At 38.1% G+C, this 60,948-nt stretch overlaps 1 protein-coding gene and 1 pseudogene across 2 annotated transcripts; both read left to right on the top strand.

Annotated features, from left to right (window-relative positions):
* Window positions 1–3,224: 3,224 nt before the first annotated feature.
* On the top strand, window positions 3,225–38,800 carry LOC306863366 (forkhead box protein K2-like). The gene is made up of 9 exons (XM_079406658.1): window positions 3,225–3,642; window positions 20,688–20,879; window positions 24,311–24,455; window positions 25,342–25,488; window positions 31,884–32,077; window positions 32,351–32,559; window positions 33,469–33,708; window positions 33,816–34,028; window positions 37,361–38,800. Exons 1-9 carry the CDS (start codon window positions 3,371–3,373, stop codon window positions 37,552–37,554), a joined length of 1,806 nt encoding a protein of 601 aa, XP_079262784.1. The 5' UTR covers window positions 3,225–3,370; the 3' UTR covers window positions 37,555–38,800.
* Window positions 38,801–39,227: 427 nt separating this feature from the next.
* On the top strand, window positions 39,228–41,390 carry LOC306868627 (enoyl-CoA delta isomerase 1, mitochondrial-like; annotated as a pseudogene). The gene is made up of 7 exons (XR_013785810.1): window positions 39,228–39,347; window positions 39,732–39,854; window positions 39,967–40,094; window positions 40,171–40,317; window positions 40,420–40,541; window positions 40,959–41,137; window positions 41,228–41,390. The product of XR_013785810.1 is annotated as an enoyl-CoA delta isomerase 1, mitochondrial-like (transcript).
* The last annotated feature ends 19,558 nt before the right edge of the window (window positions 41,391–60,948 follow it).

Here is a 60,948-nt window from a genome sequence, read left to right as displayed (position 1 = left end):
GAATGACCCATCTTTTTTACAGGGCGTATACCAATTTGTTTGTATCAAATGTTCTCTAGAATGAGCATGTCTCTCTCACAGTCCATTTACTGTATTAATCTTATATATATATATATTTGTGTTTGCATGACGGATATTTCCCCATTTTTACAGAATCTCAGATTAAGGAATAGTTCACCCTAAAATGAAAATGATCTGATAATTAGCTGAAAAAGCCATGCAAGATGCAGATGAGTTTGTTTTTTAATCACAACAGATTTGGAGAAATGTATCATTCCATCACTTGTTCACCAATGGATCCTCTGCAGTGAATGGGTGCCGTCAGAATAAGAGTGCAAACAGCTGATAAAGACATCACAATAATCCATGTCTTGTAAAGAGGAAAAACTTTATTAGTTAGAAACAAATCCATCATTAAAACATTTTCAAATTCAAACTGTTGCTTCTGGCTAATACAAGTCCATAATTCATAATAATGCTTCCTTCGGTGAAGAAGTTGTCTCGTCTGAATCAGGAGAGAAACATTAGTTATGGACTTTTATTTTAGCCAGAAGAGAAATGCGCCTCCATTTTTTTGAGCATCATATGTGTGTTTGGGGTCAATTAATGAAGGTCTTTCCATAACCAGACACCCTTGTGTAGTTTTGCACATCTGGATAATTAAACAAAGCATCTTGTCCTGTTGTTCGGATGTGTATTAGGTTAGGTGGCCTATAATGAGAATTGTTTTAAACATGTACAATAATCAATTTCCACTTACATAACACAGGAAGCACCAGATTTGAGTGCAACACTCAGAATGTTCCTCATTTGTAAGTCACTTTAGATAAAAGCGTCTCCTGAATGAATTAACATAAATGTAGCATTATAATAACCAATAAGCACTTTACCCTTTATAAGAAACCATGTCTTTTCAATGATGTACAACCTGTTTTTATCATGTGTTTTAGGATTTGAATTGTCAGTCAAATAGCCATTATAAACAATAAACATCTACTTGAATTTTATTTGTGAAAATGTCACCACGCTCCCTCCTAAAACAAATGGCAACAGCTTAACATCTCCCTCTGGTGGGTAAAGTAGAATGAACTAGTCCTGGCTGTATAATACTCGTGCTGAACATAAAAAGTAGCCTAAGTGCAAATATCTAACGTTTTGGCAAGGAGTATTTCCGCACACCACTGCTCAGATAATTTACCTTTAATACAAATAACGTTCGCGTATATTTTCACTTTACATGAGGTGCACTTATCACTTAATAATAAGTTGGACAATAAAGTACAACTAACTAACTAATAGAGAGCAGGGCGATTTGAGCATGTGGGGAAGTTGAGCCACCCCTTGTTTTTACCTTAATGTTTATATATATATATCTTTAGCCAAGCATTCACATAATGCATCTTATAATCTTGTACTGCAGTTATATCTGATCAAATGGACATTATTATTATTCTTTAGCTTGGGTTGAACAAATCATTTTTGCTTAGATGGAACAGCAGCGACGCTAATTATGTCTCTATTTGTTTCTCTGTTTCTGATTAACATCCCGTGGTAACTAGGAATAAATCTCAGAGGATCTCAGAGGATGCCAACACTCAGACAACACACAGAATTACCAAATTTTGCCATAAGTTAAACATATTAAGGTTCTGCAATATATAAATATACTGTAGAGCTGCTTTGCAACGATTTGTATCGTAAAAAGCACTATACAAATAAACTTGAATATGTATAGTGCTAATATCAGTAATAAATTATTCTAATATGGTTATTTTATTGGCATATAAGTTATCTGTATAAATTATAAAACACTATGACAAGGTAATGTTTAATTTATTATATTATATATACTTATTACATTTTATATTATCATCTCACACATGGACTGGCATTTTCTATAATGTATCTCTATAATAAAAATACATATCTGATATGACTTAATATATAATTAGCATCAAACTAAAAATATAAGTCATATTCTCAAGGATTAAAGATTAAACGGGATTTTTTTTTAATTACACAACCATCAATTAGGTGGCGATATGCACTAAGCATGTAAACGACCATTGAATAAAAGAAGAAGAAAGAAACAGCATGGTGTGCTTTTTCTTAGCGCCCGTTTCCATAGTGACTCGTCGATTCGTCACTCTGTTGAGAATGTCTCGAGTCTTAACCAGGAACATACTCTGTGTTGAATGAACTTACTCCCGGACGCGTTTTTGGAACCACATACCTCGAGTAAGCAAGGTTTGGGGTTAATCAACCCGAGGTTCAGGATTTAGCTGAAGGTAAGTTAACCGTGCTTTCTGGAATACACCCCGGGTGTGAACACACCCAGCAGCACTGTTTACAAACACCAGGAAGAGATGACGTCACCCTGCAGGAGCACATGTTCTTCACGTACATGCTCCCAGCTCCCTGTGCGCGTTCACGCTTCTACAGAAATGGCCTCTGCTTAACGTTTATAAGACAGAGTGCATGTTGTTCAAGGGAAGGGTCATTATCGCGCTCAGAGCGCTTGAATAAACGCGTTTGTTTTCATGACCTCCATAACCAAAACACACGCTGACGGCGCAGAGGATTATGGGGGAATCTGCGACTGCAGACGTGGCGAGGCGTAAAACGCGGAGTGGATTTCAAGGGGACTTTACTCTAGACTTACTCAAAATCAGTAGGGGTTCAGAGATACACTTTCTAGTTTCTAAAGACACATTATGATACGCTTTTATGAAGATAGATGCATGTCGGGTGAAAATGTGAACTATATATAAAATGGACGATGAGCTCACTTTATTAATTATATTAAATCACATCTATGAATTATGAACTTTCGTTTTTGGCGACATTTTAAACATAGTACTTTAGTATTATGCGTTAGAGGCTGTTTTAAAAGAAAACAATCAGTTAGAAAACAAATAGAGTAAAGGGTAAAGTCAAAGTGTTGTTGTTTTTTAAATAAAATAAAAATATATCCACCGTAATATTATAAAGCCGTTTCACGTCCAGGACAAATCTCCAGTCCAGGGTTTGTTAATCTCCACACACATGCGTGTTGAGGCACAGCGCAACCGACCTTCAATCCGTCAAGTCTTCCATATTCCTTATTTCATTGGTTGCGATTGATTTACCGCATCCACTTGCGTGTCTCTGATTGGCTCTCCTGCCTGTCAATCACAGAGCCCCCTCCACCAGCGCGCTTTGATTGGCTGAGGCCCCCTTCCCTTTCTCTTAACGGTGAATCGCGGCGGTGGGTCGAGTCGCCGCCGCTGATGCTGGTGTCTCCGGTCGGGCACGTTTAACGTTTCACCACCCCTTCATATTTTCCATTCATATTGATCGTGCCCCGTCCCGTGTGTGCGGAAAGATAAAGATGGCAGCGGTGGCCCGCCTGGAGGGCCGCGAGTTTGAGTATGTGATGAAGAAGCGGTCGGTGACGGTGGGTCGGAACTCGTCGCAGGGCTCGGTGGACGTGAGCATGGGCCACTCGAGCTTCATCTCCCGCCGGCATCTGGAGATCTTCTCCGCCGCCGCGGAGGACACGGGCTCCGGAGAGTTTTATCTGCGCTGTCTGGGCAAAAACGGGGTGTTCGTGGACGGGGTGTTTCTGCGGCGGGGGGCGCCACCCCTCCAGCTGCCGCGAGTGTGAGTTATTATAACCTTCATCTTTTCCAAGCTCATTGTCTTCATCGTCTTCGCTGTTATTGTTGTTGTGATGCAGGAGCACGTGCTAGTGTCCTTATGTTGCACTTTGTTTTATCGTTTCGCTTTCAGAGCGCGCTGTGGCCGTGTCTCAAACCCTAGTGAGCTGCCTAGCTAGAGAGCATTCGCAGGCGTCATGTTGATGGTCATTGTGTGCAGCTTCGTTTTTATGCGTGTGGTCAGTGCAACCTTACGAGTGCATGGAACGTTTTTGGGGCGTGACAGACGTGGCGAGCATTTTTTCATCAACAGGGGGCGAGTGCGGCGTTTTTGGAACCCATACGTGTATGCAATATTTTGGGGGGTGTCATAGGTGCATGTTGCAGCAGATTGGAGTGTTGCTGTGCGTGTAGCAGCATTTTTGGGGGCATCATGGCTATGCAGATTTTTTTTCAGGACATTGCTTGTAACAGTTTGGGGTGTTATTGATATGTGCAACACTTTTTTTTTTTTTTTTTTTAGCCATTTGAAGCTGCATTTTTTGAGCAACAATAGGTGCATGCGGCATTTTGGGAGTCAGCACGTTGCAGCAATTTTGGGGCATAGTAGGTATGTGCAATAGCATTTTGGGGGGCATCATAGGCGCTTGCAGCACATAATGGTTTGTTATACAGTTGGGCAAAAAAGTATTTAGTCAGCCACCAATTGTGCAAGTTCTCCCAATTAAAAAGATGAGAGAGGCATGTAATTTTCATCACACTTCAAGTATGAGAGACAGAATGGGGGGAAAGAATCCAGGAAATCACATTGTAGGATTTTTAATGAATTAATTCCTCGGTAAAATAAGTATTTGGTCACCTACAAACAAGCAAGATTTCTGGCTCTCACAAACCTGTAACTTCTTCTTTAAGAGGCTCCTCTGTCCTCCACTCGTTACCTGTATTAATGGCACCTGTTTGAACTCGTTATCAGTATAAAAGACACCTGTCCACAACCTCAAACAGTCACACTCCAAACTCCACTATGGCCAAGACCAAAGAGCTGTCGAAGGACACCAGAAACAAGATTGTAGACCTGCACCAGGCTGGGAAGACTGAATCTGCAATAGGCAAGCAGCTTGGTGTGAAGAAATCAACTGTGGGAGCAATTATTAGAAAATGGAAGACATACAAGACCACTGATAATCTCCCTCGATCTGGGGCTCCACGCAAGATCTCACCCCTTGGGGTCAAAATGATCACAAGAACGGTGAGCAAAAATCCCAGAACCACACGGGGGGACCTAGTGAATGACCTGCAGAGAGCTGGGACCAAAGCAACAAAGGCTACCATCAGTAACACACTACGCCGCCAGGGACTCAAATCCTGCTTAAGCCAGTACGTGTCCGGGCCCGTCTGAAGTTTGCTAGAGAGCATTTGGATGATCCAAAAGAGGATTGGGAGAATGTCGTATTGTCAGATGAAACCAAAATAGAACTTTTTGGTAAAAACTCAACTCTTTGTGTTTGGAGGAGAAAGAATGCTGAGTTGACATACCTACTGTGAAGCATGGGGGTGGAAACATCATGCTTTGGGGCTGTTTTTCTGCAAAGGGACCAGGACGACTGATCCGTGTAAAGGAAAGAATGAATGGGGCCATGTATCGTGAGATTTTGAGTGAAAACCTCCTTCCATCAGCAAGGGCATTGAAGATGAAACGTGTCTGGGTCTTTCAGCATGACAATGATCCTAAACACACCGCCCGGACAACGAAGGAGTGGCTTCGTAAGAAGCATTTCAAGGTCCTGGAGTGGCCTAGCCAGTCTCCAGATCTCAACCCCATAGAAAATCTTTGGAGGGAGTTGTAAGTCTGTGTTGCCCAGCGACAGCCCCAAAACATCACTGCTCTAGAGGAGATCTGCATGGAGGAATGGGCCAAAATACCAGCAACAGTGTGTGAAAGCCTTGTGAAGACTTACAGAAAACGTTTGACCTCTGTCATTGCCAACAAAGGGTATATAACAAAGTATTGAGATGAACTTTTGTTATTGACCAAATACTTATTTTCCACCATAATTTGCAAATAAATTCTTTAAACATCAGACAGTGTGATTTCCTGGATTCTTTCCCCCCATTCTGTCTCTCATAGTTGAAGTGTACCTATGATGAAAATTACAGGCCTCTCTCATCTTTTTAAGTGGGAGAACTTGCACAATTGGTGGCTGACTAAATACTTTTTTGCCCAAATGTAGGTGCATGTAGTGTATGTGCGTCACCACAGATGGATGCAACTACATTTTTGGACATCACAGGCATGTGTAGCGACATTTTTGAGCAACAGTGGGTGCATGCAGCATTTTGGGAGTCATAGACACATGTAGCATTTTGGGGTCTCATATTGTAGGTGCATGCAATATGTTTTGGCATCACAGATGCGGGAAGCAGCATTTTATGCACCATAGGTGCATTCAGTATTTTGTGGGTGTCATAGGTGTATGCTGCAGCAGGTTAGAGCATCACATGCACGTGAAGCAACATTTTTGGGGGCATCATGGGTATGCAGATTTCTTGGGAAGGTAAAGGTGGTTGCGGCAGTTTGGGTTGTTATAGTTACATGCAGTGTTTTTGGGCATGTGTAGCAACATTTTAGGGACAACAGTAGAACTATTGCAGAATTTTGGGAGTCACAGGCACATTCTGCAGTAGTTTGGGGCAACATAGGTGTATGCAGCAGCATTTTTGGCTATGATAGGTGTGTGCAGCATGTTGGGGGTTAATGCAGCCGTTTTGGGCATTGTGGGTGCATACAGCACTATTTTTAAGCATTATAGATGTATACAGCAGTTTTAGGCATCATGGGCAATGCCACAAAGATGTTGTCAAAGGTAGGCAGGTCCCTTGGTTTTTAATTGACGTGCATATTCAGACATATGCATGCAAATATCACCTCAAACTCAAAATTGTTTATTTGAATAAAGGTTTTTCTGGTTATTTTAAACTCAATAAATTTTATTGATCAGAAATTAAAATACTTTTTTAAATACACAACTTAATTTTCAGTTTTCTAACAATAAACAATTATTTTCATTAAAATAAATAAAAAAAACTATTGCCTCAACATTAATATTAGCAAAATTTGATTTCTTAAACACTTGGAAAGAAGACAATTTCAAACTCCATATGCAAAAATACATTTTATTTTGCAAAACAAATAACCATTCAAACCTGATGCATTGAAATCCATGCATAACTGACATTAACTTTTTGAGAATAAATCAATATAAACGTTAGCACATTTCAAAAAGGACTTTCAGAAGTGTTTACACTGTCTTTTAAAAGAAATCAAAGTCATTGCACAAAGGGCACAGTTTTCTGAGCTCTGCATTATAACCTGAGCTCTGTAGAATGTAACTAGTGTGCACTAGTGGCTTTCAGTAATGCAATCACATTAAATAACAAGTGAACAAAATCTGTGTTCTGGAAAGTTGTAACATTTAAGAAGTATTACAACAGACTATGACATAAATAAATATCAATAATTTCTTTTGCATCCATAGATGCAGAATATCTTTTAAGTAAACAAACAATTTTTAGACCGCAATCTAGGTCCTAGTGTTTTTCAGGAATGCAATCCCAATGAATAATGAAATGAACGTAAAAATCTGTACGTCACTTGACAATTTTCAAATTTTCAGCTCAGTGTTTAAATAGTGTAACGACATTAGTCACAAAAACTGAAAAGAACAGAAAATACATAGTACTGAGCCCATACATCCATTCCTCTTACTCCTTAATCAGGAGATCATTTCTTAGACTCAGCAACCTGGGTGCAAGTGGCTTTGAGTCTACCGAGCCTAGTAGGACTTTTTGGATGAAGTTGAAGGTGTGGGTCAGCTCTTTTGGATAGTCGAGATGTAATGCATATATCAAACCAAACATCAAAAGAAAAGCATCAGCCAACCTGTCCCTCAGAACAATGTCACCTTCCAGCGCAATGGCAATCCCAGCAGAGTCAAACTGAACAGTGGAACTCGAGTCGCCATTCACCATGCTGACAAGAGCTACGGCTGAATCTGCAATGTCTGGCTCATCCACCTCTTCAGTCAGACAGATAAATTACGCAAGTACACGCAAGTACACATGGAGGCCTCGAAGTGCAGCTGTACGTCTGTTGTTAATATCGTTTGGGTCCTGAAAAAAGACAGAACTGTTTTAGTGGTGCAAGAGAAAGGGGAAACAAATCGAGATGAAGGAACAATGACAGGGAAAGACATTTAAAACGAGAGAATTCAAACCCAGGTTTAAACCATTCACAGATAGCGGTTTCTGCTCATGAAGTAAAACTTATGCATATTAAACAATTAACTTATACCATAAATGTAATTAACATAAAATTTACCAGACGATCATAGGCACTAAAGATTCTTCTCAGTGCTTCTGCTGCCTTGCCAGTGCGGGCAGCCTTCTGCCTGTAAACAGCCAACAATTGAGGGCTATGTTTGTCCAGCTCTGCATAGAACTTGTTCTTCAAACTGGTATTAGTAATTCTGTGGAATTCTGCAGCAATCTGAAAGCATACAAACACATAACATTAATGTTTAACAAGAAAACAATAGTAACACACACACCAAAAAAAAAAAGGAATATGGAATGGAAAAAAAAAAGTAACTGATGTGACGAGTCGGCTGCCTCCCCCCTGTCCATCATCACCACCCCGTCCCGTTTTCGCCGCCCTTCACCAGGCTCCCGACGGGAGTGGGTGTGTGAGAGAGGAGGGGCGCTGGATACTCACGGCTGGTGGCGTGTGATGAGGCGCACCTGATGTGAATGGAGCCTCGTCACCGCCGCCGTAAAACGCCGAGCGCGCCTCTCCTCGGGAGACCGGTCTCTTCCCCGTGCATGCACGCTGGTGTCCTCGTGGGTCCAGGAAGGGTGCGTCGAGGAGGACTGCCGCACCCGTTAGGCGGCTGACGGGCCAGGATGCCGGGCCGCCGAATCCCCCAGAAGCGCCGGGAATCCAGGAGATGGAAGGAGCCGCGCAAGAGACGCCGCCGCCGCCACTCGCTCCCGGCCCCGAGAGGGGAGCGCGTGCGGCCACCGGACTCCGCCCCTTCCCTGGACCCTTCCCTGACGAACACTACCCTCCTTCACTAGCCCCGCGGCACAGCGAGGACACCAGGTTCCCTGTTTATTTGGACACTTTTCCCCTTGGACACTTTATTTTCCCTTTTTATTGTTTAATAAAAACCTCTCCGAGGCTTGACGCCACACCCACTGTGTCTGTCGTTGGCTCCTCCCGCCACACTGAGAAAATGACCTGAGATTCCAAACGAAGAGCAGGCCACTTTTCCAAAAATGACTTCACTGGTTGTGATGGGTTATCAACCACTATCTGTTTGCGACGCAGAGCAAAGGTACTTTGCATAAGTCTCTCTATCAGTCCGTGGTTTCTTTCTGTCTTAGACACTCCCTCAACTATTTGCAATCTTTGTTTTTCCAAGCTTTCTGCATTCTCTCCTTTTGGAAAATTGGGTATAGTTTACCTCAGCTCGACGAGCTTTTTTGATGTTTGAGTGAGGTCACTCACTCTCTTGGTTACTTTGGCTTCTCTTCCCTGAGTTCACAGCCACCTCTTCACAACCAGATCTGCTGAGTTTTAAGCGATAGTTGCCCATCTTAAACTTTAAACTTGTCTTCCAGCCATATCATCCACATTGACTTCCTGGTTCTCTGAGGCAGGGGTGCTGATAAACAAGAGCCTCAGCAGCTTTAGCTACTTCTTTGTCGCTGGGATAAGCCTTAATGCTGTGCATTGCCTTGGCCATATTTTCGAGGATGTCATGTTTTTGGCCTTTTGTTAATTTCAAGAACTTTCCACTGTTTTCATAGACTGCATTTCCAGCTTCTAGCCTGTACTCGACATCATATGAAAATCGAGGAACTGGGAACACATCAGGCCAACTTTGCGAGCGTCCCGGGTTATAAGGACGTATTTCGGTGTCTGAAGTTGCAGTTGAGCTGGCTTCAGTCTCAGATCTGTGTACTTTCAATACAGCCTTCTCCGGCAGTTCTGAAATGTCTGTTAGAAAGCAGAGTTCCCCCCCAAAATCTGGGTCTTCATATTGGAGGCTGAAATCAAAATCAAGACGAGGTCTGAATTTCTCTTTAACACTGTAATCAACTCTTCTACTGTACTTGAGCGTGCAGAAAGGGTCATCTTGTGGGCAATGTCAGGAGCAATGTAAACACTCAGTATAAGTTTCTGGGATTCCGCCATCTAGGAGAACAAAACAAGGTAAAGGACAAGTTAAACAAATAGTTTCGAACAAGATGTGCTGGACATCAATTTCAGGTGCTACAACATACTGATACGCCATAACCACTGGGTAGTTACTTTCAATAAAGCTTTTTCGTCGCTTCTTTGAGGATAACTCTGCTCCTTTAGCAGTTGCACTGACAAAAACCATAACAACGCTAACAATTTCATCAAGAGCAGCTTCACTCACAGTATTACAATGTCTCTGTAATACAGCATTAACTGATTCTCTCACCAGAGGTCTCGACAAAGAAAACAGCTGATACAAATGTTCTGCAATTTCCTGCGCAGCTGTATCTGAAACATAAAGTATAACCTGCATCTTCAAAAACAGAGAGGCTAAATTGCGTTGTAGCTGCGCTTTTAATTGGCTTGTCACACTGTATATCACCAACAACATCCAATATGTCTGTACTCTCAGATTGAGCAGGATCCTCATACTGAGGCTCCGCAGCTGCAGAACCGCCATCATCTGCAGCAACTACATCCTCAAAAAGATCCAAACAATCTAAACTAACATCTACTCCATGGGCCCTGTTTTTGTGGGAATTAAAAGTGGTGTAGACATTTGTGGCATACCTACAATTCTTATACGGACATGTTACCATTTCATGACTTCTCAAATGTCCTTTTAAATGACCAAATAGATTTTTCTCTGAAAAAGGTAGCTTGAACCCACATAAAGGACATGTGTACACCAATTGGACTTCCTCACATGACTGTCTCTTATCCTGCTCATTATGAAATCGTGACATGAATTTTTAGTGCATTAAATGAAACAAATGTGCAAATGCATGAGTCGTAGAGACATGGTAAAGGGCTAACCTTTGAAAAATGGCTATGATGCAAGCCATGATGCCTAAGTAACCCTGCTCGGGTAATGTTGAATTGATTAAAGGCAAAGTTCACCCAAAAAATAAAAGTTCTGTCATCATTCACTCAAATGGTTCCAAACCTGTACGAGTCTCTTCCAAAAGGTATTTTAAAGAATGTTGGTGACCAAAGAGTTGCTGGTAGCCATTGATATCTGTATTTTTCATTTTTTTTTTTCTTTCCTATACTATGGAAGTCGATGGCTACAGTCAACTGTCTGGTTACCCACAGTATTCTTCTTTTTACAGGTTTGAGGGTGAGTAAATGGCAGGATTTTCTTTTTTGGTTGAATTATTCCTTTAAAATCATTAAATTTAAAAATTTAATTAAACAATTAAAATGTTGTAGTTGCCTATAATTTATATACGTGTGTGTGTGTGTGTGTGTATATTTATATTTTCAAATTGTTTTTTGGGGGGGTTTTGTTTTAATATTTAAAACAAATTTGCAAATTCAATTTTTTTTTAATTATTTATTTATTTTTGATTTAAAGGGGTCGTATGAAGTTGCTAAAAAGAACATTATTTGGTGTAATGCAATGTTTATGTGGTTTAAGGTTTTAAAAACACATTATTTTCCACATACTATACATTATTGTTGCTCCTCTATGCTCCGCCTTTCTGAAACGCGTAGATTTTAACAAGGCTCATCTTTCTGAAATCGAGGTTTGCTCTGATTGGCCAGCTATCCAGTGCATTGTGATTGGCCGAATACCTCAAGTGTGTGAGGGAAATGTTACCGTATTGTGATGGCCTGTCCTGGCACGATGAGACAAAAACCCATTATAAACGAGGCATTTGTTGCATCCAGAGGGGACATAATTACTGATTATAATGACTTATACTGTCTTTTTACGCATCGAGTTGCATCGCGCCGGGTAAACATTACCATATCTGCATTTGTGATCGGAGAAACGACAAACAACAAGCACTACTCTACACAGCTCAAAACTCACGTTTGAATAGTCAGTGGCAAATTCTTTAAATAAGAAAACATACTTACAGGCTGTGAGTCAGAAGCGTCAGACTGTCCTTGCAAAGTTGGAATTGCCCCACTTTATAGAAACAGCCTTTGTGTGCAAGCCAGCATTGTAGGCTACTCTTCCAGGTTCAGGAAACAGTTCTCCGTAAAATGCGCTGCACACACTCTAATATTTGGGTTGAACTGTTCTGGAACAGTGTTGTAAATACAACTTAACCACTGATTTCTAGTTGTGTCTTCTTTTGGAAGCCCAAACAAAGTTCCATTCCATTTTTTATGCCTTTTATCCAAAGTGATTTATTCAGGGATAAAGGGATAATTCACCCAAAAAATGTTAGTGGTCATCGTTTACTCGCCCTTAATTTATTCCAAATCTGTATGAATTTCTTTCAGCTGTAGAACACCATAAAAGGTTTGAATAATACTGGTAACCAAACAGCTGATGGTAGCCATTGACTTGCATAGTATGGGAAAAAATACTATGGAAGTCAATGGATACCATCGATGGTCACCAGCATTCTTCAAAATATCTTCTTTTCTGTTCAGCAGAAGAAGGAAACTCATACAGGTTTGGAACAACTTGACAGTGAGGAAATGATGACAAAATTAACATTTTTGGGTTAACTGTCCCTGTAAATTGCACTCGTATATTCCCTGGGACTCTAACCCATGACCGAAGCATTGCTTGTCTTATAATGGATTACTAATAGATGACTGCACTAAAATGGCTTGCAACATGAGTTTGTTTATAAATGCCGGTCCCTAACCAGCAGTTTTGCGTGTCTTTAAAGTTGTTAGTGCGCTGGATGTTGTGCTAATTAGACTGCCACTTCTCTGAAGATTAGAAAAGAGCCGCGTCCACATACTGTAATTAGCAAGAAATCAATCTGTCACACCTGCTGAGACATGCAGGACGTCCAGATGGTTTGTATGGACTATAATGGACAGCGTGTTTGAGGTAGAGACGCTTTGAGTTACAATATTGATCAAGCTAAAGAGCATTTAATTAATGCAGTTTCGCTGCGATTGGCTCTCTGTCAGCACAAAAACCTGGATTGATCCCAAATCAATCCAGGTTTTGTTTTTCCCAGTGTTTCTGTCATTTATTGCGATGGTTTCCTGTGAGGTGTCAGGTGAGGAGAAGCTCTTTGGTTTGTAATATGTCCTAAAAGACTATGCTAAACAAATGCACCTTGGCTGAACCCAGAGAAAGCCAAACACTGACCTTCTGGAAAGACACAGACAGTCGTCTGAGGGAGTTTGGGCTGTCTCAGAGAACGCTGTGAATCCACTGATTGCAATGAAGATGTAGAGGAACGAAAGAATTGAGTCTCTCAGTCTTTTATATAGAGATTTACAAGTTTTTTTTGGTCACACTTTATATTAGGTGGCCTTAACTACATGTACTTACATCAAAAAATAAGTACAATGTACTTATTGTGGTCAAATTGTATTGCAAAACACTTTTGCTGCTATTGAGGTGGGATACGGGTAAGGTTAGGGACAGGTTTGGTGGTATGGGTAGGTTTAAGGGTGGGTTAAGGTGTAAGGGATGGGTCAACAGTGTAATTATAAATTTAACTACAGAAACTAGTTACATATGTAATTACATATAGGTATTTTTAAAATAAGTACAATGTAAAAACATGTATGTACACAATAAGTGCATTGTATCAAATGATTAATTTAAATGTAAGTACATAGTAGTTAAGGCCACCTAATATAAAGTGGGACCTTTTTTTTTTTGTCAGCCTAAAACCTTTGACGTAAAGTATTTAAAGTTAATATTTCAATAATTTAACAGAACATCTGCCTGTCACTGTTTAATGGTTAATGGACATGCAGGTAAATAAATAAAATAGGCCTTTTTTTTTTAAGTTTTAAAAAAATATATATTTTTTAATAGGTGTTTTGTTTTTGTGTTTTGTGTTACATGGTAAGTTATTTTTGTATTTTATATTTATAAAATGTTATCAACTAGAGATTAATATGCAAGTGTAAATACAAGAAATCTTGATAATTAGTCGGTTATTTTTTAAGTTTTTAGTATAAAATTCTCCTATACTTAGGAAATTGTAATTTTTATTTATTTATAAATGGATAGTGCAGCTAAAACATCTTTTTTATAAGTTTGATGTTTTATGAAATGGTTTGAATGGGTGTGTTTTTCTTCTGTCAGAGGAAGCATTATTTTAACCATACAGCTGTTGCATTCAAGCAGATTAAAAATATTTTACAGAAAGACAGTAAAAATCTACTAAACCGTTTTACATCATTATATTAATTAACAGCAGAAAATATTCTTTTATGTGCAAAAATTATAACCATAAACGGCAATATTTATCTCGATAAATCACACACACATACTCTTCGCTATATTTTTAGCCTATTTATTTTTTTAATTATATACATTTAAAAGTTAAATGATATTGACCTTTTATTTATTCATCATTTTATGGGTTAAAAATGCCTTCACAGTCCTGTTTTTTTCCTCGAGTCTTGAGTCTCGGTTTGCTGTCATGGCTGTAGACAAGACTAATGCTGGATGAGTGAGTCAGGTTTTAATATCTGTTATAAAACAGCGTAGTGACTTTGTTCCTGTTGTAAGGCAGTGAGTCACTGGGAATGGGGTTGTTTCTGTCTGGAAAGCGTTAGGGTTTGGTGCTTTGGTCCGTCTGTGAGCACATACACCCCTGCCAATGACGTAATCTCGTTTTAGACGCAACTCAGTCCTCCTTCTTTGCTGTAGCTGTTGTAAGGGTATTGTGAAGTTTAACATGCTAACAATATTTCATGTCTTCTATTATTTTATTCAAATGCATTTAGTTTTGTCATTATTACAGATTAATAATGTAGCAACTTTTCCTTGGTGTATTTGCAATAAAACAGAGCATGAAGTCACTCGCCACATCAAAGCCAGTGAGATCCTTCATGATTTAGTTTGATTGACTAACATCAAATGCATTTAAACAATGCATCATGTTGCGGTTGCATTTTATTTACTTTGTTAAACAAACATGCATTTTCTGTCAAGTCATCTTTATACAGATAAAAAAGAAATGCAGATTATTTCTAAGCAGCTTCTCAGTTTGGTTCAGTAATAAAACAACTATAACTATATTATAAAATAATCTTTTCCCAAGTAAATATAACTGTGTCTTATTGTTTCTAAACTCGTTTGTAAAGAGTTGAAGGCTTGGCATGATTCCTCGGCTTTAAGTGTTGAGTGGTGCAGACAGATGATAGTCTGAATACTCCCTCAGTAGTCAAAGACCTTCAGTGCCATTAAAGTGAAAACTTTCACTGTTTTACCATGGTAAAAGCCGTAGCGTGTCATTGGACCGCTTTGGTGCTAAAATATAATGGCGGAAAAACATTTTGCCAAAACTTGAGTGTTTAAATCGTTTCACTTTTACTTTACAGCCACTATTTTTTTGGAACGTTACCAAGAAAAACAAAGCAAAGATTTGGTTGTTTGGGTAAACCATGCTTCCTGTGCGAGACTTGTATTTTTGTAGAAACTGTTCTGGTGTTTTGTGGGTAAGAGACAAGGAGATAGGGGTGTGCGATATGACTATTTTTGATCGTGGACGATAAAAATGTCTCCACGATCTGCTTTTGAAGAAATATGGTCGTATCGTGCTACAGTACACATGATGTCAAATACAGTTCTGGTCTCCGTCTCTATATACTGTACAACACGACATACAGCAGTAGAGTTACTCTGACAGGACACTGCACTTATTCGCGATCGCAAAAGTACATTATTTGTACACAAGCCTTGCTGGTTAAATGTTTAAATCGCGCGCTGGTCTGCGCTTTTTCTGAGCACATACACCTGAAGCACGCGCACTAAAAAGCCTGTCTAACAGCGCCTGATTACTCAACTAACTTATCTTTTGCACTAATACTGTCAAAACACACAAGGTTTACATACAGACTCAGTTGGTTATCTCTAAAATGAAAGTAAATAGTTAAGAGAGAAACGGATGCGTGCCTGTACTTCTATTAGATGCGTGCAGCTCTTAAAGGGACAGTACACTAAACGTGCTGTCGACTGTCATTAAAGGGATAGTTCACTCTAAAATTTAATTTCTGTCATTATTTACTCACTCACATGTTGTCCCAAACCTCTATTAATTTCTTGTGCTGAACCCAAAATAAGATATTTTGAAGAATGAGGGTAACCAAACAGTTGCTGGTCCACATTGATCGCAGGAATGCAAAATCCTGTGGAAGTCACTGAGGACCAGCAACTGTTTGGTTTTCCACCTTCTTCAAAATAGCATTTATGTTCAGCAGAAGAAAGAAACTCATTCAGGTTAAAACAACTTTTGAGTAAATGATGGTATAAAAATAAAACATCATGACAGAATTGACAGACAGATGACAGAATATTTATTTTTGGGGGAACTATTCATTTAACGTTAACAAAACAACAAAACACAAAGAGAAAAATCACTCACTATTCTTGACTGAAAAACATTAATACAGCTGCTTTAGGAATCAGTCTATCTAGTGTTTTATTTTTATATTTGTTCATTCAATTTCATTGAATGCTCTGCTAAATACACCTATTGTACCTGAAAATAAAGCATTGTTTGTTTTATTTGTATATTATGTGTATTTGTAATGTGTATCTTTGTTCTTATTTTTTTAATAAGAAAGATAAAATGATGACACAGATTTTTATCTCCGCCCACTTTGGCCTAAATATCTGCCATGCCTTTTTTTTTTTTTTTTTTTTGTTACCTTGAAAGGCTTTGTCTTTCTAGTTTGGCTGTAATGCTCAGACAACTTGTAAAACCAACATGACAAAGAATCGTGATAAAATCGTGATATTTCTAAAAAGAATCGTGATATATTTTTCCCATATCGCCCACCCCTACAAGGAGATATGCAGGAACAAGTCTGTTCGGGTCTCACACACACACACACACACACCACCCACAGGGAGGAATGTGAGGGCTTAAGATCCCAGCATTCCTGTTTTAAAGAGCGCCTTGTAGTTGCCATGACGGGATTGTGCTTGGAATGGCTGCCTGGAGCAGAAACACATTTAACATTCAATCCTGAATAATCTAATTACGATTTGCACGAACAGAACAGTTGTTAGATATCTGACAAAGACAGCTGGCAAAGTTTAATGAATGTTTATTGAAAGAGTCTCAATATTTTACATGAGAATAATTATTTTCTTCTCTGAAATGCATTTGTTAACTTTTAGTACTTTTAGTTTTTCATAAACGTTTTCAACTTTCCTACTTCAGAATCTCTAATGGCGCTTTTCCACTGCGTGGTATGACTCGGCTCGGCTCGGTTTGCGTTTCCACTGCAGTTTAGTACCGCTTTAGAGTGGGCAGGATTATTCACATGATGTCATAGTTGCGCCACCTCTACTGCCGTGACTCCTGAAAAACCTTTTCAATCCGCGTCGCTCCATCAAGCAAGCTCTCGCTGGATCCACTCTTCGGCTATCAACGAAAGGAACGTCTGTACTTCCTCAACAGACAACGAAACAGCCATGTTTTGGTTGTTTAAAAAGAAAGGTGCGCTCATTCAAAACAGTTGCGTTCGATGCTTCGCTGGCTGTGCTTATTTAAATTTAGCATGCTTGTTGTGTCTCATGTCGCAAGTTCAGTGACGCAGATAGTGATGATTCTATCCGGCCAATCAGTGATCAGCAGAGTTTACACGTCACATTTTGGTATTGGTACGGTTCGCTTGGAACCTGAACCGAGGTGGTACTGAAAAAAGTACCAGGTACTGTGCCCAGTGGAAACCCCCCCCAAAAGTGAGTGCCGTACCATGCAGTGGAATAGCACCCTACGTTTGTAAATGAGTTATTTTTTAATTAACAATTTGTTTTTATTTGATTTTTTTTAATTAAAGTATCAGTACTGAAATAGTGAGTGTTTATGTAAATGTTGATGGTCAAAGATATATGATAGTAAGTCATATATTTTTATACATTAGGCAAGAATAATAAATGCTTTACAAATTTATTAGGTTGGACCACACTGGCCGATACCGATTAATCAACCGATTAATCCACTTATAGTTAAATAAAATGGATACTGAACGAAAACTAAAATAGAGCTTTACTATTTTTAAAAAAGCAGTAACTGTACTGAACCATACTTTGTAAATGAATACAAATTTAGTATTAATTATATCGTTCATTAGTTATTTCATAGTTTACTAATGTTAAACTTTAAAATTTAAAAATGAAGCCTATTAATAGTAAATGTTGAAATGAACACACTCTAACAAGGAACAATACTTCTGCAGCTTTCATTAATGTTACAAATGGACTTTTATTGTTAAGTATTACCATTTCATTTCAACAGTCATGCTTAAAGATGGCCGTCTTGAAATACCTACACAAGGCCATATTAAAATTACATGCACAGGTTATTGACATTGTATGTGTACTCTCACATTTTTTGCTTCTAATTTAGAACACTGCATGATTATCTAATCAAAATATTTATAAAAATATACAAGTGACACTGTGAAAAAGCGCACCGCTGGGTCTTGGAGAAGTCACCGGTATCACACACAACAGACGTGTCACGTTCAATTCAAGCAGCGGTTTATTTAATCACCAAACGGACATACGTTTGCTTCAAGAATTAACTATGTGGCATAAATGAGTTTGAAGTTCGGTATTTAAAAAAAAAAGTGCGATATGAATTACAGCTCTCTATATGAAGCATACAGACTGTATTAGACAAACGTTTTGCTGAAAAATACACAATACATAATTTATAGCCTAGAGTGAAGTCATTATGTACATTAACAAAGATTTGGGACAAATATGATGTTATTTAATGGAAAACTGTGAATGGCGCTCTGTTCCGCGGCAGGATCTTCTGTCTGCTGCATTTAAATGTGCAACGCGCACACATGCTGTCAGTGGTGTCTGCCTCTAGAGACCACTCTCGTACTGTATAATGACAGCAGACCATTCTCCAAATCACCAAAATCACCAAATACCAAATCACCTACCCTGCCTTTAAGTAAACTAAAATTGAAAATAAAGTGTCAATAACATCAGCAATAAAAACTGATTTCAAATTAGCACAGTTTCTTCTCACGGCTTTAGTTTCTTAAAGTTGAGTCCGGATGTTGGCTGTAACTTGACTCAGGACGGTGTTTATTCCAGACACGTACGAATGCCGTCTCTGTCCTTGAACGAAGGCAGAATGAAATCCTTCTTTCATTTGTTAGTGAATAAGCAGGATTTGTGATAATTGGGTGTAAAAGATGCTGGGTGTGATTGGTGTGCATGTGTGCCGGCCTGTGTGCCAGGTCTGCAGGGGCCTGGCAAAAAGTTTAGTACAAGGTTTGGCACAGAATCATCATGCCCAGTGCCAACCATATGGACCGTGACGCCGGAGTGGAGAGACTGGCCCTCGTCCACCACAGAGGAAAATCTCTTCACCGTTTCTGAACTCCTTCAAGAGGGCCCTTGTGTTCTTTAAGAAATGTACTAGTTTTTATGTGTTTTTTTTCCCTTTTGTCCTCAGGTTAACAATAGTTGTTTATGAATTAAACTGATATAAATCAAAGTCTTTCTACAGCAGTGTCAAGTATTCATAACTTGGAAAAAATTGAAGCAATGTTTACTTCGCCTAATGATAAAGATTAGAAGAGTACTAGCACTTAATCTTATTTTAATATTGTTATAATTATTTATAATCATTTTGGAATAATTATTTGGGATTTTATTCATGCATTTAATAATTATTTTTATTTATTCATTATTTAGTTTGCAGTGGAATGAAAACTAAATGCATCAGATTCAACAAACCGATTCAAAACAATTGATTCCACAGTTAATTTGCATCAAAAATGTAAATCTCCATGTTTCTTAAATGTATTTATTAAAATGTATATAAAAATTGCTGTTTGTTGCTATTTCGCTGCATACAAGTTAAATATATTAAATGTAATTAGTATTGTGAGATATAGTGAATATTGAATCAGTATCAAAAAGCTAAAATAGGAAGATGTAATATTCATGTTAATTTATATTAATATTTTTAATTTTTCAACGTTCATTGTTTTTTATTTATATATTCTTTAAAAATACGTAAAAAATAAATGCATATAAATATTATATCTTATTTTATAAATAAATATAATAATATTGATATTTAACTTTTTTAAATAAAGGGATTTTTCAATTGCGTTTTGGAAGAATTGTGATTTATTAGTACAGTTTATTAATTATTGAACATGATGTCTTATTGTAATGCTGTGCTTCATGATTAGCATTGCTAAAATAACTGGTTTCTGTGTGAGCTGTGTTTGGTCATGTTTTGGTGGGTGAAGTGACTCGTTTACTTGTGGGGCTGTTAGTGTTAACACTGAATGTTTGTCAAGGGGTGGTTAATTTTAGCATCACTTGGAGATCTACTTATACTCCTGGGCTTTATTGCCACAGTCGTCTTAGTCCAAGAAAACTTCTGTTTGACGCATATTAACAGTGTTTACATGCATCTAATAAACCGATTACACTTATTGAACTGACTGCACAAATCCTAAACAGAGATTTTTCTCTGTTTCTTTGCCTGTTTTTGTGATTTCAGTTTGCATGTAAACACATTTAATGTGTTTGTTCACTAGGACTCAGCTGTAAAACATGAGCTGAATGTATTTCTGTGTTAATTGTTTGTAAAAACATTCACACATGGATTGATTATTATGATTTCAGACCCCTCTTTAAATGTTAAATGCCCTCTTCTCTGCCTTAAACGCTCCACCCATGTGTTTTGGAAGCATGAAGCATTGTTTTGGGCGCAGATCTCGTTCTTAGGTTCATGTTGATGCTTGTTCGATCCATAACGACTTTTTCTCTTAAGTTGCGTAATCGCTTTCTCTCTCTTTCTCAGGTGCACGTTTCGGTTCCCCAGTACAAACATCAAGATCACGTTTACTGCGATGGCGAGCATCAAGCGTGAGAAGCAGGAATCGGAGTCTCCGGTGAAAGCGGTTCATCCACAGATCTCCCCTTTAACCATTAACATCCCAGATAACATCGCTCACCTCATGAGCCCCCTGCCCTCGCCCACCGGCACCATCAGGTACAAACACTTTATAAACAACACACACCATCAGGTACAAACACTTTATAAACAACACACACCATCAGGTACAAACACTTCATTTCCAACACACACCATCAGGTACAAACACTTCATTACCAACACACACCATCAGGTACAGACACAGCATTACCAACACACACCATCAGGTACAGACACAGCATTACCAACACACACCATCAGGTACAGACACTTCATTACCAACACACACCATCAGGTACAAACACTTCATTACCAACACACACCATCAGGTACAAACACTTCATTACCAACACACACCATCAGGTACAAACACTTCATTACCAACACACACCATCAGGTACAAACACTTCATTTCCAACACACACCATCAGGTACAAACACTTCATTTCCAACACACACCATCAGGTACAAACACTTCATTTCCAACACACACCATCAGGTACAAACACTTCATTTCCAACACACACCATCAGGTACAGACACTTCATTTCCAACACACACCATCAGGTACAGACACAGCATTACCAACACACACCATCAGGTACAGACACAGCATTACCAACACACACCATCAGGTACAGACACTTCATTACCAACACACACCATCAGCTACAGACACTTCATTACCAACACACACCATCAGGTACAGACACAGCATTACCAACACACACCATCAGGTACAGACACAGCATTACCAACACACACCATCAGGTACAGACACTTCATTACCAACACACACCATCAGGTACAAACACAGCATTACCAACACACACCATCAAGTACAGACACAGCATTACCAACACACACCATCAGGTACAAACACTTCATTACCAACACACACCATCAGCTACAAACACTTCATTACCAACACACACCATCAGGTACAAACACTTCATTTCCAACACACACCATCAGGTACAAACACAGCATTACCAACACACACCATCAGGTACAGACACTTCATTTCCAACACACACCATCAGGTACAGACACTTCATTACCAACACTCACCATCAGGTACAGACACAGCATTACCAACACACACCATCAGGTACAGACACTTCATTTCCAACACACACCATCAGGTACAGACACAGCATTACCAACACACACCATCAGGTATAAACACTTAATTTCCAACACACACCATCAGGTACAGACACTTCATTACCAACACTCACCATCAGGTACAGACACAGCATTACCAACACACACCATCAGGTACAGACACTTCATTTCCAACACACACCATCAGGTACAGACACAGCATTACCAACACACACCATCAGGTATAAACACTTAATTTCCAACACACACCATCAGGTACAGACACTTCATTACCAACACTCACCATCAGGTACAGACACAGCATTACCAACACACACCATCAGGTACAGACACAGCATTACCAACACACACCATCAGGTACAGACACTTCATTTCCAACACACACCATCAGGTACAGACACAGCATTACCAACACACACCATCAGGTACAGACACAGCATTACCAACACACACCATCAGGTACAGACACTTCATTTCCAACACACACCATCAGGTACAGACACAGCATTTCCAACACACACCATCAGGTACAGACACTTCATTACCAACACACACCATCAGGTACAAACACAGCATTACCAACACACACCATCAGGTACAGACACTTCATTTCCAACACACACCATCAGGTACAGACACTTCATTACCAACACTCACCATCAGGTACAGACACAGCATTACCAACACACACCATCAGGTACAGACACTTCATTTCCAACACACACCATCAGGTACAGACACAGCATTACCAACACACACCATCAGGTATAAACACTTAATTTCCAACACACACCATCAGGTACAGACACTTCATTACCAACACACACCATCAGGTACAGACACGTCATTACCAACACACACCATCAGGTACAGACACTTCATTTCCAACACACACCATCAGGTACAGACACTTCATTTCCAACACACACCATCAGGTACAGACACAGCATTACCAACACACACCATCAGGTATAGACACTTAATTTCCAACACACACCATCAGGTACAGACACTTCATTACCAACACTCACCATCAGGTACAGACACAGCATTACCAACACACACCATCAGGTACAGACACTTCATTTCCAACACACACCATCAGGTACAGACACAGCATTACCAACACACACCATCAGGTATAAACACTTAATTTCCAACACACACCATCAGGTACAGACACTTCATAACCAACACTCACCATCAGGTACAGACACAGCATTACCAACACACACCATCAGGTACAGACACTTCATTTCCAACACACACCATCAGGTACAGACACTTCATTACCAACACACACCATCAGGTACAGACACTTCATTACCAACACACACCATCAGGTACAGACACTTCATTACCAACACACACCATCAGGTACAGACACTTCATTACCAACACACACCATCAGGTACAGACACTTCATTACCAACACACACCATCAGGTACAAACACTTAATTTCCAACACACACCATCAGGTACAGACACAGCATTACCAACACACACCATCAGGTACAGACACTTCATAACCAACACTCACCATCAGGTACAGACACAGCATTACCAACACACACCATCAGGTACAGACACTTCATTTCCAACACACACCATCAGGTACAGACACTTCATTACCAACACACACCATCAGGTACAGACACTTCATTACCAACACACACCATCAGGTACAAACACTTCATTACCAACACACACCATCAGGTACAAACACTTCATTACCAACACACACCATCAGGTACAGACACAGCATTACCAACACACACCATCAGGTACAGACACTTCATTTCCAACACACACCATCAGGTACAGACACTTCATTTCCAACACACACCATCAGGTACAAACACTTCATTACCAACACACACCACCAGGTACAAACACAGCATTACCAACACACACCACCAGGTACAAACACTTTATAAACAACACACACCATCAGGTACAGACACATCATTACCCACACCATCAACAATAATTTTTTTTTTTTTACTTTTAATGAAAACAACTCTGGCTGAATAAGATATAATTTATAGCAGATTGATATGAAAGCTTTTTTAAAGATTTCAAGTGCATTTGGAACAGAAGCTGTGACGTTCTTGTTCATTTTGAGTTGGTGATTTTGTGTGTTTGCATTTGAATTGCAGCTGCAGCTGCGTCCTTTATGGGATACTTTGATTTGATTGATTTTAATTGAGTTTGGCTGCTACACAAATGAGGCAGTTTCGTGTTCTACATAGAAAATTAAACTTCCTCCTTTCCTGCGGTCCATCTGTTTCCATTGTTCTATTTCAGATGATGGTTTTGAAGTATTTGATAATACATTTCCCTGCTGTTTCTCTGTCAGCGCTGCTAACTCATGTCCGTCCAGTCCGCGTGGTGCAGGATCGTCCGGTTACAGACTGGGCAGGATCGTGCCTGACCTGCAGCTCATGAACGATAACTCTCAGTCTGAGAATGACAAAGAGGCGTCAGAAGGAGACAGTCCAAAGGTGACAAACACTTTCTGTACTGATAAACCTTATACTATCAGAGATGTAATAACCAGAGACATCAATAAAATCAGTCAAAAGTTAGGAATAATTAAGATTTTTGTTAATGTTTTGGAAGGAAATCTATTATTGGTTACCAAGGCTGCGTTTATTTGATTAAAAATATGGTAAAAACAGTTAAATCGTGAAATATTTAAAATAACTGTTATCTGTTTGAATATATGATAAAATGTAATTTGTTTCAGTGATAAAATCTGAATTTTCAGCATCAATGCTCCAGCCTTCAGTGACACGTTATCCTTCAGAAATCATTCTAATATGTATAATTACAAAAAAAGAAAGAAATGTAATACTTTTATTTAACAAGGATGCATTAAATTGACCAAAAAGTGATTTTATAAATCCTTAATTGTTGTATTTCTAATAAATTGTTCTTTTGAACTTGCAATTCATCAAAGAATCCTGAAAAATAAAATGTCTTCAACATTGATAACGATTAGAAATGTTTCTTGAACAGCAAGTCATCATATTAGATTAAATTTATATTATATTGCTGAAGGATCATGTGATACTGAAGACTGGAGCAATGATGCTGAAAATACAGCTTTGCATCATAGGCATAAATTACATTTTAATAAACAGCTACTTCAAATTGTAATATTTCACAATTTTACTGTATTTTTTTTTTTTTTGGTTTGGTTTTTTTTATACTGTATTTGTAATCTAATGAATGCAGCCTTGTTGAACAGAAGAGACTTCTTTCAAAAACATTAAAAATCTTAATTATTCAACATTTTTGCTCTCAAAAAGTACTCAAAAAACTATTGATAGATTATTAGAAGATTTGACCTTTAAGATTATTTGCATTCTGTCTCTGTTTCTCTAGGATGACTCCAAACCCCCGTACTCGTATGCCCAGCTGATCGTTCAGGCGATAACGATGGCACAGGACAAGCAGCTAACACTAAACGGCATCTACACACACATCACCAAGAACTACCCGTACTATAGGACAGCAGATAAAGGCTGGCAGGTCAGTACCATGCTGTCAGATCTGCTGAAGATGATGCTGTTTGAACTGAACAGACTCCCTAAGAAAGGAGTTACAGTAATTCATAAATTATGATATATGAGAAACTTGTATACTGCTTTTTGGTGCTCTATGTGCGTTGTTTAAGTTTGTTGTGTTTTTAAGTAGTTAAATAGTCAGTTTTAAGTAAACTGACTTTTTAAGAAAAGTATTTGTCATTGAATCATTTGATCCGCCATATCACCCTGCAGCCCAAGACTGGTTGCCCACTGAAGCGAAGCAGGGTTGAGCCTGGTCAGTACCTGGATAGGAGACCTCCGGTGAAAACTACTGTATAGTTTGCTGTTGGAAGAGGTGTTAGTGAGGCCAGCAGGGGGTGCTCACCCTGTGGTCTGCGTGTGCCCTAATGCTCCTATTTTTAGCTTAAAAATTTCTAACTAGGAGTCTTAGTTTAAGAGTGATTCAGAACCAATCTGAGAGCAACTCTGAGCGAGGAAAAGAAAAACTTTTATCTTAGTGAGGAGGCGGGGCTGACCCCGTTGCTAGGAATGACACAGTCTTTTGAAGACTGTGATTGGTTGGTTGTCAAGAAGGAAATAAAAGAGCGCTTTTAAGAGTAGGGTATATTATAAGCCTTCACTTTGAAATTACAGGCGGAATTTTTCCTCTCGCTCTTTCTCTCTTTCACACACACACACGCATTATATATGTATATATATTCTTTATTTTTTATTTACCATGCTGTCATACTTACCGTGTTTTATAGGAAATGAACAGAGACATAGCCTAATAAGTGCTGTAACAGACCCAAATCATCACTGCTGCATAGTTGCATTTTTCCAGTTGCCAAATATGTTAATGTAGTGATTACGTCCACTTCTGGCGCTGTGGCATTTCAGCGTGGTGTCTGAGATGTTAGCATGTCTCTAATTAAGATCGGTCACAAACATGATCCCTGCACGAGCTAATCTGTAGCGTCTTATTAACTCACTGTCATGCATTGTGTGCAACACATTTCTTCTCCCTCTTCATGTTTCGTCCATTTTCTCCACTGCTAAAGAAACTCTTAAGCCCATTAAAGTCCTCGTCCGTACTCCTAACAATTTTGGACCTTAAGACCTCTTTTAAGGGTTAAGATGCTTTCTGAATTACTTTTTTCTTTACTAGGATCTTTTCTTTAATTTTAAGAGGAAACACCCACATTTCTAAGAATTTTCTTAGAATTTTGTTACTAGGAGCAACTCTTAGCACTAAAATTCTTCATGAATACGGGGCCTGGTATGCATGCTAGATGATGTCCTGCATGCAATACTTTTTATGAAAATATTACAATTTTGGAATATTTAAATTTTTTTTTAATTTTACATTTAAGAGATTCAAGATTCAAGATTTTTATTTGTCACATACACAATTATACAGAGTATAACCAGCAGTGAAATGTAGGTCAGGTCCGCTCCAAGGACAGTGCAATTATAAAGATATTAAGAAAAAGAAAAGTAAAAAAAAAAAAAAAGAATAAAATAAAATAAAAGATAAAAAAATATAAATATAAATGTGCAGGTCAGTATGTTGTTGACATAAATTGTAATATAACAGGAATGTGCTAAAAAGTTGTGCAGGGTATTTAAATAGCAGCAATATGAGGTAGAAAAAATTATGAATAGCTATTGATATGGTGATATTTACATGGAGTCAAGTTATGACACAGAGTTAGAGTTTAGGAGCCTGATGGCCTGGGGGAAGAAGCTCCTCCTAAGTCTCTCAGTTTTTGCCATCAGGCTACGGAAGCGCTTACCAGATGGAAGCAAAGTGAATAGACGGTTACCAGGGTGATTTGAGTCCTTGATGATTTTGACAGCTCTATTTTTGCAGCGTTTGAGGTAGATGTCCTGCCGAGAGGGGAGAGCAGACCCTGAGATGCGCTCAGCTAAGCGCACAACTCTCTGTAGTGCTTTGCAGTCCTGATTGGAGCTGTTTCTATACCACACTGAGATGCACTGAGAGTCAGTACACTTTCTATGGTCCCTGAATAGAAAGTTTTCAGGATTGCTGGTGAGACCCTGAATTTCCTCAGCTGTCACAGATGGTACAGTCTTTGCCTGGCTTTCTTAACCTGTGTTTGGATGTGTGTAGTCCAAGTCAGGTTCTCGGAGATGTTTACACCGAGGTACTTGAAGCTACTCACCCTCTCCACAGGGGTCCCACTGATCGTAAGAGGAGTGTAGGGCTGCTGCTGTCTCTTCCTAAAGTCCATGATCAGCTCTTTAGTTTTGCTCACATTCAGAGAGAGACAGTTGTCCTGGCACCATGATGTGAGTCTCTCTACCTCATCCAAGTATGCGGTCTCATCGTTGTTGGAGATGAGGCCCAGAACCACAGTATCATCAGCGAATTTGACAATAGATGTGGAGCTGTGAGAGGATACGCAGTCATGCGTGTAGAGAGAGTAGAGCAGGGGACTCAGGACACAGCCCTGTGGGGCTCCTATGTTCAGAGTGATGGAGTTTGAGGTGAACTGGCCAACTTTCACCACTTGAGGTCTGCCGGTGAGGAAGTCTTGAATCCAGCCACAGAGTAGGGCTGCAACAAACGATTATTTTGATAATCGATTAATCTAACGATTATTAGAACGATTAATCGACTAATCGTCAATTATTTCACTGATTAATCAGTAGACTTTGATTATTCAGCTTTTGCAATTAGTTAAAATATTAAGTTATACATATTCCAACATAAAGGCCACTTCAGCTTTAGAAAAGCATATTATGTAATTACAATGATTATATAATGAATTGGTAACACTTTACAATAAGGTTCATTAGTTAACATTAGTTAATATGAACTAACAATGAACAACACTTCTACTACGGAACCCTTTATGGGACATGGTGGTGGGAAAAATTTGGGGTGGGAGGAAAAAATATTTTTCAAATATTTTGCGTTCTCTCGCAAAACCAGTTGAGTTCGGACAAAATCTTCCTGTTTACTTTACAGCTTGCAGTGGTTCATACAGCTCCGCATGTTCACAATGGAGCAGTTCATAGAGTTTTATTTTGAACTTGGACTCAAATAAAGAAATACGTCAGTGCTTTCTACCCTTAATGTGTCAAAAGTTTTGCGAGGGAATGCAAAGTTTCACAAGGGAACGCAAAAGTTTTGCAAGAGACCGCAAAACATTTGAAAAATATTTTTTCCTCCCACCCCGAATTTTTCCCACCACCATGCCCCATAAAGGGCTCCGTACTTCTACAGCATTTATTAATCTTAGATAATGTTAATTTCAGCATTTACTAATGCATTTATAAAAATCACAAGTTGTGTTTTTTAACATTGGTAAATGCACTGTGAACTAACATCAACAAACTATGAACAACTGTATTTTTATTAACCAACATCAACAAAGATTAATACATAAATGTAATGTATTGTTCATTCAAGTTAATTAATACTTTAACTAATGTTAACAAATGATACCTTACTGTTAAGTGTTACCAATTAATTATACAAATAGATGTATTTGGCACACAAAATGAGATGACAGACAGAGACATTCTCTCACCATATAATTAGTTATAATTAGTTAGGTAAGTGATAAGACACTTTGGATAGACTATTTTATTCGCAACATAATGTCTTAAAATACAGTATAGGGTTATGATAACCAAAACAGTCCAGAGCAGATCAAGCTTTGATCTCTGTAAACCAAACTGTCACTTTAATGAAATTATGTTTCTCTCTAATAAAAATATTTTATCATTAGCTAGCTCCACACTGAGCTGCTTTATAACAGAAAATCAAGTTGCAATTCTAACTGAAGGCGACACTGACTCTGTTTTTCATGTTTAACACAGTAAAGCTGCTTGAATTAAGGCTATCTATTGCATAAAGTACGGACTTTACTGGAGTAACGTTACTGAAAAGCAGAGCTCATGCAAGCATCCACATCATTGTAATCGGATGAATTTTTAACTGCTGCTTTCACACTGCTGTTAAAGTTACTGAGAGGAAGGCACGCAATATATATTTACATATTCATCCAAACGCCGCTCAGGTTCGGGTGTGTCTTCTCTTGAATTGGATCCAGGAGGGCTGAACTACAGTCTTGCGCTACAGCGCCACACTGGTCAAACCGCAGTATTGCAGGCTCTTACATTAGTCATATGAGATCAAACGACTACTCGACAACAAAAATATTTGTCGATTATTTTTTGTTGTCGATAATGTCGACTAATCATTGCAGCCCTATCACAGAGTGAGGAGTTTAGGTCGAGCTCTGTGAGTTTAGAAGCCAGCTTGATGGGGACTATAGTATTTACATTTTAATTTATTGGAAAATGTAAATTTTTAGTAATTCTTACATGCTTTACCTTTTTTGTACTTTAAAACTACTTCATATAAATTATTTTAACTTCAGTGTATCTGTATTCGTCTGATTTAGACAATGGTAGGCTATACAATTGTAGACTTTTCTTATTCTCTTATTTATTCTCATTATTTATATATATATATATATATATATATATATATATATATATATATATATATGACACATATACAGTGCCCTCTAAAAGTATTTGAACAGTAAAGACAAAATTGCTCTGTTGGTTGGGGAGTCCAAGACATTTACAAATATGATTAAAATATGAATATGAGACAAAACTACAGAATGTCACATTTTATTATTGGGTGATTCAACACATACATGTTTTACCAGCTAAGAAGTTCAGCACTTTTAGTATAGTTTCATCCCTCTATCTGATGAGAGCATAAGTATTGGAGCAGTTGCCTCACAGGTCTTTCTAAGTGATCAGCTGTGTCCTGTTGCATTAATTCTTCAGATATTAAAAGCAGGGAATGTGTCGTATCAGTTATATCCATTACTTCTGTATTCTGAATCTTGCATTCAATGATGACACACACGAACCAGGATAAAGATGAGGGAGCTGACTTTGAGAGAAAAGCAAGCAATTTGGATGCTAAAAGAAAAGAGGAAGTCAGTTAGAGCTAAAGCAAAAACAAAGGACATGGAGAAATCAAGAGTTGGGAAACCACCAGCGACACCAGCAACCAACAACGCCCTGATCGGCTGAGAAAACAACAGTAGTTGATGACAGACAAATCATAAAAGCTGTGAAAATGAACCATAAAAGACGTGTCTGTAAAATCACAAACAACTTCCAGAAAGCTGGGGTGATGCTCTGACAATCTACTGTCCTCAGGAGACTTTGACACAGAGTTACAGATGCTACACAGCAAGATGCAAACCTCTGACCAGCACCAAAAATAGAAAGGCAAGATTAGAGTTTGCACAAAAAGCACAAAGGTGAGCCAAAAGAAATTGTAACTGTGCCTCTGGAACAGGCCCTCTCAACTTTACTGATGACTTAATGTATGATGACAGTAGCAGAATGAATTTAGAAGGGTACACAACCATCTTGCCTACCAATATTCAAGAAAAATGCCACCAGATTCATTGGGAAGTGCTTCATATTGCATCAGGACAATGATCCAAAACACCCTGCCAGTTCAGTCAAGGAGTTTATAAGGGCAAAGAAATGGAAAAGCTTAGATTGCCCAAGTCAATCTCCAGATTTAAATCTGATTGAACATGAATTTCACCAGCTGAAGAGGAGAGTAATGGCAGAAACTCCCCAAAACAAGCAACAATTGGAATTGGCTGCATTAAAGGCTGGGAAAAGTATTTCAAAGGATGAGAGCAAGAGTCTGGTGATGTCTATGGGTCACAGACTCACTGCTGTGATTGTGCGTAAGGGATCTGCAACTAAATAATAGCTTTTAATCTTTTATATCTGCCTTATGTTCAACTGTCCCAATACTTATGTTCACATCAATGAGTTGGATGAACTCTAAAAGTTCTGTTCTTTTTATTTGGTAAAACATGTATGTGTTGAAACGGCTAATAATAAAATGTGACATTCTGTAGTTTTGTCTCATATTCATCTTTTAATCATATTTGTAAATGTCTTGACTCCACAGCCATCAGAGCAATTTTGTCTTCACTGTTCCAATACTTATGAAGGGCGATAGATAGATAGATAGATAGATAGATAGATAGATAGATAGATAGATAGATAGATAGATAGATAGATAGATAGATAGATAGATAGATAGATAGATAGATAGATAGATAGATATAGATATATATATATAGATATATATATATATATAGATATATATATATATATATACAGATTTTATACATATATATACAGATTTTATAGATGTATATAGACTTTATATATTTATTTATATATTTGTGCATTTCTTATTTTTTATAATTTTGTTTGTTATATAACATGCTTTTTGTGTCTGTCAGAATCTATGCATCAATGGATGAAGATGTCATTTGACAATATGAATGAATTTCTCTGTTTCAGAACTCGATTCGTCATAACCTGTCGTTGAACCGGTACTTCATCAAAGTCCCACGCTCACAGGAAGAGCCAGGCAAGGGCTCATTCTGGAGGATAGACCCGTCATCTGAGAGCAAACTCGTGGAGCAGGCATTCAGGAAACGCCGGCCACGGGGCGTCCCTTGCTTCAGGACCCCGCTGGGACCACTCTCATCCAGGTCATAGCACTGACCTTTAAACATACAATGTTTTTATCAATGTTGAAAACAGTCGTCCTGCTTCATATTTTTGTGGAAAGTAAGGATTCTTTGAATGGAAAGTTCAAAAGAGCAGCATTAATTTGAAATAGAAATCTTTACTGTCCCCTATGATTTAATGCATCCTTGCTGAATACAAGGATTAATTTATTTTGAAAAAAATCATACCGACCCCAAACTTTGGAGAGGTAATGTTTGTAAAATGCGTCCTGACATGTTGGTCTCTGATGACAGGAGCGCCCCGGCGTCACCCAATCACTCGGGCGTTCTCTCCGCCCACTCCAGCGGTGTGCAGACCCCTGACAGCCTATCACGGGAAGGCTCACCTGTTTCCATGGAGCCAGAGCCCACCTCTGCCCCGCTCCCTGCTGTTGCTCCCCCCGATGCCGTCCAACCCAAACTAGCTGTGATCCAAGAGGCCCGTTTTACCCAGAACACCACAGGTAATCAAACATGAATAAACAAACATCCACTTTTGTTGATCTTTATTATAATTTTTTTATTATTTGTATTATCCATATTGGTCTGATTTCAATAATATTTGATATAATTGTACACTAATCTTTTTTTTATTTACTTAATATCAAAATAATCACAGATTATCGGTATCTGTCAGATTCTGTGCAACAGTCTATATTAGTCTACTGCTCATTTAAATTTAATTAAATGTTATTTATTTATTTATTTGTTTTTGTTATGGACCTTAACACAAAATAATTACCGATTATCGGTATCTGTCCAAATCTGTGCAACACTGTATTTTAGTATAGAATAAAATTGTAGACTACTAATTTTAATGTAATTAAATGTGATTTATTTAGTTGTTTATTTGTGTTTTTGTTATGCGCCTTAACAAAAATAATTGCAGATTATCGGCAGGGTTATTATAGTTAATTAAAGCTTAAAAATAAAGTTTTGTTATTTCAAATAAAATAAAATTGAACTGGAACAAAAAATAAATAAAACTTAGGTAATTATTCTATTATTAATATTAATATTCTGACTAATAATAATTTTAGTTTAAACTTGATGAATATTACTGAAAAAAAACCTATATAGACACACAAAATAAATAAAACAAGAAAATTACTGAAACTTATTTTTAAAATGCAAACTGAAAATATAAAAATAAACAATTGTTTGAAATATTATATTAATGATTTTTAATCCCAGCGAGTCTCTTCTGGTTAAATAAAGGTTAAATAAAAAATAAAATAAAAATTTATAAAATAGGATATCAGTGATACAAGAAAAATAGCACTGCTTATCTGTTTCTGTCCGAATCCGTGTGTCAATAGTACATCAGTTAGTTTACATAACGTCACTAAGTGTGTGCTTGTTTTCTTTCTCAGCATCTCCCATCACCACCCAGCCGGTTCTGATTGCGGTCCAGCGTCCGTTGACGCAGACAATCAAACCCGTCACGTACACTGTGGCCACCCCTGTCACGTCCTCCACATCTGCGCAGCCGCTTATGCAGACGGTGCACGTGGTGCATCAGATCCCTGCTATGGCTGTCAGTACTGTTGGCAGAGCAAACCTGCAGCCCGCCATCAAAACAGAAACGCTGGAGAACGGAGAGGAGGTCAAAGGTGAGCGCTTTGGTCATGCAGCTTGACCTGGTTTGAGTTTTGACAGAAAATGTCAGTAACAAAATGTGTTCTGTGTCTTTAGTGAAATGTGCTCTCTCTCTCTTTAGTGAAGGTAGAGTCAGTTCCTGGCATCACTCACGGCTCTATAGGCTCAGCTAATAGGATCATTCAAAGCAGCACTGCAGCCACACCCCTCCAGACGGTTACCATAGTGCAACAAGCCCCATTGGGCCAGCACCAACTGCCAATCAAAACCATCACCCAGAATGGCACTCATGTAGTGCCCATCGCCACGGCAATACAGAGCCAGGCTAATGCAGGTATTCATTCCCACATCTGATATCACACTAAACATTAGGCAAGTCACTATTATTTGTATAGCGCTTTTAACAATGCAAATTGTGTCAAAGCAGCTTTACATCGGCTTGATATAAAGCTGGATGGCTTTATATCATCTTTACAGTATTTAGACGGGGAAATAGTTTGTCGAAATAGTGTCATTCTCCTCTGGCCAGACAAAATCAGCAGTTTAAATCTAGGCTGCAGCAGAATCAGATTGTGCAAGGGACTCATCTGGTTCCTGTGGTCTTGTCCCGATGGCCGTCTTGGAGACGGGGTCTTACCTGGGGATCAGTCTCTGGGGCTCATCTAGGTGTCCTGGCTGCATTAATCACGTCATTACAGGATAGCAGAATTTGAATACAGAATTGTTTTCTTTCAATTCATATTACAAATATTTAAATTGAAATTGTGGAACTTCAGTACTTATGGCTTAAATTTAAATTTTTACAACCACTGTTAACCCTTTGAGGTGAACCAGAAATTAATTTGAATGTAAAATAAAAGCAAAAGTACAAGGCTTTAACTCTTGAAAGTGTAGAAATTGTTAGAAGTATTGTATTTTTACTAGTGTAAAGTATAAAAAAAGTATTTGTATAACGAATATACAAATTAAATTCTTTTTTTTTTTTACAACTGTTGTTCACCCTTTGAAGTGAAGCAAAAATGTATAATAATGTCAAAGAAAACCAAAAACTCAAAGATTAAACTCTTGATATTGAAGAAATCAAGTCACAATACTTTTAATTTTACTACTGTAAGGTAATTAGACTTATGAAATATTCTTTTCACAACTGCTGTTAACTCTTTGAAGCAGACACAATTAATTCTAATGTCAAAAAAGATTATTTATTATTTATTATTTAGTCTTTTCGCAGACGCTTTTATCCAAAGCGATAACAACTAAAACAACTAAAAACAAATCCAAAACTAAAAGATAAAACTTTATAAATACTACCTATACACATTTTAAAAATAAAGAAATTAAATACAACATTTCAAAACTTAACATTTTAAATGAAAAACAAAAAAATAAAGCTAAAAAAAAATTAAAAATATTAAAGAACAAAAGGTAATAATAATGATTCTAACATAACACTAAGCCAAACAGCACAAAAACAACAACTATATACAGTCAGGTCCATAAATATTGGGACATCGACACAATTCTAACATTTTTGGCTCTATACACCACCACAATGGATTTCAAATGAAACAAACAAGATGTGCTTTAACTGCAGACTGTCAGCTTTAATTTGAGGGAATTTACAGGTGAACGGTGTAGGAATTACAACAGTTTGCATATGTGCCTCCCACTTGTTAAGGGACCAAAAGTAATTGGACAGAATAATAATCATAAATCAAACTTTCACTTTTTAATACTTGGTTGCAAATCCTTTGCAGTCAATTACAGCCTGAAGTCTGGAACGCATGACATCACCAGACGCTGGGTTTCATCCCTGGTGATGCTCTGCCAGGCCTCTACTGCAACCGTCTTCAGTTCCTGCTTGTTCTTGGGGCATTTTCCCTTCAGTTTTGTCTTCAGCAAGTGAAATGCATGCTCAATCGGATTCAGGTCAGGTGATTAACTTGGCCATTGCATAACAGTCCACTTCTTTCCCTTCAAAAACTCTTTGGTCGCTTTTGCAGTATGCTTTGGGTCATTGTCCATCTGCACTGTGAAGCGCTGTCCAGTGAGTTCTGAAGCATTTGGCTGAATATGAGCAGATAATATTGCCGAAACACTTCAGAATTCATGCTGCTGCTTTTGTCAGCAGTCACATCATCAATAAATACAAGAGAACCAGTTCCACTGGCAGCCATACATGCCCACGCCATGACACTACCACCACCATGCTTCACTGATGAGGTGGTATGCTTAGGATCATGAGCAGTTCCTTTCCTTCTCCATACTCTTCTCTTCCCATCACTCTGGTACAAGTTGATCTTGGTCTCATCTGTCCATAGGATGTTGTTCCAGAACTGTGAAGGCTTTTTTAGATGTCGTTTGGCAAACTCTAATCTGGCCTTCCTATTTTTGAGGCTCACCAATGGTTTACATCTTGTGGTGAACGCTCTGTATTCACTCTGGTGAAGTCTTCTCTTGATTGTTGACTTTGACACACATACACCTACCTCCTGGAGAGTGTTCTTGATCTGGCCAACTGTTGTGAAGGGTGTTTTCTTCCCCAGGGAAAGAATTCTTCGGTCATCCACCACAGTTGTTTTCCGTGGTCTTCCGGGTCTTTTGGTCTTGCTGAGCTCACCGCTGCGTTCCTTCTTTTTAAGAATGTTCCAAACAGTTGTTTTGGCCACGCCTAATGTGTTTGCTATCTCTCCGATGGGTTTGTTTTGTATTTTCAGCTAATGATGGCTTGCTTCACTGATAGTGACAGCTCTTTGGATCTCATCTTGACAGTTGACAGCAACAGATTCCAAATGCAAATAGCACACTTGAAATGACCTCTGGACCTCTTATTTGCTCATTGTAATTGGGAATTATATATATATATATATTTATTATTTAACTAAAATTAGATGACAAATACAAATCACGACAGTAGTTTATTTATTAAGTTTATCAGTAGTCCTAAGAAATAACACTACCAAACACGCATGCTAAAAACAACAACTTACTAACACATAGTAAGAAATGGTTATAAAAACTGAAACAGAAGTGAAACAAGTAGAAAAGAGGAGAAATAAAAAGTTATGCTTATATCCTTTGCCGGTGCCCCAGCCCGGTGGAGTCACACGGTAGAGTCCATGGTCTTTACACTCTTCGGTCTTCACACGAGGAGGACTTCACACAACAAGTGCTGCAACCGCTGCGGTGGTAAACTAAGCTTTTTTATACCCATCTAACAAAATACTAATTGAACTTAGCTGGACACACTTTCCTTATTTTTCCACAACAAATGGCCAAGCAAGCGCTGACACTGACAAGATACGCCAGACAGAACGAGACCAAACACAAAAAGATCGAGGCTTAAACTCTTGACAGTGAATAAAAAGTTACACACATTGTCATTTTACTACCCCAAAGTCATGTAATTGATATACTTATGATTTGTTTACAACTGTTGTTAACCCTTTGAAGTGAAGCAAAGGTGAATTCTAATGTCAAACCCCAATGCTCAAAAATGTAACTCTTGAAAGTATATTTGATCATTTTGTTTTAAAATGTATAGTGCAGTTGTTTTACAGTAGTATTAGTAATATATTTATGTCTTAGAAATAATAATTGCTATGTTTATGAATCTATAGCAATCCAAAAGTTTAATGTCAAACATCTCATTCTGTTTGTGTCCAGTGTCGAGTCCGTTACACATGTTGGCCACTCACGCCTCGGCGTCCGCCTCCCTCCCCATGAAGCGGCTGAACGGAGAAAACGGGAGCGAGCCGCCGGAGAGCAAACGATTGAAAACTGAGGACGAAGAACACGCGGTCACCACCGACCCGAACGGAACCGCCGCGGGCACAAACTCCACCAACCAGCACAACTAGTCACCCATTAACCACCACCACTTCCCCTCCCTTTTTTTTTTCCTTTTTCTCGTTCTCATCACGGTTTCTCTTCCATCCAGCAGCTTGCAAAAACGTCAAAAAAAGAACCAAATGCATAAAGTACTATCTGTTACTGTTATTTTCCGCAGCAACCCTTCTGCCTGTTTTCCGTTTTATCACTCGAACACCTGATTGAGCAAAAACTCGCACCTCGAAACACAAGAGCAACTGCCATCTGGCCCGTCGGAACACGGGCTTCGATCCAACATTCCAAAGTTTGGCAGTCCGCTTACGGAGGGTGAAAAGCCAAGAGGATGTCCTGGAATGGAATTACACACCATGAACCACAAAATAGGTTGTTGTCTTTTTTAATATAGTACATAGTAGGGCTGTACGTGGAGCCAAAGGGATCAAAATATTCCGAAACGCATCAGATATTCCGAAACTTTTGGCAGCTAGCCTGACAGCATCCCCCACAACCCCTGCAGCCCTCGTAGTGGATAATATGCAGTATTTTGTCATTCATACGTGGAGCATAGGATCTGGGCGTGTTTTCATTCATAGAGATGTTTTAAGTAATAATAACAATATATATAAGCAGCAGCAGCATATGAGCAGAAGAGGACATGGGACGTCCGGACTGTGTCTGTTTTCTGTTTTGTGAAACAAAGCGTAGTTTCTTTTCTAAGATGGATAAAAATGTATCAGTGAGGTATTTCCTTCCTTTTCTGTTTATTTTTAAATCTGAGCAAAACCGGCTTTGTTACACTGACATATTTTCATACAGATGCTCGAGTGGACATGTCATTTCCATGTGTGGTCGAACTGTTTTCATCCAGCTTGCATGTAACTAGACAAACGTACCTGAGCCATCGATGTAATCCAGAAAAAAAGCAAGATGCAAGAAACTGCTTTGAATCAGACCAGATCTGCACTTGATTAGACTGTTCTTTTTGTTTACTTTTTCCCTGTTTCCTTTGTTGCATTCCCTTTTCTTTTTAGGTTGTATTGGTGTAGGCCGATTCTATCTACTTAATGGTTTGATTCTGGTCAGGCCGGTGAGTCTGACGGATTATGTGTTTCAAACTAAAAGCAAAAAAAAATATCATTGATTGTTCTGCTACAGTGGGTCAATGTTTTTTTTTTTTTATAAATTAATTTAAAACCTTACGCTTGTGATTTGTTCTTTTGTTCATTTCAAATTCAAAGGTTTTTTTTAAAGTTATTGAGGCTGGATTTATTTGATAAAAAAAAAAAAAAAGTTTTCCATGATTTATTCCTGATGTCAAAGCATCTTTACTCTAGTCTTCAGTGTCACATGATCCTTCAGAAATCATTCTGATATGCTCATTTGCTGCTCAAGAAACTTTTCTTAATATTGTCAGTGTTGAATACAGTTGTGCTGCTTAATATATTAAGTTATAATATATTAATATATAAATTGAAAGGTTCTCAAATGAAGAGTTAAAAGTTTTTAGGGCTGTTTTAGTTTGCACAGAATGTTTTCCAAATGATTTAAGTGTCCCAAAATAACGGTCTCATCTCATCGATGAGATGAGATATCCATAATCAAATTTCAGATTGGTTGATGGGATTTGGCACTACATGACTATAAACTAGAAATGTGTTCATTCCTCAGATGACCACTGTGTGGCGCTGGTGTGTAAGCATTCACATGCAGCAGGTAGCATTATTCAAAATCAGTGAAGTTTACATTTAGCGATTTAACATGATCCTTTCAGCTGGCAAGATGGCATCAATATTAAGACACTCTACCAAATTCAGCCCGTCTGGTAGGTGTGTCATACCTTATCTGAAACTTTTGCTATTTTGCAGTGGCCATATTTTATCTCGAATTAAGTTTGCAGTAGTAATGCATTGAGGAAATAGGACAACGGTCAGCAGACTAGTAGAGAGTTGTTTTGTGTTGTATACGCCTTCCTGTCCTATTCGAAGCAGAAAATCGACAAATGACACATATTGTGATTAGTTTTTATTGTTATTGGTTGCTAAAATTTAGAAGTTATGTCCTTTAATAAGGGCTCAGCTTATTCACACAATGCTCTTGCGTAGTACAGTATTTACTGAAGCGTTATCAATAGTCAAAATAAATGCACTGTGTTAACATACTGGCTTTTAGTGTTACATTTGTAGAATATTATCAATTTCTCTTACAGGATTTGTATCGCTGTTGTCTGGAAACAGCCGTCATGGGAGAATCTGTGCTCTGCCATACATTGCATCTAAAAATCCATATTCATCATCCTCAAATATTAAAGTGGACCTGGACAGTAGTAATGGTAAGCATAATGTGCATAAATAATGGGGTTTCTAACACTTTGCAATTACATATTTACCAAAAAATCATTACCAGAAGATCTTTTTTTCGCTCTCTCTCTTTCTTTCTTAAAGGTGTTGCCATAATGCAGTTCCAAAATCCTCCTGTCAACCGTCTCAGTCTTGACTTTCTGACTGAGTTTGCTATTAATTTAGAAAAACTTGAGCTGGACAGAAGCTGCAGGGGTATGATCATAACATCCGTAAGTCATCAGAAACATCTGCTTTAGTGAAATCAAGTTTAGCCTGTTTCATTGATAGTGCGTTCATTTGTGAAAGGCCCAGCCGAAGGTGTTTTCTGCAGGACTAGATATTCTGGAAATGTATAAAAAGAGCCCAGAGCACTACGAAGAATTCTGGAGGGCCGTACAGGACGCGTGACTTAAGCTTTATGGGTCCACCAAGGTCACAATCGCTGCTATCAATGTGAGTGTCACTATAAACCTTTTCTACTGTTTTATGATAACTGGATTTTTGTTTAAAATATTCCTTAATGCTTAATGAATGAAGTAATTGTTGTGTTTTTAGGGCTCTAGTCCTGCAGGTGGTTGTTTGTTGGCTTTGTGTTGTGACTACAGGATCATGGCCGACAATCCTCGCTATAACATCGGTCTCAATGAAACACAACTTGGTATAGTTGCACCTTTTTGGTGAGTATTGATGTTATTTATATTGTACAATTTATTTACTTGGGAACCACAAGTCGTATTTACACAAATAATCCATTAGTAATCAGATTGACGGTTCAATCGGACTGAAAAGCCTTCATGTAAACAACTCAGTTGATCTGACTGAGTTTGATCCGAATTAAATTGTGGTGTAGACCTGAAATAATCCAGTCAGTAGGAACAAACATCTTCTCAAATTGACTCAAAAATATTTTGTGATGTGCGTTTTCTACCAGACTACATTTATAATACTCCTTTGTAAATGTGGATCGAATTGTCAAGTTTAGGATTCGTGTAAACAGAACTTTCAGATTTTTTACACGGATTGACAAAAATGAGTGCGTGTAAGCACATCTACTGGAACACAGGGTGGTACTCAACAGAGATTTTGTAAATCAGGTTTAAGGACTCCATGACAAACGTTGTGGGCCATCGAGAAACCGAGAAGGGTCTTCAGCTGGGTTTACTGTACAGTGTCCCTGAAGCCCTAAAGATCGGTTTGGTGGATGAGCTTGTTCCTGAGGATAAAGTTCTTAGCGCAGCTCCTGAGACCATGACGAAATGGTTGGCCATCCCAGGTAAGTGCTCCAAAATCTTGCTCCAAAATATGATATCTTTGCCTGTTATAGTATAGTTTTGTTTTTTCGACTGCATTTTGTTCCCTACAGATCATGCCCGTCAGATAAGTAAGTCCATGATGAGAAAATCCACAATAGACAAACTTCTTGCAAACCGAGAAGCCGACACCACAAACTTTGTCAGTTTCACCACCAAAGACTCCACCCAGAAATCTCTTGGGGTGAGATGCTGAAGAAGAGGAGGAGGTCTTGAGGGCCGAAACACGTGCCTGTTCTTGACGTTGCCTTTATGGAGCCCATCAGTGTCGCTATATATCACACTGTCCTCTTTTTTGTTACTAGAAGGTAACTTTGTAAATAAAATCTTTTCAAACCAAAATGGAATGGTATCTTTTTAGCATGCAAACAGTTGACATATAGCTTAGCCATAACTTTTTTAAATTCAACATCAAGATTTTAGATTTAAATTTTACATACAGTATATGCATAAGGAAAAGTGCATAGACTAGGTAAAGTAAATGGTTAAAATTTATTTTAAGTACTTCTCTATTTTTAATCAACTTTTGTCTTTGATTTGAAATGGTCTTTAGTTTTAAGTTTTAAAAATATGATAATTTATTTTACAGTCTCTGTTATACGTTACATGTACTTACTATAGTAATAACAGTAAATTATGGATAATTACAAGCAACTTACCCTAAACCAATGTATGTTATTAATTAATATTACTCAGTACTTATTTGTGTAATTATTCTGTTACAAGAACACCTTAAAATATAAATAAACATACAAATATTTTATATGCACTAATTTTTTCCCCCAAAGATTATTGAGATATTGATTATACTATTTCAGTTTTTCTAAAATGTTAAGTTTAATTCAATGTGCCATTTCTTTGTAGTTATGAAATTTACTTTCTCAGTAAAAATAGTTTCTACACCCTTTTTTTCAGTGTTGGTTCTTAATGGGGTAATAAAAACTGCAAGAATAATAATTAGCTATAGAACAATTGAATTTCTCATTCAATTATGTATTTCTTATAGCTTTATGTGACCCTGGATCACAAAACCAGTCTTAAGTCGCTGGGGTATATTTGTAGAAATAGCCAAAAATACATTGAATGGGTCAAAATTATAGTTTTTTCTTTTATGCCAAAAGTCATTAGGACTTTAAGTAAAGATCATGTTCCATGAAGATATATTGTAAATTTCCTACTGTAAATATATCAAAACTTAATGTTTTATTAGTAATATGCATTGCTAAGAACTTTATTTGGACAACTTTAAAGTCGAATTTTTTTGCACCCTCAGATTCCAGATTTTCAAATAGTTGTATCTCAGCCAAATATTGTCCTATCAAACCATACATCAATGGAAAGCTTATTTATTCAGCTTTCAGGTGATATATATTTCGAAAAATTGACACTTATGACTGGTTTTGTGGTCCATGGTCACATATAATGATATTGTACAATTATTTGATGAAGAAAATAGTTTAGTTTAGTAATGGAAGCTTGATCAGTAATTACCTGGCACTGGATCAATAAAGCTTTAACTGATCGTCTCTCTTGCCTTCTCTTTTCTAACCGACAGAAATATGAAGTACTCCTTTCCCCATCTTCAATCCATTTAGCCCTAGACCTAACATCAGGAGGTTTAAAAATCAATTTAATAACAGAGTGATCTGTGAGAGGAGCTGCGGACATAGAGCAGTCACTGACCAGGTGCATAATAGAAACTGAGATTAACCAAAAATCTATTCTTGACTTTGTTACATTATTTGATTTAAACCAGGAATATTGTTTCGTGTTAGGATATTTAAAGCGCCAAGGATCCAATAAATTGTGAGTACAACAAAAATCAGTTAAAACGGGGTTATAAGAAGAACTATGGCTACATCTGGAGGGATATCTATCAAGGCATTCATCACTGACCATGTTAAAATCACCACCCATAATTATACTAGCAGTTGGGTAAATGAGTTTAAGGTTTACAATGACACTGGAAACTTCTGAAATCAACTGTCTGTTTTGAATTACATTATTAAAACCATAAACATTGACCATAATAAAATAACGGTCATCCATATTCAAGACACAGATTAACCAGTGACCATTATTGCTGAATCTAGATGTTATTACTTTACCAGGTGAATTACAAAACAAAACAGCCACACCTGCTGATCTAGTGGACCCATGATCAAAAAGGATTTTATCTCCCCATTGATTTACCCAAAATTGTTCATCCTCTGGTTTGGAATGGGTTTCCTGCAATAAAATAAATTGTGCTTTTTCGCCCTTACAAAACAAAAATAATGACTTTCTCTTAGTGTTCTCTCTTAAGCCCCTAGCATTAAGTGAAATACATGAAAAAACTAAATTATTCATAAACAAACCTGGCAACTGCCAACAAATATAAGTTAGTCAAATTAGACTTTTGGAAAAAGCAAAAAAAAACAAAATTGAGAAATCAAGCCCAAACAGGCACTGTCCCTTCAAAACTGCATTCAATGCAAAAATACCATCCAAACAAAACCTATCAATCAAGAGGCCTTTTCAAGCTTAAATACTAAGGCCTTTGTTCATATACCGTGTGTGCTCCTAGGTGATTCTTTGTCTGTTTATGTATCCAACACCTCCTTGGAAGTACGCACGCTTTCCTGTATCTCTAGCTTCTTTTATCTTTGGCCACAGTGCAGCTCGGGTCTCCCTGTCGGCTTTGCAGAGGTCTTCAATGAAACTGATCCGAAGCTCTTTGCAGATCACGTGGTCCTTGGTCATTCTCCACAGCGCATCCCGGTGTATTCTCTGAGTGAATTGAATGATGACATGCCTCGTTTTGTTTTCTTCACGTCTGCCTATTCGATGAACCGAGTCCACGATGTGGTTGATGTTCGAAGACCATGATGTGGAGATCTTCACCAGTAACTGAACAACCGCCTTCACCTTCCTTTTCCTTCAGACCACGGATCCTCAGATTCCATCGGCTTTTGTATCACTCCAGCTCCAAGACATGCTCCATCACCTCCGCGTTATCTTTCTTAAAAGCCGATACTTCGCGCACCGAAGACTGTAACTGAGTTTTGCAGTCCTTGATTTCGGCCGCGTTGAACTCGACTGCCTTGGCTATGTTGGTTAACATGATGGTATTCTGTTGTAGCTGAGTACCTAGTGTGTCCACCTTATCCGTTAGCTGCTTTATTGCTTCTAAGACTGCATTCATTCCTTCTTTCCCTCCTTCTTTTTTAGTGTTCTCGGCGGAAACTTCCATCCTTGCAGCATACTCGTGGCCATCAACTGCTTCTGTCAGGGTTCTGTCACTTCAATCTAGTTTATTCATGGTTTTGTGACGGAGCCCTGTCACTCCCTTCTTGTCTTGTTTTCTGGTGAGCACGTGGCTTCGAGTGTGCTCGAGCTGCGCGCTCTCTTGTCTGCGTGCTCTTTCATGTTGGGGCGTGGTGTTCGGATCCCGGCACTCCTGTCTTGTTCAGACTCTGTTCTGGTTTCGTGTCGGGGTTCGGACACTCACGCTCCAGGTTTGTTCTTGCTGGGGAGCGTGCGATTTCGAGTTTGCTCGGGTCGTGCGCTCCTCTGTCCTCTGTCTGTGTGTGTGTGTGTTTTGTTCGGCACGCGGTTCAGTTTCGGCCGCGTGCTTTTTCTTGTTTTGTTTTGATCTGTGCTTTCATGTTTGTCATGTTTTGTGAACATGCAGCTTATGAGTCTCCTCGTTAGCTGCGTGTTCGTGTCCTGTCTTGCACATGGCTAGTGATTTGTTTTGCTGGCCATGTGCTTGTGTTTTTGTTTTGTGTGAGCACATGGCTTGTCTTGTTTGGTTCTATGTGCCATGTGCTCATGTCAATTGTCTTGACCCCACCCACCTTGTTTCCTAATTATTGGTTAATTTTCCCCACCTGTGTTTACCTCATTACCCTCCTCATTTGCTCCCTTTATAATCTCCTTGTGTTTGCAGTCCTGGGCCGGTTCGTCGTCGTAATTTCCCCTGTCGTGTGCTGATCCTGCCTTGCCTTGTCGTGCCCTGTCCTGTCCTGTCCTGCCTTGCCAAGCCTGCCAGCTGTCCTGTTTTTCCCCTACGGGGTAGTTTTGGTTGGGTTTGTTTATTTTTATTATTAATAAAGCCCATTCTCTGCAGTACTGAGTCCTCGCCTCATCCCTTCTCCCCACAACCCTGACAGCTTCGCCACACCGGGATAAAGCAAGATTCTTTTTCGTAGTCATGGTGCATCTTATTTTTCTTTAGTTTTACAGGTTCTTAAACTTACTTCAAAAGGAACACATTATAGCGATCGGATAGCGTAACACATGTGAAAACCTGGGACAGTCCTCGAGAGCTCACAACATACTGTGCACCCGATCCGCCATCTTGCCCGAACCCCCGGAAAGAGAATTGATTAGTTCATCTCTCGAGTCTTCGGGTTTGAGTCTTTCGTTCTTTTGTCACGTGACCACTTGCCGGATCAGTATAGGCTACTATAAAGTAAAACTGTATTTTTTGTATGTTGGATCATATTTAAGAATTATCATAAAATTATCAAAATATGTGTAATAAGCATTTTCCTAGAAATAAAAATGGTCTGTTCATTTCTGTCACTATGTTTTTGTTACTGTTTCTTGAGTATCTGTGTTATTTTATAAATAAATAAAAGCCTGTTATAAATAAAATATTGATTGACTTGTCCTTTGACTGTCAAACACTAGGATTAGGCTATATAATAAAAAAATATCCAAGCCTAAAATCACAAAGCACATATAGTTTGTTCATTTTTGCTCCAATTTTGACTTTAGCTGCTATAATTGTTGTTCCTAGGGAAACTTGACATATTGGTCTACTATTTTTATAAGAAGATTGGTCAAAAAGGACACAATGACATAAATTGAAAGCAAATGAAATTTTGAATTTGAATGATTAATGTTAGTTAAAAATCTTAAGGTTATGATAACGTCAGCTTCAATGGTTGTAACCCAAACTGACATAAAACTGGAGAGTTAAAGTGATTTACTTAGAAATATAGTCTGCTTGGGTCACACAAAGTTCAGCTGAAGGACAACTGTCACTCAAGACTGTCACCAAGGGAACAGTGACCATTCCCCACCAATCCCCCTTTGTTTTGCACTAGGTGAGGGGCAGAGAAGAGCCTCGGACAGATGTTAACATCTCAGGAGAATGAGCACTAGAAAAAGGAGTGATGTTTGGACTCATTTTGTGGCAACTTCAGCCACTGAAGCAAAATGCAACATATGCAAAAAAAGTTTTTCAACTAAAGGAGGAAGCACTTCTAATTTGAGGAGGCACCTTAAATCCTCACATCCTACTGTGATGTTAGCACAATTTAGAACAGAGACCGCAGATGATAACCCTGCAGCAGCTGGAGCTGTTTCTACCACCAGCACTTCTTCAGCTAGACCTTCCACGGCTTTGGCTGGCACGCTGACCACATCTACCACATCCAGTACACCAGCAGCATATATATATATATATATATATATATATATATATATATATATATATATATATATATATATATATATATATATATATATATATTTTTTTTTTTTTTTTTTATAAAATTATTATAATTTTTTTCATTTATTTTTTATTTAAATTGTTTAAATTCATTCAGGATTATTCTCTTAGCTAGAAAGCTTTTTTTGGCACAAAAGTGTTATTTATTTTATTTATTATAAAAACGCCTAGCTTGTTGTGCAGTATTTTGTTTTAGTTTTTTAAGGCTCTGTGGCTTTAGTATATTTTGATTTTCTTGTATTTTTTATTTAAATAGTTTAAATTCATTTTGGAATAGTTATCCTCTTTGCTATAGATTTTTCTGGCACAAGAATAAACCAGAAAAAACAATTCAGGAGTGTGTACAGAGTGATAATGTCTAAAGTGTCATATGTTACAAAAGTATAGTAACACTATAGTCCAACCTAAAGGGTTAACTCAAAAGACAAATACAACAAGGTATTGTATTTTATGAAGATTAGACTCCAAAAAAATAAAAATAGAGCATAGCCAACTCCTTATTATCTTTATTACCACATGGTGTTATGGAAAAGAACCATGTGACAGAAATTAAAAGCAATAATTTGAGACTAGAAAAGCATCACATAACTGTAAGAGTAAATAATAATACTAATAATAATGACTATGCACCCGTTTGTAAGGAAGGTTGTACATTAACTAATTTCTCTGTCCAAAACTGTCATGTCACGTGACAAAAGAACGACTCAAACCCGAAGACTCGAGAGATGAACTAATCAATTCTCTTTCCGGCTCAGGCTGCATTGGTTAAGCGTATGGGGCTGTCACGTGATGAACGATAGATTCAAACCCGAAGACTCGAGAGATGAACTAATCAATTCTCTTTCCGGCTCAGGCTGCATTGGTTAAGCGTATGGGGCTGTCACGTGATGAACGATAGATTCAAACCCGAAGACTCGAGAGATGAACTAATCAATTCTCTTTCCTGCTCAGGCTGCATTGGTTAAGCGTATGGGGCTGTCACGTGATGAACGATAGATTCAAACCCGAAGACTCGAGAGATGAACTAATCAATTCTCTTTCCGGCTCAGACTGCATTGGTTAAGTGTATGGGGCTGTCACGTGATGAACGATAGATTCAAACCCGAAGACTCGGGAGGTGAACTAATCAATTCTCTTTCCGGCTCAGGCTGCATTGGTTAAGCGTATGGGGCTGTCACGTGATGAACGAACGACTCAAACCCGAAGACTCAGGAGATGAACTAATCAATTCTCTTTCCGGCTCAGACTGCATTGGTTAAGTGTATGGGGCTGTCACGTGATGAACGATAGATTCAAACCCGAAGACTCGGGAGGTGAACTAATCAATTCTCTTTCCGGCTCAGGCTGCATTGGTTAAGCGTATGGGGCTGTCACGTGATGAACGAACGACTCAAACCCGAAGACTCGAGAGATGAACTAATCAATTCTCTTTCCGGCTCAGACTGCATTGGTTAAGTGTATGGGGCTGTCACGTGATGAACGATAGATTCAAACCCGAAGACTCAGGAGATGAACTAATCAATTCTCTTTCCAGCTCAGGCTGCATTGGTTAAGCGTATGGGGCTGTCACGTGATGAACGAACGACTCAAACCCGAAGACTCAGGAGATGAACTAATCAATTCTCTTTCCGGCTCAGACTGCATTGGTTAAGTGTATGGGGCTGTCACGTGATGAACGAACGACTCAAACCCGAGACTCGGGAGGTGATCTAATTCCAGTACAGGACCCATAGAATGTTGTGCAATGCGCATGCGTGACTGAACGAATCACTCCCCGAGACGACTCGTTCTTCCTGAGTCACATTAAAGATTCGTTCAAAATGAACGAATCGTTCAAGAACGACCCATCACTAATTCAAATGACTTCTGGTGTGTGTGTGTGTGTGTGTGTGTGTGTGTGTGTGAGAGAAGGTAAATTTCAAGTCCTGTCGTCCTACAGATGATCTTAACACATGCGGTGTTGTTAATGTGCTCTATATTTTTTAATGCACACCGACTATAGTTCAACCTTTAACCTCTTCTCATAAGATGGAACTCTAGAGAACACATCTATTGAAGCGGTGGAAAGCATGTATGTGCCACTCGATCCTTCTCCACAGCGACACGCTCAATAATCACAAACGCTAACAATCACGTCAGTGTTCATTGGCTATTTTCAGTGTTTAGCTCGTTGATTGATCCCTTGTGATCCTTATTTTGAAATCACAAACCCGAACTACAATCTCTTTTTTGTTTGGAGCGTGTAATTCTGTGGAATTCAGGCCCGTAGGAGGCGTGGGTCAGGGACCAAGCTGCTCTGAACCGGCCACGGAGAGATTACATTATGAAAGACACTCGGGTTAGCTGGATTCGGATCAGCTAGTACTTCTACCTCTCTCTGGATGCGGTTTTGTACTGGAGGCAGGTGTTTGGGATAAGTCCTCTCTCTGTGTGTGTGTTTACTTGGGTCCTTGAATTGAAATGTGAGGCAAACAGGCGATGGTGCAGGCCCACACACTCCCTCATGGAGGTGCTCTGGAGCAGCAGAAGAGTGTTGAAGCAGTGAAAGACGTGATGAGTTTACAGTGATTAAAACTGAGTGTGTCCTTTCCTCTGTGAAAACCAAAGGACAAGAATGGCCGAGCTTCTGTTTACAGTGTTATCAAAGTGAATATTTAAATCTCCGACTTGTGCACTATATTCCAAGTCTTCAGCAGTCATGTGTGAAGAACGTGCAAATTTATGGAAAGCCATTTAAGAAATTGCTTGGTATATCATAATTATGATGTACAAATCTTCATTGTGACATCATGAATTGAAATAATGACGTAAAAAGTGATGCTTATGACATCAATTCAATCATGAATTGAATTTGTGATGTCATATGATAATCATAATTGACAAAAAAATGACAAATTTTAAATGTAGGCTATTATGATATAAAAAGCCATAATTATGACATAAATTTAAATGAGATGCGAATTATAAAAAAGTTTTATGGCTGCGTCTGATGCTCTTAATTATTGATGTCATAATTTAGATTTGTCATAATGAATTATCTCATAATTAACTTGTCATAATTTTGACTATATCTTATTTGACTTAGTGTAATAATTTAGACATTTTAACTCATAACTTCAATTTGTCATCATTTTAATGACATAACTTAGACAAATGTCATTATGACTTTTTATCTCAAAATTAACTGAAGTCTGAATTTTTACTTTATATCTTATGAATTGGACTAAGTGTCATAATTTTTAAATTTATTTTCTCATAACTTCATGTCATAATTGAGATTTGCATGTCATTTTGGCTTTTTATCTCATTTAAATTTTCATCTCATAAATTTGGCTTAATGTGTCAATTGTGATATATTATTATAGTTTTAATTCATCATTATCGACTTACAAATTATTTCACAATATAATTAATATATTTTGCTTTTATTTTCATAAAATGTACTTAGTATGTCATAAGTTTGACACTTTATCTCATAATTTCAACTAAACTCATAATTATGACTTTTTGTCAATTTAGACCTTTTAATCTCACAATTTATCTCGTAATTGTGGGTTGTTGCCTTTTATGATATAGAATTTGCCCTCTATGCAAATTTAATGCACTGACATAATGTTTTGATCCGCTTTGTTGTGTGAAAAACAAAAGTGCTGACATTCTGCCTAACATCCCTTTTTAATTTATTTTTTAATCAACAGAAGAAAAATAAGCTAATATGGAAAGTGTGAGTAAATGATGACATAATAGTAATTTGTGAATGCAGTGCCAGTGTTTCTTTGTGTTTTTCTTTGTTCTGGCAAGTTTTGTTCAGATTTGGGTGCTAGTACTTGGTGTTAGCAAAATACGTCTGTTCTTTACAGACACCGAGTTAAAAGTGGACATTTCACTCCAGCAAACAGATCAATGTTTTAAAAGACAGAGTGTCAATGACATGAAACTGATTAACCAGAGTTGTCATGAAATAAAAATTGATGCTTTTTAATCTAATAAATTTTAAATGGCTGATGTAATGAAGGTCGAACAGACAATTGTTAACCAGTAGCCAAAGAGAGACTCCATCCTGTTCCGTAACAACCACTTTTCACCATCCACGCGTTTCCAAATATAATTAAGTCCTGTCACTGAATATCCCAAATATGTCATGTTATGGAAGTAAAATTTACTTGTGAATGCCATTTCATGTTGTTTTCAATATCACACACCTTAAAGTAAGTTCCATTTCTTAACATGTAGCCAGATCCGTTTCTACATGACTTGGCATAAACTGAGATTTTCAGCTCTTCGAAGCAAGTTTAATGTTTATCCATCTGTTATCAGAGCGGCATAAACCTCCACACTGCCAGGCTAACTATTCTAGTTAATATATATCGCAGGCTTGTTTGTGTGCTGTTTCTGTACCGACTCTCTAATCAATAAGCGTGCGAATGGAGACATCTGTGTCTCTAGACCTTAATTAGACACTAGGATGTTGTGCCAAACTGCTCACACACACACACACACACACACACACACACACACACACACATACATACATAAACACACTATCCTTCCATCATAGCGCAGGATTAAAAGTGACTACTGGAAGCTGCAGGCAGTGTTTTACATCTGTAACACACACTTCAGTCATAAACACACTTGAGGTCTGACAGCTGAACACAGGGCCTTGAAGTTCCTCGTAAAGAAATTTGTTTCAAAGTTTCAGTTTCTCTGTTTCTGCCACGGGATTACAGAAGCTTCAGTCTGGATCCAACCCTTAAATGATCTGAGATGACCAAACACCTGAGAAGAGATGATGCCAACCCCTCAGAGGATGCCAACGCTCAGACAACATACAGAATTACCAAATTTAAATATATTAAGTTTCTGAAATATATAAATATATTGTGGAAACGTAATTTCCTGTTGAGCTGCTTTGCAAGATTTGTATCGTAAAAAGCGCTATACAAATAAACTTGAAGTTGAACTTGAACTTGAAAAGAGAGGGTCAGAGAGGTCAAATGCAGAGAGGGTCAGAGGTCAACATGACCGCAGGGTCACACAGAGGGCAGCTGTTATCAAACAGTATTATCAGTATTATGTAAGTTGGACTTGATCTGTGACTGGTGGTGCAGTACCTTATCAAAAGATACACCTGTATACCTTATTTCGCCCTAAAGGGTAATTTCTTAGTACATGTTCTTTCATATTCTTAGTACATTAAAAGAACACGTTAGTACATATTTGTACCTTTTCAAAAGGTACTGCCCCAGTGATAGCTCTTATACCTTTCCTTTTTCTTTTTCAGAGAGTGCACTTGTACAGTACTGTAAAGATTGCCTGAAGTATATTGCATTTTACTCTTTACTTTTAGCATTCAGTTTTAACTATTTGTTCCCACTTTGCCTCACTTGTCCCTTTCTTTTTCCTTTCTTCTGTTTATTTCCTTGCTTCTATTTTCTTTTTTCATTTGGTTGATGGCTTTTTGTATTTTCATTATATGATGTCTTTTCCCCCCCTTTATTTGTTTTTTGTTCCCCTTTATTTTACTGTTTCCTATCACTTAGATGTTTTTTATTTTTATTTTTATTTTATTTTTTTACCATTTTACCCTTGTAATCACAGAACAACTTTTTTAACCTTGTTGTTATGTTTTGTTTCCATTTATTGTTTCTTGTTCTTTAATAGTTTTATTTTATTAATTGTTTTGCTGCTGCTGCTTTTATTTATCGTATCTTTTTATTTATTTAATTTTTTTTTAAATGTATATCTTTCTCTTACCTCTTTTTTCTTTCATTTTGTTTCTTATGGTGTAAAAGGTTTCTTTCTTTCTTTCTTTCTTTCTTTCTTTCTTTCTTTCTTTCTTTCTTTCTTTCTTTCTTTCTTTCTTTCTTTCTTATCTAAGCCAATTTTGGCTGTTGGCAATTTGACTATATTCTGTTTTGTTTATTTTTTTTAACTTTGTCTCTTATATATATTTATCTTTTGTTCTTTTTTTTTTTCTATTGCAGCTCCTGTTGCTGCTTTTAAAGTCTTTACATTTTCATTTCTTTCAACTTTTTTTGCTTGTCTGTTTGCTTCTTTTCATCTCTCTCTATCTCTCTCTCTCTCTGGTAATCATGCTTCTCCTCTATTTTATAGGATTCAGTAGAGCAGATGTCATCCCGTATGTCAGACTGCCACAGGTGCATTCTGGGTCTTAGACGTCATCAGTCTAATTGCTTCTTCACTCTTGTGTGTTGTGACTGTATTTGGGTCTCCATGGAGCTGTTGTCTCTCTGTCTTCCAGGACGTTCTGGCTGTAGATTGTGTTGTAAATTAGACAGATTGTCACCTGGACGCAGCTGCCCAACACCTGTGTGCAGGAGATTTTCAACCTAGTCTCATGACATTTACGTACCTGGGCACACTTTTTAGCGAGACACGAAATACGTACCAATACCTACATATTACTGCAGTTTCAGTTTCCTAAAGAAACGAACACTAGAGGCAGTAAAACTCCGACACCTTTTACTCCTTTTCACACAAATTTACAGAGTTTTGATTAATAAAGCGTATTTTTTGCACAATTACTTTAAGAATATCATGTTATGACTTCAAAACAATATTTGAGATTTGAAAACTAATGCTTTTGAATGTTAGCATCGCACATATCCAGCCTCGTATCTATGGGTTTTCATAGACGGAAAGTTTGTTCGGTAGCTCACAGAGTACAGAGCCGTACTTAGAAGGCGAGGAGCTCCAGTTTGTATCCCGACTACGGTTCGACAAAACAGTTCAAATCTGCATAAAAGGAAGTTGAAATGGCACGGTTGCATCAACAAATACGTTTTTATACCAGTTTTGCATTTGTCAACACTGTCGGGTAGGTTTAGGGTTGGGTTTGGTGTAGGGCATATTTCCAACACGATAGAGCATTAACTTTTAGGGACAGACCCCGGATATTTGAATTCTGAACCGCTGCAGTACGTACCTGTAGCAACATAATAAAAACATAGCAATACGTACCTATATCAACATAATAAAAACACAGCAATATGTACCTATATCAACATAATAAAAACACAGCAATATGTACCTATATCAACATAATAAATACACAGCAATACGTACATATTTATTTATTTAGTCATTTAGCAGACACTTTTATCCAAAGCGACTTACAAATGAGGTCATAAGAAACAATCAAAGCCAACAAAAAAAGTCTGTGAAAGTGTTTTTGTGCATCTTTGGGATGGCACAATAATGTGTCGTTCACATGAAGAACGCAAGCTTCTAGAGGGCATATAAGTCTGAAGTAATGAATGTAGGTAAAGGGGTGCAGAGCCAGTGGTGGTTCTTCAGGTAAATATTAATGCCTTGAATTTAATGCGAGCAGCTATTGGTAGCCAGTGCAAATTGATGAACAGAGGCGTGATGTGCATTCTTTTCAGCTCATTAAAGATTAATCTTGCAGCGGCATTTTGGATTAATTGTAGAGGCTTAATAGAATAGGCTGGAAGACCTGCCAAGAGAGCATTGCAATAGTCAAGTCTGGACAGAACAGCCTGAACAAGGTTTCTGTCTGTTTTTGAAGGAGTTATGGTAGATGAGCCTAACTGGAAGGTGAGATTGTGATGAAGCGATGGGTTAGCTGAAACTACAAGCAGTTCTGTCTTAGCTAGGTTGAGTTGAAGGTGATGGTCCATCATCCAGCAAGAAATGTCTGTTAGACATGCTGAGATGCGAGCAGCTATCGTCGGATCATCAGGATGGAATGAGAGGTAGAGTTGAGTGTCATCAGCATAGCAGTGATATGAAAAGCCATGTTTCTGAATGACATAACCTAGTGATGCCATGTAGAAAGAAAAGAGAAGTGGTCCAAAAACTGAGCCCTGAGGCACCCCAGTAGCTAGATGTTGCGACTTGGATACCTAACCTCTCCAAGATACCTTGAAGGACCTATCAGAGAGGTAAGATTCAAACCACTGGAGTGCGGTTCCTGAGAAGCCCTTTCTCAATAGGGTTGACAAGAAGATCTGATGGTTGACCGTATCAAAAGCAGCAGACAGATCCAGCAAGATAAATAATGAAGATTTGGAAGCCGCTCTTGCAAGTCTTAGGGCGTCAACAACAGAAAGCAAGGCAGTTTCGGTCGAATGTCCACTTCTGAAGCCAGATTGGTTACTGTTCAGGAGGTTGTTCTGTGTGAGAAAGACAGAGACTTGGTTGAACACAACTCCCTCAAGTGTTTTTGCAATGATAGGTCAAAGGGAAACAACGTACCTATATCAACATAATAAAAACATGCCAGGGTTCACGTATTTAACCTTTGTTTTAGCACCACTCAGTGGACATTTCTCTTTGAAACTGCAGCGAAACGTGCAGTAAGGTACATAAAACGGTGTCGCACAGAAAGTGCACAGAAGTACGTATTTTTTTGAGACCAGGTTGTAGATTTTAGCCGGGCAGATGTGGTTTCCAATGAAGGGACTTAAGTTTGGTGTAGATATTTGCTGTCCCTTTAGTGGAGGAAATGAAGGCTCAAGACATATAAAAGCAGTCTGTTAGTCAGAGCATTACTAAATGTTTTTCAGATATATTTTAGGGTCAATCGCTAACCTTTACTCTTTTTTTGCAATTTCACTAAGAAATCCCTATGCTGCAATGGATAAATACGTCTCTTGTTCGCCTCTGGGTAGTTTTCACTTAAATGGGTTTATAACAGATATTCCCTAAAACACACTGATGGCATGTTTAAATTCCTTTTAGAGCTATAAAAAGCCGTTTGCGTGGTTGTCAAGCTCAGGGTAGCCGCAAATCTCATGAATGAACCAGACTCATCTATTGTCTGGATTAGAACATCTGTGTGTCATGAACAACATGCAGGGTTGAGGACATTTTTTTTCTCCTTTCCTTTTTTTACTGACCTGCCCCATGGTGTGAATGTTATTTAGTGAGACCATTAGAGTATTTCAAAAGAACTTCAAAAGATAGAAAGCATAGGGGCTTTATTTCCATGAAATGTTGCTTTACTCTCAAAGTCAGCTCCCTCGTCTTCATCCTGGTTTGTGTGTGTCATCAACGAATGCAAGATTCAGAATACAGAAGTAATGGATATAACTGATACAACACATTCCCTGCTTTTAATATCTGAAGAATGAATGCAACAGGACACAGCTGATCACTTAGAAAGACCTGTGAGGCAACTGTGCCAATACTTATGCTCACATCAGATAGAGGGATGAACTCTAAAAGTGCTGGACTTCTTAGCTGGTAAAACATCTATGTGTTGAATCACCCAATAATAAAATGTGACATTCTGTAGTTTTGTCTCATTCATCTTTTAATCATATTTGTAAATGTCTTGACTCCACAGGCATCAGAGCAATTTTGTCTTTACTGCTCCAATACTTTTGGAGGGCACTAATATATATATATATATAATTATTATTATTTTTTTATATATAAGTATTAACATTGCATGAGAGTATTTAGATGTGGCTTTGCTACGCTAATGTGAATGTGACCCACATGCATCTTAAATTCAGTTCTGTAAATAATCATTACATTGGTTTTTGGTTTTGTATCTCTGGTGTTCCTGCAGACCAGCGGATGGACACTTTGACACTTTCTGTGTTTGATAAAGCACTGAAAGGACAGATTTTAAAGGTCAACGGCACAGAGGGTCTCTGGCGGGTGACTGGATTACGCTGCTGAATTAAACTCTGAGAGCTCAGCTGGACTCAAAGGTTCACTGCTCTTAAGACAACAATATGCGTACTGTACAGTACCTACTTCACTCTAAAGAAATTCATAAAAATAGGGCACAATACTTCTTCCAGAAATGAACAGTATAGCAGCGCTGAACTCTTCACTCCTGACTCTTTGTTTATGTTGGGCGTCTCCAAGCACGCGCGGGTCACATGTGAACACGAGGGGGCAGGATCTCATTAAAAATAATGAGTTAGACGGGACAGACTGAACATCATGTTGGTTTCATACAGATTACTTCATCACAGAATATTTGTTTTCGATATGACTTATTTAATTTGAAAGAAGACACTTCAGGCTTTCTATAGATATAACTCTCATGTTTCTGTGTGTCGAGTATTCGCTGAGTTACACTTCATTTTAGTGACGCGTTTCTGAAAACAGTTTGCGGAGACGGAGAAGACAGAGAGAGCGCACGCTGTTTGTTTTCTTTATTCTTCAAAAGCACAAGGTTTAGTTGTTATTATGAGTGAATACAAATAAAAGTAGACCCCTTACAGATTCGAATGGTGTATTGCTCTTATCTGAACGATCAAAAATGGCAGAGTAATTCAAGCTCATTTCTACCTTATCAGGAAAATCTGCCCCAAAACGCGTATTCGCGTTTGTCGGGCTCAGAGGGTTAAAACAATCAGCTTCAGAGGTACCGAGTCCAGGTAATTAGAGTCCTAACAGCTGATTAGAGCATCACAATAATCCACAAGTAAAAATGACCACACACTAGAGGATTTTAAGGCCGATTTGCACCCCTCAACGATCGGGGGGTGTGGCCCGATTCGCGACTTGTCGCAAGCGATTTTTTTTGTCCCAAAAAATTGTGTGTGGTGTCATTATGATCATTTAACTGCTCCTGATCGAGACGGAGCGTCCCCGAACTCAAATCATAAATATCAAGCATGTTTGATATTTAGGACTCTTGATTGGGCTGCCTCTGACATGATACCTGTGATAGCCAATGAGCGCGAGCAAGCATCACCTACCAGATGTGGCGTGCTTCTATAGCTGAAACTTGGCAGCCACAAAAATGCCACGAAAGCAGAGTACACTGCCCATATTCTAAACAGAATGCTTGCCAGGAGAGCCAGCTGACAACGTCGATTGTCCTCTATTTGTTTTTCGAGTCTCCACGAGATCACGTGTCACTGTGAAATCATTCCTACAATCGACAAGTGTGTGGTCTCGTGGTCTGGTCGAATCGTCAAGTGTGCGCGCTCAGAGGATTATAAGGCTAAAAATCGGTTGAAACTATCTTATTGTGTGTGGTCTCCCATGGTTTTTAAATCGGTTAAGATTTGAAAATCGTCTAGTGTGCAGCCAGCTTAATCCACACCACTACAGTCCATCAGTTAATGTGTTGTGATGTGAAAAGCTGCACGTTTGTAAGAAACACATTCATCACTAAGACGTTTTAAACTTAAAATCATTGCGTCTGGCTAAAATACGAGACCATATTAATGCTTTGTCCTGCGAAAAAGTCGTCTCCTCTAAATCAGGAGAGAAATATGTACCGATGAAGCACCGTTTATAAGCCAAAACAGTCCAAAACAAATATGTGGGTGGATTTTGATGTGAGAGACAACAGGAGATGTGCTTTTTCACTGGAGGAAGTGTTATTAGCAGGGCAGTCATCATGGCCTAATGGTTAGAGAGTCAAACTTGGAACCCAAAGGTCACTGGTTCGAGTATCGGTACCGGCAGGAATTGTAGGTGGGGGGAGTGAATAACCAGTGCTTTCTTCCACCCTCAATACCACGACTGAGATTCCCTTGTGAAAGATACTAAAGCCACAAAAATGGCTGCCCACTGCTCCGGGTGTGTGTTCACAGCGTGTGCACTTGGATGGGTGAAATGCAGAGCACAAATTCAGAGTATGAGACACCACACTTGGCCACGTGTCACATCCTTTCCTTTTCTTCCTTTATTATAGAAATTTTAGCCAACAAACATGCAGTTTTTCACTGCACAAGATTTTAACTGATGGACTGGAGTGGTGTGGATTATTGTGATGTTTTTATCAGTTTGGACTCTCATTCTGACGGCACCCATTCACTGCAGAGCATCCATTGCTGAGCAAGTGATGTACATTTCTCCAAATCTGATGAAGAAACAAACTCATCTACATCTTGGATGGCCTGAGGGTGAGTATATTTTCAGCAAACTTTCATTTCTGGGTGAATTATTCTTTTAATCAAATGGATTTAGATTATCTGGCTGTGACGTGAAAGCTAAGGAACTCTTTACAGACCAATCAGCATCCAGGACCAGAACTGTCAGCCATCATTACATCACTATTGAACTATTGAAACTCTGGAAATTCTTTCTCTATGTGCTGTTATTTGTATAGCGCTTTTTACGATACAAATCGTTGCAAAGCAGCTCTACAGGAAATTAAGTTTCCACAATATATTTATATATTGCAGAAACTTAATATATTTAACTTATGGCAAAATTTGGTAATTCTGTATGTTGTCTGAGCATTGACATCCTCTGAGATCCTCTGAGGGGTTGGCATTATCTTTTTCAGGTGTTCTCAGGACAGTGACTGTTTACCAAAGTGTTGTTTTGGCAGACTGCAATGTCCTCGACTTATCCATCTCTGAAAATTGAGCAAAGAATCCACAACCAGAGCAAGAGCAGCTCTACATCTACTTGAGTGCTTCCATACCTCCCTTTCCACTGACGTAGTGTTTAAATTTTTCTTACATGAGTCACTTTTGATTGTTTAATATTAAAACAGCCAATTAACTTTTTATAAACCAAGGGAGCTGCCCACCTCGATGGCATTGTAGTATACAAAGGCTGTTCCAAACACTAGGCCCAGTATGCATTGCAGTATGTCAATAAGCATTTTAAAAAGCAGCTTAAATTAGAGAAATTACTATTAATAAGCTTATTTTATTTAGTAAAATATTAAAGTCATTACCCAGTATTTGTGTGTAAAATGTATTTTAATGTTTGAGAAGTACGTAACGTAAACATAACTCGAGCATTAAGTTCTCAGTACGCAGAGTACTGTTGTTAACGTTGGAATAGCATACTACTCTTAGGCCCTGTCCCAAATTGCACACTTCATGTGTACTTACGGTACTTACAAGTGAAAGTACAGATACTCAGTGAACATTTTACTCAATTAAAAGTACAAGTATCTGGCCAAAAACATACTTGAGTAAAAGTAAAAATCATGCTCAGTACACACACACACACTTTTTGGAGATTTGTAACATTTAATACAAAAAAAATTAAAAATCATTCCCACAAAAATATTATTTACAGTTTATTTAAATTCTCATCACTGATTTTGTTTGCACTCAATCTTGTGCATTCAGCCAATATATTACACAACTATTGGCTCTATCAAAACAGAAAGTATAATGAATAAACTTTTTGGGGGGATAATGCAACTTTGCTGCCTCAATATGCTTCCTTAGATTTGATTTTGAACTTTTGAAGCAGACATTTACCTGATGAAAGTCATAACTGAAGTAGAAATGTGTGTGATTGATGTGTGGAAACAATGATCAATGATCAAGCACGCACATTTGAGATTCCGTTTACCATATTTAATGTGCATCAGATAAAAAAAAATACTTTTTAAGATAAAATAAAATTGTAAGGAGTAAAAAAGTACTGTTTTTTCTTCAGAAATGTAATCAAGTAAAAGTGCAAGTAGTCATTGTACTTGAATAAAGTACAAATCCCCCAAAATAACCCTTACGAAAAAGAAGTTTATGCAAGTGTGCTATTAGTATACTTCTTTTAAACTTAAAATAGGAAAGTATACTTTTAGTCTACTTTTTATGCACTTTTCATAACCGGGCTTTATGTATGTCTCAGAAATATACTTAACTTATACTTGACTTATACTTGAAAAAGTCTAAATATATTTGAGCTATACTTGTGCTCCTGGAATCCATGTTTTCATTGTTATATGGAAGGGGGCACAAGCATACATCTTTCTTAAACAATTTCCAAAAAACACAAGAGAAGAAGAAACCAAAATAACAGATGCTTCCACATGTAATCCAACATGGTCTTCCGACATTAAACAGTATCAAAACTGTGTAATATTTTAGAATAAAATGTCGTCCAATGAAGAGGTAATAATGACTGTCAGGCTTCGGGGTGTTGATTGATTACATTTGGTTATCTTTTTGAATCCAATTCATAGTTCTTTTTAGCTTTTTGTTCAAAATGTTGTTTATTTCTTTATTTTTTATTTATGAAACTTACCCACATTCAAGAGTTTAAAAAAGAATGCATGAAGCTAGAATAAAATGTTTTTTCTTTTGATGTATGTTCATATATTCATATAACAAAAAATATACAACTTATTAAATAGGGACATGGTAGTATACTTAAAGTATGATGTAAAGTTCACTTAAAGAAAACTTAGGAGTATACTTGCAGTATAAAACTACTAAACTAGTAGTTTACTGAGACTATACTTCAAAGTGTACTAAAAATGCTACTACAAGTATTTAATTAGTAAACTACCAGTATATCTATAAGTTAACTTTTAGTATAGTTGCATTACAAGCTAAA

The sequence above is a fragment of the Barbus barbus genome (genome assembly GCF_936440315.1).
Source record: "Barbus barbus genome assembly, chromosome: 4".
Taxonomy (NCBI): domain Eukaryota; kingdom Metazoa; phylum Chordata; class Actinopteri; order Cypriniformes; family Cyprinidae; genus Barbus; species Barbus barbus.
This window is presented reverse-complemented; position numbering and strand designations above follow the sequence as displayed.

What these genes read in the sequence shown, in the direction of transcription:
- LOC306863366 (XM_079406658.1), top strand. Translation starts at nt 3,371, where the DNA reads ATGGCAGCGGTGGCCCGCCTGGAGGGCCGCGAGTTTGAGTATGTGATG. An exon ending in CCCCTCCAGCTGCCGCGAGT is followed by an intron (nt 3,643 to 20,687) that starts GTGAGTTATTAT and finishes TCTCTTTCTCAG; the next exon opens with GTGCACGTTTCGGTTCCCCA. An exon ending in TCGCCCACCGGCACCATCAG is followed by an intron (nt 20,880 to 24,310) that starts GTACAAACACTT and finishes TTTCTCTGTCAG; the next exon opens with CGCTGCTAACTCATGTCCGT.